Raw genomic sequence first — 72,089 nt, 5'->3', positions numbered from 1 at the left:
ATGGGCTATAACCTTTCGTTTTTGTCATTTCGTCATTTTTTTCAAATCTTCAAAAATGATGAAAAACGGCGCGCAATAGTATGCCGTACGATATGGGCTATAGCCCATGGTCCAAAATGATGAGAAACGAGGCTAACTTTTTTTTTCAAAATTTCAAAAAACATGGGCTATAACCTTTCGTTTTTGTCATTTCGTAATTTTTTTAATATCTTTAAAAATGATGAAAAACGGCGCGCTATAGAATGCCGTACGATATGGGCTATAGCCCATGGTCCAAAATGATGAGAAACGAGGCTAACTTTTTTTTTCAAAATTTCAAAAAACATGGGCTATAACCTTTCGTTTTTGTCATTTTGTCATTTTTTTCAAATCTTCAAAAATGATGAAAAACGGCGCGCTATAGTATGCCGTACGATATGGGCTATAGCCCATGGTCCAAAATGATGAGAAACGAAGCTAACTTTTTTTTTCAAAATTTCAAAAAACATGGGCTATAACCTTTCGTTTTTGTCATTTCGTAATTTTTTTTCAAATCTTTAAAAATGATGAAAACGGCGCGCTATAGAATGCCGTACGATATGGGCTATAGCCCATGGTCCAAAATGATGAGAAACGAGGCTAACTTTTTTTTTCAAAATTTCAAAAAACATGGGCTATAACCTTTCGTTTTTGTCATTTTGTCATTTTTTTCAAATCTTCAAAAATGATGAAAAACGGCGCGCTATAGTATGCCGTACGATATGGGCTATAGCCCATGGTCCAAAATGATGCGAAACGAGGCTAACTTTTTTTTTCAAATTTTCAAAAAACATGGGCTATAACCTTTCGTTTTTGTCATTTCGTAATTTTTTTCAAATCTTTAAAAATGATGAAAAACGGCGCGCTATAGAATGCCGTACGATATGGGCTATAGCCCATGGTCCAAAATGATGAGAAACGAGGCTAACTTTTTTTTTCAAAATTTCAAAAAACATGGGCTATAACCTTTCGTTTTTGTCATTTCGTCATTTTTTTCAAATCTTCAAAAATGATGAAAAACGGCGCGCTATAGTATGCCGTACGATATGGGCTATAGCCCATGGTCCAAAATGATGAGAAACGAGGCTAACTTTTTTTTTCAAAATTTCAAAAAACATGGGCTATAACCTTTCGTTTTTGTCATTTCGTCATTTTTTTCAAATCTTCAAAAATGATGAAAAACGGCGCGCTATAGTATGCCGTACGATATGGGCTATAGCCCATGGTCCAAAATGATGAGAAACGAGGCTAACTTTTTTTTTCAAAATTTCAAAAAACATGGGCTATAACCTTTCGTTTTTGTCATTTCGTCATTTTTTTCAAATCTTCAAAAATGATGAAAAACGGCGCGCTATAGTATGCCGTACGATATGGGCTATAGCCCATGGTCCAAAATGATGAGAAACGAGGCTAACTTTTTTTTTCAAAATTTCAAAAAACATGGGCTATAACCTTTCGTTTTTGTCATTTCGTCATTTTTTTCAAATCTTCAAAAATGATGAAAAACGGCGCGCTATAGTATGCCGTACGATATGGGCTATAGCCCATGGTCCAAAATGATGAGAAACGAGGCTAACTTTTTTTTTCAAAATTTCAAAAAACATGGGCTATAACCTTTCGTTTTTGTCATTTCGTCATTTTTTCAAATCTTTAAAAATGATGAAAAACGGCGCGCTATAGAATGCCGTACAATATGGGCTATAGCCCATGGTCCAAAATGATGAGAAACGAGGCTAACTTTTTTTTTCAAAATTTCAAAAAACATGGGCTATAACCTTTCATTTTTGTCATTTCGTCATTTTTTTCAAATCTTTAAAAATGATGAAAAACGGCGCGCTATAGTATGCCGTACGATATGGGCTATAGCCCATGGTCCAAAATGATGAGAAACGAGGCTAACTGTTTTTTTTCAAAATTTAAAAAAACATGGGCTATAACCTTTCGTTTTTGTCATTTTGTCATTTTTTTCAAATCTTCAAAAATGATGAAAAACGGCGCGCTTTAGTATGCCGTACGATATGGGCTATAGCCCATGGTCCAAAATGATGAGAAACGAGGCTAACTTTTTTTTTCAAAATTTCAAAAAACATGGGCTATAACCTTTCGTTTTTGTCATTTCGTCATTTTTTTCAAATCTTCAAAAATGATGAAAAACGGCGCGCTATAGTATGCCGTACGATATGGGCTATAGCCCATGGTCCAAAATGATGAGAAACGAGGCTAACTTTTTTTTTCAAAATTTCAAAAAACATGGGCTATAACCTTTCGTTTTTGTCATTTCGTCATTTTTTTCAAATCTTCAAAAATGATGAAAAACGGCACGCTATAGTATGCCGTACGATATGGGCTATAGCCCATGGTCCAAAATGATGAGAAACGAGGCTAACTTTTTTTTTCAAAATTTCAAAAAACATGGGCTATAACCTTTCGTTTTTGTCATTTCGTAATTTTTTTCAAATCTTCAAAAATGATGAAAAACGGCGCGCTATAGTATGCCGTACAATATGGGCTATAGCCCATGGTCCAAAATGATGAGAAACGAGGCTAACTTTTTTTTTCAAAATTTCAAAAAACATGGGCTATAACCTTTCGTTTTTGTCATTTCGTAATTTTTTTCAAATCTTCAAAAATGATGAAAAACGGCGCGCTATAGTATGCCGTACGATATGGGCTATAGCCCATGGTCCAAAATGATGAGAAACGAGGCTAACTTTTTTTTTCAAAATTTCAAAAAACATGGGCTATAACCCATCGTTTTTGTCATTTCGTAATTTTTTTCAAATCTTTAAAAATGATGAAAACGGCGCGCTATAGTATGCCGTACGATATGGGCTATAGCCCATGGTCCAAAATGATGAGAAACGAGGCTAACTTTTTTTTTCAAAATTTCAAAAAACATGGGCTATAACCTTTCGTTTTTGTCATTTCGTCATTTTTTTCAAATCTTCAAAAATGATGAAAAATGGCGCGCTATAGTATGCCGTACGATATAGGCTATAGCCCATGGTCCAAAATGATGAGAAACGAGGCTAACTTTTTTTTTCAAAATTTCAAAAAACATGGGCTATAACCTTTCGTTTTTGTCATTTCGTCATTTTTTTCAAATCTTCAAAAATGATGAAAAACGGCGCGCTATAGTATGCCGTACGATATGGGCTATAGCCCATGGTCCAAAATGATGAGAAACGAGGCTAACTTTTTTTTTCAAAATTTCAAAAAACATGGGCTATAACCTTTCGTTTTTGTCATTTCGTAAAAAAAATTGAAATCTTTAAATATGATGAAAAACGGCGCGCTATAGAATGCCGTACGATATGGGCTATAGCCCATGGTCCAAAATGATGAGAAACGAGGCTAACTTTTTTTTTCAAAATTTCAAAAAACATGGGCTATAACCTTTCGTTTTTGTCATTTTGTCATTTTTTTCAAATCTTCAAAAATGATGAAAAACGGCGCGCTATATTATGCCGTACGATATGGGCTATAGCCCATGGTCCAAAATGATGAGAAACGAGGCTAACTTTTTTTTTCAAAATTTCAAAAAACATGGGCTATAACCCATCGTTTTTGTCATTTCGTAATTTTTTTTAAATCTTCAAAAATGATGAAAAACGGCGCGCTATAGTATGCCGTACGATATGGGCTATAGCCCATGGTCCAAAATGATGAGAAACGAGGCTAACTTTTTTTTTCAAAATTTCAAAAAACATGGGCTATAACCTTTCGTTTTTGTCATTTCGTCATTTTTTTCAAATCTTCAAAAATGATGAAAAACGGCGCGCTATAGTATGCCGTACGATATGGGCTATAGCCCATGGTCCAAAATGATGAGAAACGAGGCTAACTTTTTTTTTCAAAATTTCAAAAAACATGGGCTATAACCTTTCGTTTTTGTCATTTCGTCATTTTTTTCAAATCTTCAAAAATGATGAAAAACGGCGCGCTATAGTATGCCGTACGATATGGGCTATAGCCCATGGTCCAAAATGATGAGAAACGAGGCTAACTTTTTTTTTCAAAATTTCAAAAAACATGGGCTATAACCTTTCGTTTTTGTCATTTCGTCATTTTTTTCAAATCTTCAAAAATGATGAAAAACGGCGCGCTATAGTATGCCGTACGATATGGGCTATAGCCCATGGTCCAAAATGATGAGAAACGAGGCTAACTTTTTTTTTCAAAATTTCAAAAAACATGGGCTATAACCCATCGTTTTTGTCATTTCGTCATTTTTTTCAAATCTTCAAAAATGATGAAAAACGGCGCGCTATAGTATGCCGTACGATATGGGCTATAGCCCATGGTCCAAAATGATGAGAAACGAGGCTAACTTTTTTTTTCAAATTTTCAAAAAACATGGGCTATAACCTTTCGTTTTTGTCATTTCGTCATTTTTTTCAAATCTTCAAAAATGATGAAAAACGGCGCGCTATAGTATGCCGTACGATATGGGCTATAGCCCATGGTCCAAAATGATGAGAAACGAGGCTAACTTTTTTTTTCAAAATTTCAAAAAACATGGGCTATAACCTTTCGTTTTTGTCATTTTGTCATTTTTTTCAAATCTTCAAAAATGATGAAAAACGGCGCGCAATAGTATGCCGTACGAAATGGGCTATAGCCCATGGTCCAAAATGATGAGAAACGAGGCTAACTTTTTTTTTCAAAATTTCAAAAAACATGGGCTATAACCTTTCGTTTTTGTCATTTCGTAATTTTTTTAATATCTTTAAAAATGATGAAAAACGGCGCGCTATAGAATGCCGTACGATATGGGCTATAGCCCATGGTCCAAAATGATGAGAAATGAGGCTAACTTTTTTTTTCAAATTTTCAAAAAACATGGGCTATAACCTTTCGTTTTTGTCATTTTGTCATTTTTTTCAAATCTTCAAAAATGATGAAAAACGGCGCGCTATAGTATGCCGTACGATATGGGCTATAGCCCATGGTCCAAAATGATGAGAAACGAAGCTAACTTTTTTTTTCAAAATTTCAAAAAACATGGGCTATAACCTTTCGTTTTTGTCATTTCGTAATTTTTTTCAAATCTTTAAAAATGATGAAAACGGCGCGCTATAGAATGCCGTACGATATGGGCTATAGCCCATGGTCCAAAATGATGAGAAACGAGGCTAACTTTTTTTTTCAAAATTTCAAAAAACATGGGCTATAACCTTTCGTTTTTGTCATTTTGTCATTTTTTTCAAATCTTCAAAAATGATGAAAAACGGCGCGCTATAGTATGCCGTACGATATGGGCTATAGCCCATGGTCCAAAATGATGCGAAACGAGGCTAACTTTTTTTTTCAAAATTTCAAAAAACATGGGCTATAACCTTTCGTTTTTGTCATTTCGTAATTTTTTTCAAATATTTAAAAATGATGAAAAACGGCGCGCTATAGAATGCCGTACGATATGGGCTATAGCCCATGGTCCAAAATGATGAGAAACGAGGCTAACTGTTTTTTTCAAAATTTCAAAAAACATGGGCTATAACCTTTCGTTTTTGTCATTTTGTCATTTTTTTCAAATCTTCAAAAATGATGAAAAACGGCGCGCTATAGTATGCCGTACGATATGGGCTATAGCCCATGGTCCAAAATGATGAGAAACGAGGCTAACTTTTTTTTTCAAAATTTCAAAAAACATGGGCTATAACCTTTCGTTTTTGTCATTTCGTCATTTTTTTCAAATCTTCAAAAATGATGAAAAACGGCGCGCTATAGTATGCCGTACGATATGGGCTATAGCCCATGGTCCAAAATGATGAGAAACGAGGCTAACTTTTTTTTTCAAAATTTCAAAAAACATGGGCTATAACCTTTCGTTTTTGTCATTTCGTCATTTTTTTCAAATCTTCAAAAATGATGAAAAACGGCGCGCTATAGTATGCCGTACGATATGGGCTATAGCCCATGGTCCAAAATGATGAGAAACGAGGCTAACTTTTTTTTTCAAAATTTCAAAAAACATGGGCTATAACCTTTCGTTTTTGTCATTTCGTCATTTTTTTCAAATCTTCAAAAATGATGAAAAACGGCGCGCTATAGTATGCCGTACGATATGGGCTATAGCCCATGGTCCAAAATGATGAGAAACGAGGCTAACTTTTTTTTTAAAAATTTCAAAAAACATGGGCTATAACCTTTCGTTTTTGTCATTTCGTCATTTTTTTCAAATCTTCAAAAATGATGAAAAACGGCGCGCTATAGTATGCCGTACGATATGGGCTATAGCCCATGGTCCAAAATGATGAGAAACGAGGCTAACTTTTTTTTTCAAAATTTCAAAAAACATGGGCTATAACCTTTCGTTTTTGTCATTTCGTCATTTTTTCAAATCTTTAAAAATGATGAAAAACGGCGCGCTATAGAATAACGTACGATATGGGCTATAGCCCATGGTCCAAAATGATGAGAAACGAGGCTAACTTTTTTTTTCAAAATTTAAAAAAACATGGGCTATAACCTTTCGTTTTTGTCATTTCGTCATTTTTTTCAAATCTTCAAAAATGATGAAAAACGGCGCGCTATAGTATGCCGTACGATATGGGCTATAGCCCATGGTCCAAAATGATGAGAAACGAGGCTAACTTTTTTTTTCAAAATTTCAAAAAACATGGGCTATAACCTTTCGTTTTTGTCATTTCGTCATTTTTTTCAAATCTTCAAAAATGATGAAAAACGGCGCGCTATAGTATGCCGTACGATATGGGCTATAGCCCATGGTCCAAAATGATGAGAAACGAGGCTAACTTTTTTTTTCAAAATTTCAAAAAACATGGGCTATAACCCATCGTTTTTGTCATTTCGTCATTTTTTTCAAATCTTCAAAAATGATGAAAAACGGCGCGCTATAGTATGCCGTACGATATGGGCTATAGCCCATGGTCCAAAATGATGAGAAACGAGGCTAACTTTTTTTTTCAAAATTTCAAAAAACATGGGCTATAACCTTTCGTTTTTGTCATTTCGTCATTTTTTTCAAATCTTCAAAAATGATGAAAAACGGCGCGCTATAGTATGCCGTACGATATGGGCTATAGCCCATGGTCCAAAATGATGAGAAACGAGGCTAACTTTTTTTTTCAAAATTTCAAAAAACATGGGCTATAACCTTTCGTTTTTGTCATTTCGTCATTTTTTTCAAATCTTCAAAAATGATGAAAAACGGCGCGCAATAGTATGCCGTACGATATGGGCTATAGCCCATGGTCCAAAATGATGAGAAACGAGGCTAACTTTTTTTTTCAAAATTTCAAAAAACATGGGCTATAACCTTTCGTTTTTGTCATTTCGTAATTTTTTTAATATCTTTAAAAATGATGAAAAACGGCGCGCTATAGAATGCCGTACGATATGGGCTATAGCCCATGGTCCAAAATGATGAGAAACGAGGCTAACTTTTTTTTTCAAAATTTCAAAAAACATGGGCTATAACCTTTCGTTTTTGTCATTTTGTCATTTTTTTCAAATCTTCAAAAATGATGAAAAACGGCGCGCTATAGTATGCCGTACGATATGGGCTATAGCCCATGGTCCAAAATGATGAGAAACGAAGCTAACTTTTTTTTTCAAAATTTCAAAAAACATGGGCTATAACCTTTCGTTTTTGTCATTTCGTAATTTTTTTTCAAATCTTTAAAAATGATGAAAACGGCGCGCTATAGAATGCCGTACGATATGGGCTATAGCCCATGGTCCAAAATGATGAGAAACGAGGCTAACTTTTTTTTTCAAAATTTCAAAAAACATGGGCTATAACCTTTCGTTTTTGTCATTTTGTCATTTTTTTCAAATCTTCAAAAATGATGAAAAACGGCGCGCTATAGTATGCCGTACGATATGGGCTATAGCCCATGGTCCAAAATGATGCGAAACGAGGCTAACTTTTTTTTTCAAAATTTCAAAAAACATGGGCTATAACCTTTCGTTTTTGTCATTTCGTAATTTTTTTCAAATCTTTAAAAATGATGAAAAACGGCGCGCTATAGAATGCCGTACGATATGGGCTATAGCCCATGGTCCAAAATGATGAGAAACGAGGCTAACTTTTTTTTTCAAAATTTCAAAAAACATGGGCTATAACCTTTCGTTTTTGTCATTTCGTCATTTTTTTCAAATCTTCAAAAATGATGAAAAACGGCGCGCTATAGTATGCCGTACGATATGGGCTATAGCCCATGGTCCAAAATGATGAGAAACGAGGCTAACTTTTTTTTTCAAAATTTCAAAAAACATGGGCTATAACCTTTCGTTTTTGTCATTTCGTCATTTTTTTCAAATCTTCAAAAATGATGAAAAACGGCGCGCTATAGTATGCCGTACGATATGGGCTATAGCCCATGGTCCAAAATGATGAGAAACGAGGCTAACTTTTTTTTTCAAAATTTCAAAAAACATGGGCTATAACCTTTCGTTTTTGTCATTTCGTCATTTTTTTTCAAATCTTCAAAAATGATGAAAAACGGCGCGCTATAGTATGCCGTACGATATGGGCTATAGCCCATGGTCCAAAATGATGAGAAACGAGGCTAACTTTTTTTTTCAAAATTTCAAAAAACATGGGCTATAACCTTTCGTTTTTGTCATTTCGTCATTTTTTTCAAATCTTCAAAAATGATGAAAAACGGCGCGCTATAGTATGCCGTACGATATGGGCTATAGCCCATGGTCCAAAATGATGAGAAACGAGGCTAACTTTTTTTTTCAAAATTTCAAAAAACATGGGCTATAACCTTTCGTTTTTGTCATTTCGTCATTTTTTCAAATCTTTAAAAATGATGAAAAACGGCGCGCTATAGAATGCCGTACGATATGGGCTATAGCCCATGGTCCAAAATGATGAGAAACGAGGCTAACTTTTTTTTTCAAAATTTCAAAAAACATGGGCTATAACCTTTCATTTTTGTCATTTCGTCATTTTTTTCAAATCTTTAAAAATGATGAAAAACGGCGCGCTATAGTATGCCGTACGATATGGGCTATAGCCCATGGTCCAAAATGATGAGAAACGAGGCTAACTGTTTTTTTTCAAAATTTAAAAAAACATGGGCTATAACCTTTCGTTTTTGTCATTTTGTCATTTTTTTCAAATCTTCAAAAATGATGAAAAACGGCGCGCTTTAGTATGCCGTACGATATGGGCTATAGCCCATGGTCCAAAATGATGAGAAACGAGGCTAACTTTTTTTTTCAAAATTTCAAAAAACATGGGCTATAACCTTTCGTTTTTGTCATTTCGTCATTTTTTTCAAATCTTCAAAAATGATGAAAAACGGCGCGCTATAGTATGCCGTACGATATGGGCTATAGCCCATGGTCCAAAATGATGAGAAACGAGGCTAACTTTTTTTTTCAAAATTTCAAAAAACATGGGCTATAACCTTTCGTTTTTGTCATTTCGTCATTTTTTTCAAATCTTCAAAAATGATGAAAAACGGCACGCTATAGTATGCCGTACGATATGGGCTATAGCCCATGGTCCAAAATGATGAGAAACGAGGCTAACTTTTTTTTTCAAAATTTCAAAAAACATGGGCTATAACCTTTCGTTTTTGTCATTTCGTAATTTTTTTCAAATCTTCAAAAATGATGAAAAACGGCGCGCTATAGTATGCCGTACAATATGGGCTATAGCCCATGGTCCAAAATGATGAGAAACGAGGCTAACTTTTTTTTTCAAAATTTCAAAAAACATGGGCTATAACCTTTCGTTTTTGTCATTTCGTAATTTTTTTCAAATCTTCAAAAATGATGAAAAACGGCGCGCTATAGTATGCCGTACGATATGGGCTATAGCCCATGGTCCAAAATGATGAGAAACGAGGCTAACTTTTTTTTTCAAAATTTCAAAAAACATGGGCTATAACCCATCGTTTTTGTCATTTCGTAATTTTTTTCAAATCTTTAAAAATGATGAAAACGGCGCGCTATAGTATGCCGTACGATATGGGCTATAGCCCATGGTCCAAAATGATGAGAAACGAGGCTAACTTTTTTTTTCAAAATTTCAAAAAACATGGGCTATAACCTTTCGTTTTTGTCATTTCGTCATTTTTTTCAAATCTTCAAAAATGATGAAAAATGGCGCGCTATAGTATGCCGTACGATATAGGCTATAGCCCATGGTCCAAAATGATGAGAAACGAGGCTAACTTTTTTTTTCAAAATTTCAAAAAACATGGGCTATAACCTTTCGTTTTTGTCATTTCGTCATTTTTTTCAAATCTTCAAAAATGATGAAAAACGGCGCGCTATAGTATGCCGTACGATATGGGCTATAGCCCATGGTCCAAAATGATGAGAAACGAGGCTAACTTTTTTTTTCAAAATTTCAAAAAACATGGGCTATAACCTTTCGTTTTTGTCATTTTGTAAAAAAAATTGAAATCTTTAAATATGATGAAAAACGGCGCGCTATAGAATGCCGTACGATATGGGCTATAGCCCATGGTCCAAAATGATGAGAAACGAGGCTAACTTTTTTTTTCAAAATTTCAAAAAACATGGGCTATAACCTTTCGTTTTTGTCATTTTGTCATTTTTTTCAAATCTTCAAAAATGATGAAAAACGGCGCGCTATATTATGCCGTACGATATGGGCTATAGCCCATGGTCCAAAATGATGAGAAACGAGGCTAACTTTTTTTTTCAAAATTTCAAAAAACATGGGCTATAACCCATCGTTTTTGTCATTTCGTAATTTTTTTTAAATCTTCAAAAATGATGAAAAACGGCGCGCTATAGTATGCCGTACGATATGGGCTATAGCCCATGGTCCAAAATGATGAGAAACGAGGCTAACTTTTTTTTTCAAAATTTCAAAAAACATGGGCTATAACCTTTCGTTTTTGTCATTTCGTCATTTTTTTCAAATCTTCAAAAATGATGAAAAACGGCGCGCTATAGTATGCCGTACGATATGGGCTATAGCCCATGGTCCAAAATGATGAGAAACGAGGCTAACTTTTTTTTTCAAAATTTCAAAAAACATTGGCTATAACCTTTCGTTTTTGTCATTTCGTCATTTTTTTCAAATCTTCAAAAATGATGAAAAACGGCGCGCTATAGTATGCCGTACGATATGGGCTATAGCCCATGGTCCAAAATGATGAGAAACGAGGCTAACTTTTTTTTTCAAAATTTCAAAAAACATGGGCTATAACCTTTCGTTTTTGTCATTTCGTCATTTTTTTCAAATCTTCAAAAATGATGAAAAACGGCGCGCTATAGTATGCCGTACGATATGGGCTATAGCCCATGGTCCAAAATGATGAGAAACGAGGCTAACTTTTTTTTTCAAAATTTCAAAAAACATGGGCTATAACCCATCGTTTTTGTCATTTCGTCATTTTTTTCAAATCTTCAAAAATGATGAAAAACGGCGCGCTATAGTATGCCGTACGATATGGGCTATAGCCCATGGTCCAAAATAATGAGAAACGAGGCTAACTTTTTTTTTCAAATTTTCAAAAAACATGGGCTATAACCTTTCGTTTTTGTCATTTCGTCATTTTTTTCAAATCTTCAAAAATGATGAAAAACGGCGCGCTATAGTATGCCGTACGATATGGGCTATAGCCCATGGTCCAAAATGATGAGAAACGAGGCTAACTTTTTTTTTCAAAATTTCAAAAAACATAGGCTATAACCTTTCGTTTTTGTCATTTTGTCATTTTTTTCAAATCTTCAAAAATGATGAAAAACGGCGCGCAATAGTATGCCGTACGAAATGGGCTATAGCCCATGGTCCAAAATGATGAGAAACGAGGCTAACTTTTTTTTTCAAAATTTCAAAAAACATGGGCTATAACCTTTCGTTTTTGTCATTTCGTAATTTTTTTAATATCTTTAAAAATGATGAAAAACGGCGCGCTATAGAATGCCGTACGATATGGGCTATAGCCCATGGTCCAAAATGATGAGAAATGAGGCTAACTTTTTTTTTCAAATTTTCAAAAAACATGGGCTATAACCTTTCGTTTTTGTCATTTTGTCATTTTTTTCAAATCTTCAAAAATGATGAAAAACGGCGCGCTATAGTATGCCGTACGATATGGGCTATAGCCCATGGTCCAAAATGATGAGAAACGAAGCTAACTTTTTTTTTCAAAATTTCAAAAAACATGGGCTATAACCTTTCGTTTTTGTCATTTCGTAATTTTTTTCAAATCTTTAAAAATGATGAAAACGGCGCGCTATAGAATGCCGTACGATATGGGCTATAGCCCATGGTCCAAAATGATGAGAAACGAGGCTAACTTTTTTTTTCAAAATTTCAAAAAACATGGGCTATAACCTTTCGTTTTTGTCATTTTGTCATTTTTTTCAAATCTTCAAAAATGATGAAAAACGGCGCGCTATAGTATGCCGTACGATATGGGCTATAGCCCATGGTCCAAAATGATGCGAAACGAGGCTAACTTTTTTTTTCAAAATTTCAAAAAACATGGGCTATAACCTTTCGTTTTTGTCATTTCGTAATTTTTTTCAAATATTTAAAAATGATGAAAAACGGCGCGCTATAGAATGCCGTACGATATGGGCTATAGCCCATGGTCCAAAATGATGAGAAACGAGGCTAACTGTTTTTTTCAAAATTTCAAAAAACATGGGCTATAACCTTTCGTTTTTGTCATTTTGTCATTTTTTTCAAATCTTCAAAAATGATGAAAAACGGCGCGCTATAGTATGCCGTACGATATGGGCTATAGCCCATGGTCCAAAATGATGAGAAACGAGGCTAACTTTTTTTTTCAAAATTTCAAAAAACATGGGCTATAACCTTTCGTTTTTGTCATTTCGTCATTTTTTTCAAATCTTCCAAAATGATGAAAAACGGCGCGCTATAGTATGCCGTACGATATGGGCTATAGCCCATGGTCCAAAATGATGAGAAACGAGGCTAACTTTTTTTTTCAAAATTTCAAAAAACATGGGCTATAACCTTTCGTTTTTGTCATTTCGTCATTTTTTTCAAATCTTCAAAAATGATGAAAAACGGCGCGCTATAGTATGCCGTACGATATGGGCTATAGCCCATGGTCCAAAATGATGAGAAACGAGGCTAACTTTTTTTTTCAAAATTTCAAAAAACATGGGCTATAACCTTTCGTTTTTGTCATTTCGTCATTTTTTCAAATCTTCAAAAATGATGAAAAACGGCGCGCTATAGTATGCCGTACGATATGGGCTATAGCCCATGGTCCAAAATGATGAGAAACGAGGCTAACTTTTTTTTTCAAAATTTCAAAAAACATGGGCTATAACCTTTCGTTTTTGTCATTTCGTCATTTTTTTCAAATCTTCAAAAATGATGAAAAACGGCGCGCTATAGTATGCCGTACGATATGGGCTATAGCCCATGGTCCAAAATGATGAGAAACGAGGCTAACTTTTTTTTTCAAAATTTCAAAAAACATGGGCTATAACCTTTCGTTTTTGTCATTTCGTCATTTTTTCAAATCTTTAAAAATGATGAAAAACGGCGCGCTATAGAATAACGTACGATATGGGCTATAGCCCATGGTCCAAAATGATGAGAAACGAGGCTAACTTTTTTTTTCAAAATTTCAAAAAACATGGGCTATAACCTTTCATTTTTGTCATTTCGTCATTTTTTTCAAATCTTTAAAAATGATGAAAAACGGCGCGCTATAGTATGCCGTACGATATGGGCTATAGCCCATGGTCCAAAATGATGAGAAACGAGGCTAACTTTTTTTTTCAAAATTTCAAAAAACATGGGCTATAACCTTTCATTTTTGTCATTTCGTCATTTTTTTCAAATCTTTAAAAATGATGAAAAACGGCGCGCTATAGTATGCCGTACGATATGGGCTATAGCCCATGGTCCAAAATGATGAGAAACGAGGCTAACTTTTTTTTTCAAAATTTCAAAAAACATGGGCTATAACCTTTCATTTTTGTCATTTCGTCATTTTTTTCAAATCTTTAAAAATGATGAAAAACGGCGCGCTATAGTATGCCGTACGATATGGGCTATAGCCCATGGTCCAAAATGATGAGAAACGAGGCTAACTGTTTTTTTTCAAAATTTAAAAAAACATGGGCTATAACCTTTCGTTTTTGTCATTTTGTCATTTTTTTCAAATCTTCAAAAATGATGAAAAACGGCGCGCTTTAGTATGCCGTACGATATGGGCTATAGCCCATGGTCCAAAATGATGAGAAACGAGGCTAACTTTTTTTTTCAAAATTTCAAAAAACATGGGCTATAACCTTTCGTTTTTGTCATTTCGTCATTTTTTTCAAATCTTCAAAAATGATGAAAAACGGCGCGCTATAGTATGCCGTACGATATGGGCTATAGCCCATGGTCCAAAATGATGAGAAACGAGGCTAACTTTTTTTTTCAAAATTTCAAAAAACATGGGCTATAACCTTTCGTTTTTGTCATTTCGTCATTTTTTTCAAATCTTCAAAAATGATGAAAAACGGCACGCTATAGTATGCCGTACGATATGGGCTATAGCCCATGGTCCAAAATGATGAGAAACGAGGCTAACTTTTTTTTTCAAAATTTCAAAAAACATGGGCTATAACCTTTCGTTTTTGTCATTTCGTAATTTTTTTCAAATCTTCAAAAATGATGAAAAACGGCGCGCTATAGTATGCCGTACAATATGGGCTATAGCCCATGGTCCAAAATGATGAGAAACGAGGCTAACTTTTTTTTTCAAAATTTCAAAAAACATGGGCTATAACCTTTCGTTTTTGTCATTTCGTAATTTTTTTCAAATCTTCAAAAATGATGAAAAACGGCGCGCTATAGTATGCCGTACGATATGGGCTATAGCCCATGGTCCAAAATGATGAGAAACGAGGCTAACTTTTTTTTTCAAAATTTCAAAAAACATGGGCTATAACCCATCGTTTTTGTCATTTCGTAATTTTTTTCAAATCTTTAAAAATGATGAAAACGGCGCGCTATAGTATGCCGTACGATATGGGCTATAGCCCATGGTCCAAAATGATGAGAAACGAGGCTAACTCTTTTTTTCAAAATTTCAAAAAACATGGGCTATAACCTTTCGTTTTTGTCATTTCGTCATTTTTTTCAAATCTTCAAAAATGATGAAAAATGGCGCGCTATAGTATGCCGTACGATATGGGCTATAGCCCATGGTCCAAAATGATGAGAAACGAGGCTAACTTTTTTTTTCAAAATTTCAAAAAACATGGGCTATAACCTTTCGTTTTTGTCATTTCGTCATTTTTTTCAAATCTTCAAAAATGATGAAAAACGGCGCGCTATAGTATGCCGTACGATATGGGCTATAGCCCATGGTCCAAAATGATGAGAAACGAGGCTAACTTTTTTTTTCAAAATTTCAAAAAACATGGGCTATAACCTTTCGTTTTTGTCATTTCGTCATTTTTTTCAAATCTTCAAAAATGATGAAAAACGGCACGCTATAGTATGCCGTACGATATGGGCTATAGCCCATGGTCCAAAATGATGAGAAACGAGGCTAACTTTTTTTTTCAAAATTTCAAAAAACATGGGCTATAACCTTTCGTTTTTGTCATTTCGTAATTTTTTTCAAATCTTCAAAAATGATGAAAAACGGCGCGCTATAGTATGCCGTACAATATGGGCTATAGCCCATGGTCCAAAATGATGAGAAACGAGGCTAACTTTTTTTTTCAAAATTTCAAAAAACATGGGCTATAACCTTTCGTTTTTGTCATTTCGTAATTTTTTTCAAATCTTCAAAAATGATGAAAAACGGCGCGCTATAGTATGCCGTACGATATGGGCTATAGCCCATGGTCCAAAATGATGAGAAACGAGGCTAACTTTTTTTTTCAAAATTTCAAAAAACATGGGCTATAACCCATCGTTTTTGTCATTTCGTAATTTTTTTCAAATCTTTAAAAATGATGAAAACGGCGCGCTATAGTATGCCGTACGATATGGGCTATAGCCCATGGTCCAAAATGATGAGAAACGAGGCTAACTTTTTTTTTCAAAATGTCAAAAAACATGGGCTATAACCTTTCGTTTTTGTCATTTCGTCATTTTTTTCAAATCTTCAAAAATGATGAAAAATGGCGCGCTATAGTATGCCGTACGATATGGGCTATAGCCCATGGTCCAAAATGATGAGAAACGAGGCTAACTTTTTTTTTCAAAATTTCAAAAAACATGGGCTATAACCTTTCGTTTTTGTCATTTCGTCATTTTTTTCAAATCTTCAAAAATGATGAAAAACGGCGCGCTATAGTATGCCGTACGATATGGGCTATAGCCCATGGTCCAAAATGATGAGAAACGAGGCTAACTTTTTTTTTCAAAATTTCAAAAAACATGGGCTATAACCTTTCGTTTTTGTCATTTCGTAAAAAAAATTGAAATCTTTAAAAATGATGAAAAACGGCGCGCTATAGAATGCCGTACGATATGGGCTATAGCCCATGGTCCAAAATGATGAGAAACGAGGCTAACTTTTTTTTTCAAAATTTCAAAAAACATGGGCTATAACCTTTCGTTTTTGTCATTTTGTCATTTTTTTCAAATCTTCAAAAATGATGAAAAACGGCGCGCTATATTATGCCGTACGATATGGGCTATAGCCCATGGTCCAAAATGATGAGAAACGAGGCTAACTTTTTTTTTCAAAATTTCAAAAAACATGGGCTATAACCCATCGTTTTTGTCATTTCGTAATTTTTTTTAAATCTTCAAAAATGATGAAAAACGGCGCGCTATAGTATGCCGTACGATATGGGCTATAGCCCATGGTCCAAAATGATGAGAAACGAGGCTAACTTTTTTTTTCAAAATTTCAAAAAACATGGGCTATAACCTTTCGTTTTTGTCATTTCGTCATTTTTTTCAAATCTTCAAAAATGATGAAAAACGGCGCGCTATAGTATGCCGTACGATATGGGCTATAGCCCATGGTCCAAAATGATGAGAAACGAGGCTAACTTTTTTTTTCAAATTTTCAAAAAACATGGGCTATAACCTTTCGTTTTTGTCATTTCGTCATTTTTTTCAAATCTTCAAAAATGATGAAAAACGGCGCGCTATAGTATGCCGTACGATATGGGCTATAGCCCATGGTCCAAAATGATGAGAAACGAGGCTAACTTTTTTTTTCAAAATTTCAAAAAACATGGGCTATAACCTTTCGTTTTTGTCATTTCGTCATTTTTTTCAAATCTTCAAAAATGATGAAAAACGGCGCGCTATAGTATGCCGTACGATATGGGCTATAGCCCATGGTCCAAAATGATGAGAAACGAGGCTAACTTTTTTTTTCAAAATTTCAAAAAACATGGGCTATAACCTTTCGTTTTTGTCATTTCGTCATTTTTTTCAAATCTTCAAAAATGATGAAAAACGGCGCGCAATAGTATGCCGTACGATATGGGCTATAGCCCATGGTCCAAAATGATGAGAAACGAGGCTAACTTTTTTTTTCAAAATTTCAAAAAACATGGGCTATAACCTTTCGTTTTTGTCATTTCGTAATTTTTTTAATATCTTTAAAAATGATGAAAAACGGCGCGCTATAGAATGCCGTACGATATGGGCTATAGCCCATGGTCCAAAATGATGAGAAACGAGGCTAACTTTTTTTTTCAAAATTTCAAAAAACATGGGCTATAACCTTTCGTTTTTGTCATTTTGTCATTTTTTTCAAATCTTCAAAAATGATGAAAAACGGCGCGCTATAGTATGCCGTACGATATGGGCTATAGCCCATGGTCCAAAATGATGAGAAACGAAGCTAACTTTTTTTTTCAAAATTTCAAAAAACATGGGCTATAACCTTTCGTTTTTGTCATTTCGTAATTTTTTTTCAAATCTTTAAAAATGATGAAAACGGCGCGCTATAGAATGCCGTACGATATGGGCTATAGCCCATGGTCCAAAATGATGAGAAACGAGGCTAACTTTTTTTTTCAAAATTTCAAAAAACATGGGCTATAACCTTTCGTTTTTGTCATTTTGTCATTTTTTTCAAATCTTCAAAAATGATGAAAAACGGCGCGCTATAGTATGCCGTACGATATGGGCTATAGCCCATGGTCCAAAATGATGCGAAACGAGGCTAACTTTTTTTTTCAAAATTTCAAAAAACATGGGCTATAACCTTTCGTTTTTGTCATTTCGTAATTTTTTCAAATCTTTAAAAATGATGAAAAACGGCGCGCTATAGAATGCCGTACGATATGGGCTATAGCCCATGGTCCAAAATGATGAGAAACGAGGCTAACTTTTTTTTTCAAAATTTCAAAAAACATGGGCTATAACCTTTCGTTTTTGTCATTTTGTCATTTTTTTCAAATCTTCAAAAATGATGAAAAACGGCGCGCTATAGTATGCCGTACGATATGGGCTATAGCCCATGGTCCAAAATGATGAGAAACGAGGCTAACTTTTTTTTTCAAAATTTCAAAAAACATGGGCTATAACCTTTCGTTTTTGTCATTTCGTCATTTTTTTCAAATCTTCAAAAATGATGAAAAACGGCGCGCTATAGTATGCCGTACGATATGGGCTATAGCCCATGGTCCAAAATGATGAGAAACGAGGCTAACTTTTTTTTTCAATATTTCAAAAAACATGGGCTATAACCTTTCGTTTTTGTCATTTCGTCATTTTTTTCAAATCTTCAAAAATGATGAAAAACGGCGCGCTATAGTATGCCGTACGATATGGGCTATAGCCCATGGTCCAAAATGATGAGAAACGAGGCTAACTTTTTTTTTCAAAATTTCAAAAAACATGGGCTATAACCTTTCGTTTTTGTCATTTCGTCATTTTTTTCAAATCTTCAAAAATGATGAAAAACGGCGCGCTATAGTATGCCGTACGATATGGGCTATAGCCCATGGTCCAAAATGATGAGAAACGAGGCTAACTTTTTTTTTCAAAATTTCAAAAAACATGGGCTATAACCTTTCGTTTTTGTCATTTTGTCATTTTTTTCAAATCTTCAAAAATGATGAAAAACGGCGCGCTATAGTATGCCGTACGATATGGGCTATAGCCCATGGTCCAAAATGATGAGAAACGAGGCTAACTTTTTTTTTCAAAATTTCAAAAAACATGGGCTATAACCTTTCGTTTTTGTCATTTCGTCATTTTTTCAAATCTTTAAAAATGATGAAAAACGGCGCGCTATAGAATGCCGTACGATATGGGCTATAGCCCATGGTCCAAAATGATGAGAAACGAGGCTAACTTTTTTTTTCAAAATTTCAAAAAACATGGGCTATAACCTTTCATTTTTGTCATTTCGTCATTTTTTTCAAATCTTTAAAAATGATGAAAAACGGCGCGCTATAGTATGCCGTACGATATGGGCTATAGCCCATGGTCCAAAATGATGAGAAACGAGGCTAACTGTTTTTTTTCAAAATTAAAAAAAACATGGGCTATAACCTTTCGTTTTTGTCATTTTGTCATTTTTTTCAAATCTTCAAAAATGATGAAAAACGGCGCGCTTTAGTATGCCGTACGATATGGGCTATAGCCCATGGTCCAAAATGATGAGAAACGAGGCTAACTTTTTTTTTCAAAATTTCAAAAAACATGGGCTATAACCTTTCGTTTTTGTAATTTCGTCATTTTTTTCAAATCTTCAAAAATGATGAAAAACGGCGCGCTATAGTATGCCGTACGATATGGGCTATAGCCCATGGTCCAAAATGATGAGAAACGAGGCTAACTTTTTTTTCAAAATTTCAAAAAACATGGGCTATAACCTTTCGTTTTTGTCATTTCGTCATTTTTTTCAAATCTTCAAAAATGATGAAAAACGGCACGCTATAGTATGCCGTACGATATGGGCTATAGCCCATGGTCCAAAATGATGAGAAACGAGGCTAACTTTTTTTTTCAAAATTTCAAAAAACATGGGCTATAACCTTTCGTTTTTGTCATTTCGTAATTTTTTTCAAATCTTCAAAAATGATGAAAAACGGCGCGCTATAGTATGCCGTACAATATGGGCTATAGCCCATGGTCCAAAATGATGAGAAACGAGGCTAACTTTTTTTTTCAAAATTTCAAAAAACATGGGCTATAACCTTTCGTTTTTGTCATTTCGTAATTTTTTTCAAATCTTCAAAAATGATGAAAAACGGCGCGCTATAGTATGCCGTACGATATGGGCTATAGCCCATGGTCCAAAATGATGAGAAACGAGGCTAACTTTTTTTTTCAAAATTTCAAAAAACATGGGCTATAACCCATCGTTTTTGTCATTTCGTAATTTTTTTCAAATCTTTAAAAATGATGAAAACGGCGCGCTATAGTATGCCGTACGATATGGGCTATAGCCCATGGTCCAAAATGATGAGAAACGAGGCTAACTTTTTTTTTCAAAATTTCAAAAAACATGGGCTATAACCTTTCGTTTTTGTCATTTCGTCATTTTTTTCAAATCTTCAAAAATGATGAAAAATGGCGCGCTATAGTATGCCGTACGATATGGGCTATAGCCCATGGTCCAAAATGATGAGAAACGAGGCTAACTTTTTTTTTCAAAATTTCAAAAAACATGGGCTATAACCTTTCGTTTTTGTCATTTCGTCATTTTTTTCAAATCTTCAAAAATGATGAAAAACGGCGCGCTATAGTATGCCGTACGATATGGGCTATAGCCCATGGTCCAAAATGATGAGAAACGAGGCTAACTTTTTTTTTCAAAATTTCAAAAAACATGGGCTATAACCTTTCGTTTTTGTCATTTCGTAAAAAAAATTGAAATCTTTAAAAATGATGAAAAACGGCGCGCTATAGAATGCCGTACGATATGGGCTATAGCCCATGGTCCAAAATGATGAGAAACGAGGCTAACTTTTTTTTCCAAAATTTCAAAAAACATGGGCTATAACCTTTCGTTTTTGTCATTTTGTCATTTTTTTCAAATCTTCAAAAATGATGAAAAACGGCGCGCTATATTATGCCGTACGATATGGGCTATAGCCCATGGTCCAAAATGATGAGAAACGAGGCTAACTTTTTATTTCAAAATTTCAAAAAACATGGGCTATAACCTTTCGTTTTTGTCATTTCGTAATTTTTTTCAAATCTTTAAAAATGATGAAAAACGGCACGCTATATTATGCCGTACGATATGGGCTATAGCCCATGGTCCAAAATGATGAGAAACGAGGCTAACTTTTTTTTTCAAAATTTCAAAAAACATGGGCTATAACCTTTCGTTTTTGTCATTTTGTCATTTTTTTCAAATCTTCAAAAATGATGAAAAACGGCGCGCTATAGTATGCCGTACGATATGGGCTATAGCCCATGGTCCTAAATGATGAGAAACGAGGCTAACTTTTTTTTTCAAAATTTCAAAAAACATGGGCTATAACCTTTCGTTTTTGTCATTTCGTCATTTTTTTCAAATCTTCAAAAATGATGAAAAATGGCGCGCTATAGTATGCCGTACGATATGGGCTATAGCCCATGGTCCAAAATGATGAGAAACGAGGCTAACTTTTTTTTTCAAAATTTCAAAAAACATGGGCTATAACCATTCGTTTTTGTCATTTTGTCATTTTTTTCAAATCTTCAAAAATGATGAAAAACGGCGCGCTATAGTATGCCGTACGATATGGGCTATAGCCCATGGTCCAAAATGATGAGAAACGATGCTAACTTTTTTTTTCAAAATTTCAAAAAACATGGGCTATAACCTTTCGTTTTTGTCATTTCGTCATTTTTTTCAAATCTTCAAAAATGATGAAAAACGGCGCGCTATAGTATGCCGTACGATATGGGCTATAGCCCATGGTCCAAAATGATGAGAAACGAGGCTAACTTTCTTTTTCAAAATTTCAAAAAACATGGGCTATAACCTTTAGTTTTTGTCATTTTGTCATTTTTTTCAAATCTTCAAAAATGATGAAAAACGGCGCGCTATAGTATGCCGTACGATATGGGCTATAGCCCATGGTCCAAAATGATGAGAAACGAGGCTAACTTTTTTTTTCAAAATTTCAAAAAACATGGGCTATAACCTTTCGTTTTTGTCATTTCGTAATTTTTTTCAAATCTTCAAAAATGATGAAAAACGGCGCGCTATAGTATGCCGTACAATATGGGCTATAGCCCATGGTCCAAAATGATGAGAAACGAGGCTAACTTTTTTTTTCAAAATTTCAAAAAACATGGGCTATAACCTTTCGTTTTTGTCATTTCGTAATTTTTTTCAAATCTTCAAAAATGATGAAAAACGGCGCGCTATAGTATGCCGTACGATATGGGCTATAGCCCATGGTCCAAAATGATGAGAAACGAGGCTAACTTTTTTTTTCAAAATTTCAAAAAACATGGGCTATAACCTTTCGTTTTTGTCATTTCGTCATTTTTTTCAAATCTTCAAAAATGATGAAAAACGGCGCGCTATAGTATGCCGTACGATATGGGCTATAGCCCATGGTCCAAAATGATGAGAAACGAGGCTAACTTTTTTTTTCAAATTTTCAAAAAACATGGGCTATAACCTTTCGTTTTTGTCATTTCGTCATTTTTTTCAAATCTTCAAAAATGATGAAAAACGGCGCGCTATAGTATGCCGTACGATATGGGCTATAGCCCATGGTCCAAAATGATGAGAAACGAGGCTAACTTTTTTTTTCAAAATTTCAAAAAACATGGGCTATAACCTTTCGTTTTTGTCATTTCGTCATTTTTTTCAAATCTTCAAAAATGATGAAAAACGGCGCGCTATAGTATGCCGTACGATATGGGCTATAGCCCATGGTCCAAAATGATGAGAAACGAGGCTAACTTTTTTTTTCAAAATTTCAAAAAACATGGGCTATAACCTTTCGTTTTTGTCATTTCGTCATTTTTTTCAAATCTTCAAAAATGATGAAAAACGGCGCGCAATAGTATGCCGTACGATATGGGCTATAGCCCATGGTCCAAAATGATGAGAAACGAGGCTAACTTTTTTTTTCAAAATTTCAAAAAACATGGGCTATAACCTTTCGTTTTTGTCATTTCGTAATTTTTTTAATATCTTTAAAAATGATGAAAAACGGCGCGCTATAGAATGCCGTACGATATGGGCTATAGCCCATGGTCCAAAATGATGAGAAACGAGGCTAACTTTTTTTTTCAAAATTTCAAAAAACATGGGCTATAACCTTTCGTTTTTGTCATTTTGTCATTTTTTTCAAATCTTCAAAAATGATGAAAAACGGCGCGCTATAGTATGCCGTACGATATGGGCTATAGCCCATGGTCCAAAATGATGAGAAACGAAGCTAACTTTTTTTTTCAAAATTTCAAAAAACATGGGCTATAACCTTTCGTTTTTGTCATTTCGTAATTTTTTTTCAAATCTTTAAAAATGATGAAAACGGCGCGCTATAGAATGCCGTACGATATGGGCTATAGCCCATGGTCCAAAATGATGAGAAACGAGGCTAACTTTTTTTTTCAAAATTTCAAAAAACATGGGCTATAACCTTTCGTTTTTGTCATTTTGTCATTTTTTTCAAATCTTCAAAAATGATGAAAAACGGCGCGCTATAGTATGCCGTACGATATGGGCTATAGCCCATGGTCCAAAATGATGCGAAACGAGGCTAACTTTTTTTTTCAAAATTTCAAAAAACATGGGCTATAACCTTTCGTTTTTGTCATTTCGTAATTTTTTCAAATCTTTAAAAATGATGAAAAACGGCGCGCTATAGAATGCCGTACGATATGGGCTATAGCCCATGGTCCAAAATGATGAGAAACGAGGCTAACTTTTTTTTTCAAAATTTCAAAAAACATGGGCTATAACCTTTCGTTTTTGTCATTTTGTCATTTTTTTCAAATCTTCAAAAATGATGAAAAACGGCGCGCTATAGTATGCCGTACGATATGGGCTATAGCCCATGGTCCAAAATGATGAGAAACGAGGCTAACTTTTTTTTTCAAAATTTCAAAAAACATGGGCTATAACCTTTCGTTTTTGTCATTTCGTCATTTTTTTCAAATCTTCAAAAATGATGAAAAACGGCGCGCTATAGTATGCCGTACGATATGGGCTATAGCCCATGGTCCAAAATGATGAGAAACGAGGCTAACTTTTTTTTTCAATATTTCAAAAAACATGGGCTATAACCTTTCGTTTTTGTCATTTCGTCATTTTTTTCAAATCTTCAAAAATGATGAAAAACGGCGCGCTATAGTATGCCGTACGATATGGGCTATAGCCCATGGTCCAAAATGATGAGAAACGAGGCTAACTTTTTTTTTCAAAATTTCAAAAAACATGGGCTATAACCTTTCGTTTTTGTCATTTCGTCATTTTTTTCAAATCTTCAAAAATGATGAAAAACGGCGCGCTATAGTATGCCGTACGATATGGGCTATAGCCCATGGTCCAAAATGATGAGAAACGAGGCTAACTTTTTTTTTCAAAATTTCAAAAAACATGGGCTATAACCTTTCGTTTTTGTCATTTTGTCATTTTTTTCAAATCTTCAAAAATGATGAAAAACGGCGCGCTATAGTATGCCGTACGATATGGGCTATAGCCCATGGTCCAAAATGATGAGAAACGAGGCTAACTTTTTTTTTCAAAATTTCAAAAAACATGGGCTATAACCTTTCGTTTTTGTCATTTCGTCATTTTTTCAAATCTTTAAAAATGATGAAAAACGGCGCGCTATAGAATGCCGTACGATATGGGCTATAGCCCATGGTCCAAAATGATGAGAAACGAGGCTAACTTTTTTTTTCAAAATTTCAAAAAACATGGGCTATAACCTTTCATTTTTGTCATTTCGTCATTTTTTTCAAATCTTTAAAAATGATGAAAAACGGCGCGCTATAGTATGCCGTACGATATGGGCTATAGCCCATGGTCCAAAATGATGAGAAACGAGGCTAACTGTTTTTTTTTCAAAATTAAAAAAAACATGGGCTATAACCTTTCGTTTTTGTCATTTTGTCATTTTTTTCAAATCTTCAAAAATGATGAAAAACGGCGCGCTTTAGTATGCCGTACGATATGGGCTATAGCCCATGGTCCAAAATGATGAGAAACGAGGCTAACTTTTTTTTTCAAAATTTCAAAAAACATGGGCTATAACCTTTCGTTTTTGTAATTTCGTCATTTTTTTCAAATCTTCAAAAATGATGAAAAACGGCGCGCTATAGTATGCCGTACGATATGGGCTATAGCCCATGGTCCAAAATGATGAGAAACGAGGCTAACTTTTTTTTCAAAATTTCAAAAAACATGGGCTATAACCTTTCGTTTTTGTCATTTCGTCATTTTTTTCAAATCTTCAAAAATGATGAAAAACGGCACGCTATAGTATGCCGTACGATATGGGCTATAGCCCATGGTCCAAAATGATGAGAAACGAGGCTAACTTTTTTTTTCAAAATTTCAAAAAACATGGGCTATAACCTTTCGTTTTTGTCATTTCGTAATTTTTTTCAAATCTTCAAAAATGATGAAAAACGGCGCGCTATAGTATGCCGTACAATATGGGCTATAGCCCATGGTCCAAAATGATGAGAAACGAGGCTAACTTTTTTTTTCAAAATTTCAAAAAACATGGGCTATAACCTTTCGTTTTTGTCATTTCGTAATTTTTTTCAAATCTTCAAAAATGATGAAAAACGGCGCGCTATAGTATGCCGTACGATATGGGCTATAGCCCATGGTCCAAAATGATGAGAAACGAGGCTAACTTTTTTTTTCAAAATTTCAAAAAACATGGGCTATAACCCATCGTTTTTGTCATTTCGTAATTTTTTTCAAATCTTTAAAAATGATGAAAACGGCGCGCTATAGTATGCCGTACGATATGGGCTATAGCCCATGGTCCAAAATGATGAGAAACGAGGCTAACTTTTTTTTTCAAAATTTCAAAAAACATGGGCTATAACCTTTCGTTTTTGTCATTTCGTCATTTTTTTCAAATCTTCAAAAATGATGAAAAATGGCGCGCTATAGTATGCCGTACGATATGGGCTATAGCCCATGGTCCAAAATGATGAGAAACGAGGCTAACTTTTTTTTTCAAAATTTCAAAAAACATGGGCTATAACCTTTCGTTTTTGTCATTTCGTCATTTTTTTCAAATCTTCAAAAATGATGAAAAACGGCGCGCTATAGTATGCCGTACGATATGGGCTATAGCCCATGGTCCAAAATGATGAGAAACGAGGCTAACTTTTTTTTTCAAAATTTCAAAAAACATGGGCTATAACCTTTCGTTTTTGTCATTTCGTAAAAAAAATTGAAATCTTTAAAAATGATGAAAAACGGCGCGCTATAGAATGCCGTACGATATGGGCTATAGCCCATGGTCCAAAATGATGAGAAACGAGGCTAACTTTTTTTTCCAAAATTTCAAAAAACATGGGCTATAACCTTTCGTTTTTGTCATTTTGTCATTTTTTTCAAATCTTCAAAAATGATGAAAAACGGCGCGCTATATTATGCCGTACGATATGGGCTATAGCCCATGGTCCAAAATGATGAGAAACGAGGCTAACTTTTTATTTCAAAATTTCAAAAAACATGGGCTATAACCTTTCGTTTTTGTCATTTCGTAATTTTTTTCAAATCTTTAAAAATGATGAAAAACGGCACGCTATATTATGCCGTACGATATGGGCTATAGCCCATGGTCCAAAATGATGAGAAACGAGGCTAACTTTTTTTTTCAAAATTTCAAAAAACATGGGCTATAACCTTTCGTTTTTGTCATTTTGTCATTTTTTTCAAATCTTCAAAAATGATGAAAAACGGCGCGCTATAGTATGCCGTACGATATGGGCTATAGCCCATGGTCCTAAATGATGAGAAACGAGGCTAACTTTTTTTTTCAAAATTTCAAAAAACATGGGCTATAACCTTTCGTTTTTGTCATTTCGTCATTTTTTTCAAATCTTCAAAAATGATGAAAAATGGCGCGCTATAGTATGCCGTACGATATGGGCTATAGCCCATGGTCCAAAATGATGAGAAACGAGGCTAACTTTTTTTTTCAAAATTTCAAAAAACATGGGCTATAACCATTCGTTTTTGTCATTTTGTCATTTTTTTCAAATCTTCAAAAATGATGAAAAACGGCGCGCTATAGTATGCCGTACGATATGGGCTATAGCCCATGGTCCAAAATGATGAGAAACGATGCTAACTTTTTTTTTCAAAATTTCAAAAAACATGGGCTATAACCTTTCGTTTTTGTCATTTCGTCATTTTTTTCAAATCTTCAAAAATGATGAAAAACGGCGCGCTATAGTATGCCGTACGATATGGGCTATAGCCCATGGTCCAAAATGATGAGAAACGAGGCTAACTTTCTTTTTCAAAATTTCAAAAAACATGGGCTATAACCTTTAGTTTTTGTCATTTTGTCATTTTTTTCAAATCTTCAAAAATGATGAAAAACGGCGCGCTATAGTATGCCGTACGATATGGGCTATAGCCCATGGTCCAAAATGATGAGAAACGAGGCTAACTTTTTTTTTCAAAATTTCAAAAAACATGGGCTATAACCTTTCGTTTTTGTCATTTCGTAATTTTTTTCAAATCTTCAAAAATGATGAAAAACGGCGCGCTATAGTATGCCGTACAATATGGGCTATAGCCCATGGTCCAAAATGATGAGAAACGAGGCTAACTTTTTTTTTCAAAATTTCAAAAAACATGGGCTATAACCTTTCGTTTTTGTCATTTCGTAATTTTTTTCAAATCTTCAAAAATGATGAAAAACGGCGCGCTATAGTATGCCGTACGATATGGGCTATAGCCCATGGTCCAAAATGATGAGAAACGAGGCTAACTTTTTTTTTCAAAATTTCAAAAAACATGGGCTATAACCCATCGTTTTTGTCATTTCGTAATTTTTTTCAAATCTTTAAAAATGATGAAAACGGCGCGCTATAGTATGCCGTACGATATGGGCTATAGCCCATGGTCCAAAATGATGAGAAACGAGGCTAACTTTTTTTTTCAAAATTTCAAAAAACATGGGCTATAACCTTTCGTTTTTGTCATTTCGTCATTTTTTTCAAATCTTCAAAAATGATGAAAAATGGCGCGCTATAGTATGCCGTACGATATGGGCTATAGCCCATGGTCCAAAATGATGAGAAACGAGGCTAACTTTTTTTTTCAAAATTTCAAAAAACATGGGCTATAACCTTTCGTTTTTGTCATTTCGTCATTTTTTTCAAATCTTCAAAAATGATGAAAAACGGCGCGCTTTAGTATGCCGTACGATATGGGCTATAGCCCATGGTCCAAAATGATGAGAAACGAGGCTAACTTTTTTTTTCAAAATTTCAAAAAACATGGGCTATAACCTTTCGTTTTTGTAATTTCGTCATTTTTTTCAAATCTTCAAAAATGATGAAAAACGGCGCGCTATAGTATGCCGTACGATATGGGCTATAGCCCATGGTCCAAAATGATGAGAAACGAGGCTAACTTTTTTTTTCAAAATTTCAAAAAACATGGGCTATAACCTTTCGTTTTTGTCATTTCGTCATTTTTTTCAAATCTTCAAAAATGATGAAAAACGGCACGCTATAGTATGCCGTACGATATGGGCTATAGCCCATGGTCCAAAATGATGAGAAACGAGGCTAACTTTTTTTTTCAAAATTTCAAAAAACATGGGCTATAACCTTTCGTTTTTGTCATTTCGTAATTTTTTTCAAATCTTCAAAAATGATGAAAAACGGCGCGCTATAGTATGCCGTACAATATGGGCTATAGCCCATGGTCCAAAATGATGAGAAACGAGGCTAACTTTTTTTTTCAAAATTTCAAAAAACATGGGCTATAACCTTTCGTTTTTGTCATTTCGTAATTTTTTTCAAATCTTCAAAAATGATGAAAAACGGCGCGCTATAGTATGCCGTACGATATGGGCTATAGCCCATGGTCCAAAATGATGAGAAACGAGGCTAACTTTTTTTTTCAAAATTTCAAAAAACATGGGCTATAACCCATCGTTTTTGTCATTTCGTAATTTTTTTCAAATCTTTAAAAATGATGAAAACGGCGCGCTATAGTATGCCGTACGATATGGGCTATAGCCCATGGTCCAAAATGATGAGAAACGAGGCTAACTTTTTTTTTCAAAATTTCAAAAAACATGGGCTATAACCTTTCGTTTTTGTCATTTCGTCATTTTTTTCAAATCTTCAAAAATGATGAAAAATGGCGCGCTATAGTATGCCGTACGATATGGGCTATAGCCCATGGTCCAAAATGATGAGAAACGAGGCTAACTTTTTTTTTCAAAATTTCAAAAAACATGGGCTATAACCTTTCGTTTTTGTCATTTCGTCATTTTTTTCAAATCTTCAAAAATGATGAAAAACGGCGCGCTATAGTATGCCGTACGATATGGGCTATAGCCCATGGTCCAAAATGATGAGAAACGAGGCTAACTTTTTTTTTCAAAATTTCAAAAAACATGGGCTATAACCTTTCGTTTTTGTCATTTCGTAAAAAAAATTGAAATCTTTAAAAATGATGAAAAACGGCGCGCTATAGAATGCCGTACGATATGGGCTATAGCCCATGGTCCAAAATGATGAGAAACGAGGCTAACTTTTTTTTTCAAAATTTCAAAAAACATGGGCTATAACCTTTCGTTTTTGTCATTTTGTCATTTTTTTCAAATCTTCAAAAATGATGAAAAACGGCGCGCTATATTATGCCGTACGATATGGGCTATAGCCCATGGTCCAAAATGATGAGAAACGAGGCTAACTTTTTATTTCAAAATTTCAAAAAACATGGGCTATAACCTTTCGTTTTTGTCATTTCGTAATTTTTTTCAAATCTTTAAAAATGATGAAAAACGGCACGCTATATTATGCCGTACGATATGGGCTATAGCCCATGGTCCAAAATGATGAGAAACGAGGCTAACTTTTTTTTTCAAAATTTCAAAAAACATGGGCTATAACCTTTCGTTTTTGTCATTTTGTCATTTTTTTCAAATCTTCAAAAATGATGAAAAACGGCGCGCTATAGTATGCCGTACGATATGGGCTATAGCCCATGGTCCTAAATGATGAGAAACGAGGCTAACTTTTTTTTTCAAAATTTCAAAAAACATGGGCTATAACCTTTCGTTTTTGTCATTTCGTCATTTTTTTCAAATCTTCAAAAATGATGAAAAATGGCGCGCTATAGTATGCCGTACGATATGGGCTATAGCCCATGGTCCAAAATGATGAGAAACGAGGCTAACTTTTTTTTTCAAAATTTCAAAAAACATGGGCTATAACCATTCGTTTTTTTCATTTTGTCATTTTTTTCAAATCTTCAAAAATGATGAAAAACGGCGCGCTATAGTATGCCGTACGATATGGGCTATAGCCCATGGTCCAAAATGATGAGAAACGATGCTAACTTTTTTTTTCAAAATTTCAAAAAACATGGGCTATAACCTTTCGTTTTTGTCATTTCGTCATTTTTTTCAAATCTTCAAAAATGATGAAAAACGGCGCGCTATAGTATGCCGTACGATATGGGCTATAGCCCATGGTCCAAAATGATGAGAAACGAGGCTAACTTTCTTTTTCAAAATTTCAAAAAACATGGGCTATAACCTTTAGTTTTTGTCATTTTGTCATTTTTTTCAAATCTTCAAAAATGATGAAAAACGGCGCGCTATAGTATGCCGTACGATATGGGCTATAGCCCATGGTCCAAAATGATGAGAAACGAGGCTAACTTTTTTTTTCAAAATTTCAAAAAACATGGGCTATAACCTTTCGTTTTTGTCATTTCGTAATTTTTTTCAAATCTTCAAAAATGATGAAAAACGGCGCGCTATAGTATGCCGTACAATATGGGCTATAGCCCATGGTCCAAAATGATGAGAAACGAGGCTAACTTTTTTTTTCAAAATTTCAAAAAACATGGGCTATAACCTTTCGTTTTTGTCATTTCGTAATTTTTTTCAAATCTTCAAAAATGATGAAAAACGGCGCGCTATAGTATGCCGTACGATATGGGCTATAGCCCATGGTCCAAAATGATGAGAAACGAGGCTAACTTTTTTTTTCAAAATTTCAAAAAACATGGGCTATAACCCATCGTTTTTGTCATTTCGTAATTTTTTTCAAATCTTTAAAAATGATGAAAACGGCGCGCTATAGTATGCCGTACGATATGGGCTATAGCCCATGGTCCAAAATGATGAGAAACGAGGCTAACTTTTTTTTTCAAAATTTCAAAAAACATGGGCTATAACCTTTCGTTTTTGTCATTTCGTCATTTTTTTCAAATCTTCAAAAATGATGAAAAATGGCGCGCTATAGTATGCCGTACGATATGGGCTATAGCCCATGGTCCAAAATGATGAGAAACGAGGCTAACTTTTTTTTTCAAAATTTCAAAAAACATGGGCTATAACCTTTCGTTTTTGTCATTTCGTCATTTTTTTCAAATCTTCAAAAATGATGAAAAACGGCGCGCTATAGTATGCCGTACGATATGGGCTATAGCCCATGGTCCAAAATGATGAGAAACGAGGCTAACTTTTTTTTTCAAAATTTCAAAAAACATGGGCTATAACCTTTCGTTTTTGTCATTTCGTAAAAAAAATTGAAATCTTTAAAAATGATGAAAAACGGCGCGCTATAGAATGCCGTACGATATGGGCTATAAAGCCCATGGTCCAAAATGATGAGAAACGAGGCTAACTTTTTTTTTCAAAATTTCAAAAAACATGGGCTATAACCTTTCGTTTTTGTCATTTTGTCATTTTTTTCAAATCTTCAAAAATGATGAAAAACGGCGCGCTATATTATGCCGTACGATATGGGCTATAGCCCATGGTCCAAAATGATGAGAAACGAGGCTAACTTTTTATTTCAAAATTTCAAAAAACATGGGCTATAACCTTTCGTTTTTGTCATTTCGTAATTTTTTTCAAATCTTTAAAAATGATGAAAAACGGCACGCTATATTATGCCGTACGATATGGGCTATAGCCCATGGTCCAAAATGATGAGAAACGAGGCTAACTTTTTTTTTCAAAATTTCAAAAAACATGGGCTATAACCTTTCGTTTTTGTCATTTTGTCATTTTTTTCAAATCTTCAAAAATGATGAAAAACGGCGCGCTATAGTATGCCGTACGATATGGGCTATAGCCCATGGTCCTAAATGATGAGAAACGAGGCTAACTTTTTTTTTCAAAATTTCAAAAAACATGGGCTATAACCTTTCGTTTTTGTCATTTCGTCATTTTTTTCAAATCTTCAAAAATGATGAAAAATGGCGCGCTATAGTATGCCGTACGATATGGGCTATAGCCCATGGTCCAAAATGATGAGAAACGAGGCTAACTTTTTTTTTCAAAATTTCAAAAAACATGGGCTATAACCTTTCGTTTTTGTCATTTCGTCATTTTTTTCAAATCTTCAAAAATGATGAAAAACGGCGCGCTATAGTATGCCGTACGATATGGGCTATAGCCCATGGTCCAAAATGATGAGAAACGAGGCTAACTTTTTTTTTCAAAATTTCAAAAAACATGGGCTATAACCTTTCGTTTTTGTCATTTCGTAAAAAAAATTGAAATCTTTAAAAATGATGAAAAACGGCGCGCTATAGAATGCCGTACGATATGGGCTATAGCCCATGGTCCAAAATGATGAGAAACGAGGCTAACTTTTTTTTTCAAAATTTCAAAAAACATGGGCTATAACCTTTCGTTTTTGTCATTTTGTCATTTTTTTCAAATCTTCAAAAATGATGAAAAACGGCGCGCTATATTATGCCGTACGATATGGGCTATAGCCCATGGTCCAAAATGATGAGAAACGAGGCTAACTTTTTATTTCAAAATTTCAAAAAACATGGGCTATAACCTTTCGTTTTTGTCATTTCGTAATTTTTTTCAAATCTTTAAAAATGATGAAAAACGGCACGCTATATTATGCCGTACGATATGGGCTATAGCCCATGGTCCAAAATGATGAGAAACGAGGCTAACTTTTTTTTTCAAAATTTCAAAAAACATGGGCTATAACCTTTCGTTTTTGTCATTTTGTCATTTTTTTCAAATCTTCAAAAATGATGAAAAACGGCGCGCTATAGTATGCCGTACGATATGGGCTATAGCCCATGGTCCTAAATGATGAGAAACGAGGCTAACTTTTTTTTTCAAAATTTCAAAAAACATGGGCTATAACCTTTCGTTTTTGTCATTTCGTCATTTTTTTCAAATCTTCAAAAATGATGAAAAATGGCGCGCTATAGTATGCCGTACGATATGGGCTATAGCCCATGGTCCAAAATGATGAGAAACGAGGCTAACTTTTTTTTTCAAAATTTCAAAAAACATGGGCTATAACCATTCGTTTTTGTCATTTTGTCATTTTTTTCAAATCTTCAAAAATGATGAAAAACGGCGCGCTATAGTATGCCGTACGATATGGGCTATAGCCCATGGTCCAAAATGATGAGAAACGAGGCTAACTTTCTTTTTCAAAATTTCAAAAAACATGGGCTATAACCTTTAGTTTTTGTCATTTTGTCATTTTTTTCAAATCTTCAAAAATGATGAAAAACGGCGCGCTATAGTATGCCGTACGATATGGGCTATAGCCCATGGTCCAAAATGATGAGAAACGAGGCTAACTTTTTTTTTCAAAATTTCAAAAAACATGGGCTATAACCCATCGTTTTTGTCATTTTGTCATTTTTTTCAAATCCTCAAAAATGATGAAAAACGGCGCGCTATAGTATGCCGTACGATATGGGCTATAGCCCATGGTCCAAAATGATGAGAAACGAGGCTAACTTTTTTTTTCAAAATTTCAAAAAACATGGGCTATAACCTTTCGTTTTTGTCATTTCGTAATTTTTTTTGAAATCTTTAAAAATGATGAAAAACGGCGCACTATAGAATGCCGTACGATATGGGCTATAGCCCATGGTCCAAAATGATGAGAAACGAGGCTAACTTTTTTTTTCAAAATTTCAAAAAACATGGGCTATAACCTTTCGTTTTTGTCAATTTGTCATTTTTTTCAAATCTTCAAAAATGATGAAAAACGGCGCGCTATAGTATGCCGTACGATATGGGCTATAGCCCATGGTCCAAAATGATGAGAAACGAGGCTAACTTTTTATTTCAAAATTTCAAAAAACATGGGCTATAACCTTTCGTTTTTGTCATTTCGTCATTTTTTTCAAATCTTCAAAAATGATGAAAAACGGCGCGCTATAGTATGCCGTACGATATGGGCTATAGCCCATGGTCCAAAATGATGAGAAACGAGGCTAACTTTTTTTTCAAAATTTCAAAAAACATGGGCTATAACCCATCGTTTTTGTCATTTTGTCATTTTTTTCAAATCCTCAAAAATTATGAAAAACGGCGCGCTATAGTATGCCGTACGATATGGGCTATATCCCATGGTCCAAAATGATGAGAAACGAGGCTAACTTTTTTTTTCAAAATTTCAAAAAACATGGGCTATAACCCATCGTTTTTGTCATTTTGTCATTTTTTTCAAATCCTCAAAAATGATGAAAAACGGCGCGCTATAGTATGCCGTACGATATGGGCTATAGCCCATGGTCCAAAATGATGAGAAACGAGGCTAACTTTTTTTTTCAAAATTTCAAAAAACATGGGCTATAACCTTTCGTTTTTGTCATTTTGTCATTTTTTTCAAATCTTCAAAAATGATGAAAAACGGCGCGCTATAGTATGCCGTACGATATGGGCTATAGCCCATGGTCCAAAATGATGAGAAACGAGGCTAACTTTTTTTTTCAAAATTTCAAAAAACATGGGCTATAACCCATCGTTTTTGTCATTTCGTAAAATTTTTTAAATCTTTAAAAATGATGAAAAACGGCGCGCTATAGTATGCCGTACGATATGGGCTATAGCCCATGGTCCAAAATGATGAGAAACGATGCTAACTTTTTTTTTCAAAATTTCAAAAAACATGGGCTATAACCTTTCGTTTTTGTCATTTCGTCATTTTTTTCAAATCTTCAAAAATGATGAAAAACGGCGCGCTATAGTATGCCGTACGATATGGGCTATAGCCCATGGTCCAAAATGATGAGAAACGAGGCTAACTTTTTTTTTCAAAATTTCAAAAAACATGGGCTATAACCCATCGTTTTTGTCATTTCGTAATTTTTTTTAAATCTTTAAAAATGATGAAAAACGGCGCGCTATAGTATGCCGTACGATATGGGCTATAGCCCATGGTCCAAAATGATGAGAAACGAGGCTAACTTTTTTTTTCAAAATTTCAAAAAACATGGGCTATAACCTTTAGTTTTTGTCATTTTGTCATTTTTTTCAAATCTTCAAAAATGATGAAAAACGGCGCGCTATAGTATGCCGTACGATATGGGCTATAGCCCATGGTCCAAAATGATGAGAAACGAGGCTAACTTTTTTTTTCAAAATTTCAAAAAACATGGGCTATAACCCATCGTTTTTGTCATTTCGTCATTTTTTTCAAATCTTCAAAAATGATGAAAAACGGCGCGCTATAGTATGCCGTACGATATGGGCTATAGCCCATGGTCCAAAATGATGAGAAACGAGGCTAACTTTTTTTTTCAAAATTTCAAAAAACATGGGCTATAACCCATCGTTTTTGTCATTTTGTCATTTTTTTCAAATCCTCAAAAATGATGAAAAACGGCGCGCTATAGTATGCCGTACGATATGGGCTATAGCCCATGGTCCAAAATGATGAGAAACGAGGCTAACTTTTTTTTTCAAAATTTCAAAAAACATGGGCTATAACCTTTCGTTTTTGTCATTTCGTAAAAAAATTGAAATCTTTAAAAATGATGAAAAACGGCGCGCTATAGAATGCCGTACGATATGGGCTATAGCCCATGGTCCAAAATGATGAGAAACGAGGCTAACTTTTTTTTTCAAAATTTCAAAAAACATGGGCTATAACCTTTCGTTTTTGTCATTTTGTCATTTTTTTCAAATCTTCAAAAATGATGAAAAACGGCGCGCTATATTATGCCGTACGATATGGGCTATAGCCCATGGTCCAAAATGATGAGAAACGAGGCTAACTTTTTTTTTCAAAATTTCAAAAAACATGGGCTATAACCCATCGTTTTTGTCATTTTGTCATTTTTTTCAAATCCTCAAAAATGATGAAAAACGGCGCGCTATAGTATGCCGTACGATATGGGCTATAGCCCATGGTCCAAAATGATGAGAAACGAGGCTAACTTTTTTTTTCAAAATTTCAAAAAACATGGGCTATAACCTTTCGTTTTTGTCATTTCGTAAAAAAAATTGAAATCTTTAAAAATGATGAAAAACGGCGCGCTATAGAATGCCGTACGATATGGGCTATAGCCCATGGTCCAAAATGATGAGAAACGAGGCTAACTTTTTTTTTCAAAATTTCAAAAAACATGGGCTATAACCTTTCGTTTTTGTCATTTTGTCATTTTTTTCAAATCTTCAAAAATGATGAAAAACGGCGCGCTATATTATGCCGTACGATATGGGCTATAGCCCATGGTCCAAAATGATGAGAAACGAGGCTAACTTTTTATTTCAAAATTTCAAAAAACATGGGCTATAACCTTTCGTTTTTGTCATTTCGTAATTTTTTTCAAATCTTTAAAAATGATGAAAAACGGCGCGCTATATTATGCCGTACGATATGGGCTATAGCCCATGGTCCAAAATGATGAGAAACGAGGCTAACATTTTTTTTCAAAATTTCATAAAACATGGGCTATAACCTTTCGTTTTTGTCATTTTGTCATTTTTTTCAAATCTTCAAAAATGATGAAAAACGGCGCGCTATAGTATGCCGTACGATATGGGCTATAGCCCATGGTCCTAAATGATGAGAAACGAGGCTAACTTTTTTTTTTCAAAATTTCAAAAAACATGGGCTATAACCTTTCGTTTTTGTCATTTCGTCATTTTTTTCAAATCTTCAAAAATGATGAAAAACGGCGCGCTATAGTATGCCGTACGATATGGGCTATAGCCCATGGTCCAAAATGATGAGAAACGAGGCTAACTTTTTTTTTCAAAATTTCAAAAAACATGGGCTATAACCCATCGTTTTTGTCATTTCGTATTTTTTTTTAAATCTTTAAAAATTATGAAAAACGGCGCGCTATAGTATGCCGTACGATATGGGCTATAGCCCATGGTCCAAAATGATGAGAAACGATGCTAACTTTTTTTTTCAAAATTTCAAAAAACATGGGCTATAACCCATCGTTTTTGTCATTTCGTCATTTTTTTCAAATCTTCAAAAATGATGAAAAACGGCGCGCTATAGTATGCCGTACGATATGGGCTATAGCCCATGGTCCAAAATGATGAGAAACGAGGCTAACTTTTTTTTTCAAAATTTCAAAAAACATGGGCTATAACCTTTAGTTTTTGTCATTTTGTCATTTTTTTTAAATCTTCAAAAATGATGAAAAACGGCGCGCTATAGTATGCCGTACGATATGGGCTATAGCCCATGGTCCAAAATGATGAGAAACGAGGCTAACTTTTTTTTTCAAAATTTCAAAAAACATGGGCTATAACCCATCGTTTTTGTCATTTCGTCATTTTTTTCAAATCTTCAAAAATGATGAAAAACGGCGCGCTATAGTATGCCGTACCATATGGGCTATAGCCCATGGTCCAAAATGATGAGAAACGAGGCTAACTTTTTTTTTCAAAATTTCAAAAAACATGGGCTATAACCTTTCGTTTTTGTCATTTCGTCATTTTTTTCAAATCTTCAAAAATGATGAAAAACGGCGCGCTATAGTATGCCGTACGATATGGGCTATAGCCCATGGTCCAAAATGATGAGAAACGAGGCTAACTTTTTTTTTCAAAATTTCAAAAAACATGGGCTATAACCCATCGTTATTGTCATTTTGTCATTTTTTTCAAATCCTCAAAAATGATGAAAAACGGCGCGCTATAGTATGCCGTACGATATGGGCTATAGCCCATGGTCCAAAATGATGAGAAACGAGGCTAACTTTTTTTTTCAAAATTTCAAAAAACATGGGCTATAACCTTTCGTTTTTGTCATTTCGTAAAAAAAATTGAAATCTTTAAAAATGATGAAAAACGGCGCGCTATAGAATGCCGTACGATATGGGCTATAGCCCATGGTCCAAAATGATGAGAAACGAGGCTAACTTTTTTTTTCAAAATTTCAAAAAACATGGGCTATAACCTTTCGTTTTTGTCATTTCGTCATTTTTTTCAAATCTTCAAAAATGATGTAAAACGGCGCGCTATAGTATGCCGTACCATATGGGCTATAGCCCATGGTCCAAAATGATGAGAAACGAGGCTAACTTTTTTTTTCAAAATTTCAAAAAACATGGGCTATAACCCATCGTTTTTGTCATTTCGTCATTTTTTTCAAATCTTCAAAAATGATGAAAAACGGCGCGCTATAGTATGCCGTACCATATGGGCTATAGCCCATGGTCCAAAATGATGAGAAACGAGGCTAACTTTTTTTTTCAAAATTTCAAAAAACATGGGCTATAACCTTTCGTTTTTGTCATTTCGTCATTTTTTTCAAATCTTCAAAAATGATGAAAAACGGCGCGCTATAGTATGCCGTACGATATGGGCTATAGCCCATGGTCCAAAATGATGAGAAACGAGGCTAACTTTTTTTTTCAAAATTTCAAAAAACATGGGCTATAACCCATCGTTATTGTCATTTTGTCATTTTTTTCAAATCCTCAAAAATGATGAAAAACGGCGCGCTATAGTATGCCGTACGATATGGGCTATAGCCCATGGTCCAAAATGATGAGAAACGAGGCTAACTTTTTTTTTCAAAATTTCAAAAAACATGGGCTATAACCTTTCGTTTTTGTCATTTCGTAAAAAAAATTGAAATCTTTAAAAATGATGAAAAACGGCGCGCTATAGAATGCCGTACGATATGGGCTATAGCCCATGGTCCAAAATGATGAGAAACGAGGCTAACTTTTTTTTTCAAAATTTCAAAAAACATGGGCTATAACCTTTCGTTTTTGTCATTTTGTCATTTTTTTCAAATCTTCAAAAATGATGAAAAACGGCGCGCTATATTATGCCGTACGATATGGGCTATAGCCCATGGTCCAAAATGATGAGAAACGAGGCTAACTTTTTATTTCAAAATTTCAAAAAACATGGGCTATAACCTTTCGTTTTTGTCATTTCGTAATTTTTTTCAAATCTTTAAAAATGATGAAAAACGGCGCGCTATATTATGCCGTACGATATGGGCTATAGCCCATGGTCCAAAATGATGAGAAACGAGGCTAACTTTTTTTTTCAAAATTTCAAAAAACATGGGCTATAACCTTTCGTTTTTTTCATTTCGTAAAAAAAATTGAAATCTTTAAAAATGATGAAAAACGGCGCGCTATAGAATGCCGTACGATATGGGCTATAGCCCATGGTCCAAAATGATGAGAAACGAGGCTAACTTTTTTTTTCAAAATTTCAAAAAACATGGGCTATAACCTTTCGTTTTTGTCATTTTGTCATTTTTTTCAAATCTTCAAAAATGATGAAAAACGGCGCGCTATATTATGCCGTACGATATGGGCTATAGCCCATGGTCCAAAATGATGAGAAACGAGGCTAACTTTTTATTTCAAAATTTCAAAAAACATGGGCTATAACCTTTCGTTTTTGTCATTTCGTAATTTTTTTTCAAATCTTTAAAAATGATGAAAAACGGCGCGCTATATTATGCCGTACGATATGGGCTATAGCCCATGGTCCAAAATGATGAGAAACGAGGCTAACTTTTTTTTTCAAAATTTCAAAAAACATGGGCTATAACCTTTCGTTTTTGTCATTTTGTCATTTTTTTCAAATCTTCAAAAATGATGAAAAACGGCGCGCTATAGTATGCCGTACGATATGGGCTATAGCCCATGGTCCTAAATGATGAGAAACGAGGCTAACTTTTTTTTTCAAAATTTCAAAAAACATGGGCTATAACCTTTCGTTTTTGTCATTTCGTCATTTTTTTCAAATCTTCAAAAATGATGAAAAACGGCGCGCTATAGTATGCCGTACGATATGGGCTATAGCCCATGGTCCAAAATGATGAGAAACGAGGCTAACTTTTTTTTTCAAAATTTCAAAAAACATGGGCTATAACCCATCGTTTTTGTCATTTCGTAATTTTTTTTAAATCTTTAAAAATGATGAAAAACGGCGCGCTATAGTATGCCGTACGATATGGGCTATAGCCCATGGTCCAAAATGATGAGAAACGATGCTAACTTTTTTTTTCAAAATTTCAAAAAACATGGGCTATAACCTTTCGTTTTTGTCATTTCGTCATTTTTTTCAAATCTTCAAAAATGATGAAAAACGGCGCGCTATAGTATGCCGTACGATATGGGCTATAGCCCATGGTCCAAAATGATGAGAAACGAGGCTAACTTTTTTTTTCAAAATTTCAAAAAACATGGGCTATAACCCATCGTTTTTGTCATTTCGTCATTTTTTTCAAATCTTCAAAAATGATGTAAAACGGCGCGCTATAGTATGCCGTACCATATGGGCTATAGCCCATGGTCCAAAATGATGAGAAACGAGGCTAACTTTTTTTTTCAAAATTTCAAAAAACATGGGCTATAACCTTTCGTTTTTGTCATTTTGTCATTTTTTTCAAATCTTCAAAAATGATGAAAAACGGCGCGCTATAGTATGCCGTACGATATGGGCTATAGCCCATGGTCCAAAATGATGAGAAACGAGGCTAACTTTTTTTTTCAAAATTTCAAAAAACATGGGCTATAACCCATCGTTTTTGTCATTTTGTCATTTTTTTCAAATCCTCAAAAATGATGAAAAACGGCGCGCTATAGTATGCCGTACGATATGGGCTATAGCCCATGGTCCAAAATGATGAGAAACGAGGCTAACTTCTTTTTTCAAAATTTCAAAAAACATGGGCTATAACCTTTCGTTTTTGTCATTTCGTAATTTTTTTTGAAATCTTTAAAAATGATGAAAAACGGCGCGCTATAGAATGCCGTACGATATGGGCTATAGCCCATGGTCCAAAATGATGAGAAACGAGGCTAACTTTTTTTTTCAAAATTTCAAAAAACATGGGCTATAACCTTTCGTTTTTGTCATTTTGTCATTTTTTTCAAATCTTCAAAAATGATGAAAAACGGCGCGCTATAGTATGCCGTACGATATGGGCTATAGCCCATGGTCCAAAATGATGAGAAACGAGGCTAACTTTTTATTTCAAAATTTCAAAAAACATGGGCTATAACCTTTCGTTTTTGTCATTTCGTAATTTTTTTCAAATCTTTAAAAATGATGAAAAACGGTGCGCTATAGAATGCCGTACGATATGGGCTATAGCCCATGGTCCAAAATGATGAGAAACGAGGCTAACTTTTTTTTTCAAAATTTCAAAAAACATGGGCTATAACCTTTCGTTTTTGTCATTTTGTCATTTTTTCAAATCTTCAAAAATGATGAAAAACGGCGCGCTATAGTATGCCGTACGATATGGGCTATAGCCCATGGTCCTAAATGATGAGAAACGAGGCTAACTTTTTTTTTCAAAATTTCAAAAAACATGGGCTATAACCTTTCGTTTTTGTCATTTCGTCATTTTTTCAAATCTTCAAAAATGATGAAAAACGGCGCGCTATAGTATGCCGTACGATATGGGCTATAGCCCATGGTCCAAAATGATGAGAAACGAGGCTAACTTTTTTTTTCAAAATTTCAAAAAACATGGGCTATAACCCATCGTTTTTGTCATTTTGTCATTTTTTTCAAATCCTCAAAAATGATGAAAAACGGCGCGCTATAGTATGCCGTACGATATGGGCTATAGCCCATGGTCCAAAATGATGAGAAACGAGGCTAACTTTTTTTTTCAAAATTTCAAAAAACATGGGCTATAACCTTTCGTTTTTGTCATTTCGTAAAAAAAAATGAAATCTTTAAAAATGATGAAAAACGGCGCGCTATAGAATGCCGTACGATATGGGCTATAGCCCATGGTCCAAAATGATGAGAAACGAGGCTAACTTTTTTTTTCAAAATTTCAAAAAACATGGGCTATAACCTTTCGTTTTTGTCATTTTGTCATTTTTTTCAAATCTTCAAAAATGATGAAAAACGGCGCGCTATATTATGCCGTACGATATGGGCTATAGCCCATGGTCCAAAATGATGAGAAACGAGGCTAACTTTTTATTTCAAAATTTCAAAAAACATGGGCTATAACCTTTCGTTTTTGTCATTTCGTAATTTTTTTCAAATCTTTAAAAATGATGAAAAACGGCGCGCTATATTATGCCGTACGATATGGGCTATAGCCCATGGTCCAAAATGATGAGAAACGAGGCTAACTTTTTTTTTCAAAATTTCAAAAAACATGGGCTATAACCTTTCGTTTTTGTCATTTTGTCATTTTTTTCAAATCTTCAAAAATGATGAAAAACGGCGCGCTATAGTATGCCGTACGATATGGGCTATAGCCCATGGTCCAAAATGATGAGAAACGAGGCTAACTTTTTTTTTCAAAATTTCAAAAAACATGGGCTATAACCTTTCGTTTTTGTCATTTCGTCATTTTTTTCAAATCTTCAAAAATGATGAAAAACGGCGCGCTATAGTATGCCGTACGATATGGGCTATAGCCCATGGTCCAAAATGATGAGAAACGAGGCTAACTTTTTTTTTCAAAATTTCAAAAAACATGGGCTATAACCCATCGTTTTTGTCATTTCGTAATTTTTTTTCAAATCTTTAAAAATGATGAAAAACGGCGCGCTATATTATGCCGTACGATATGGGCTATAGCCCATGGTCCAAAATGATGAGAAACGAGGCTAACTTTTTTTTTCAAAATTTCAAAAAACATGGGCTATAACCTTTCGTTTTTGTCATTTTGTCATTTTTTTCAAATCTTCAAAAATGATGAAAAACGGCGCGCTATATTATGCCGTACGATATGGGCTATAGCCCATGGTCCAAAATGATGAGAAACGAGGCTAACTTTTTATTTCAAAATTTCAAAAAACATGGGCTATAACCTTTCGTTTTTGTCATTTCGTAAAAAAAATTGAAATCTTTAAAAATGATGAAAAACGGCGCGCTATAGAATGCCGTACGATATGGGCTATAGCCCATGGTCCAAAATGATGAGAAACGAGGCTAACTTTTTTTTTCAAAATTTCAAAAAACATGGGCTATAACCTTTCGTTTTTGTCATTTTGTCATTTTTTTCAAATCTTCAAAAATGATGAAAAACGGCGCGCTATAGTATGCCGTACGATATGGGCTATAGCCCATGGTCCTAAATGATGAGAAACGAGGCTAACTTTTTTTTTCAAAATTTCAAAAAACATGGGCTATAACCTTTCGTTTTTGTCATTTCGTCATTTTTTTCAAATCTTCAAAAATGATGAAAAACGGCGCGCTATAGTATGCCGTACGATATGGGCTATAGCCCATGGTCCAAAATGATGAGAAACGAGGCTAACTTTTTTTTTCAAAATTTCAAAAAACATGGGCTATAACCTTTCGTTTTTGTCATTTCGTAAAAAAAATTGAAATCTTTAAAAATGATGAAAAACGGCGCGCTATAGAATGCCGTACGATATGGGCTATAGCCCATGGTCCAAAATGATGAGAAACGAGGCTAACTTTTTTTTTCAAAATTTCAAAAAACATGGGCTATAACCTTTCGTTTTTGTCATTTTGTCATTTTTTTCAAATCTTCAAAAATGATGAAAAACGGCGCGCTATATTATGCCGTACGATATGGGCTATAGCCCATGGTCCAAAATGATGAGAAACGAGGCTAACTTTTTATTTCAAAATTTCAAAAAACATGGGCTATAACCTTTCGTTTTTGTCATTTCGTAATTTTTTTCAAATCTTTAAAAATGATGAAAAACGGCGCGCTATATTATGCCGTACGATATGGGCTATAGCCCATGGTCCAAAATGATGAGAAACGAGGCTAACTTTTTTTTTCAAAATTTCAAAAAACATGGGCTATAACCTTTCGTTTTTGTCATTTTGTCATTTTTTTCAAATCTTCAAAAATGATGAAAAACGGCGCGCTATAGTATGCCGTACGATATGGGCTATAGCCCATGGTCCTAAATGATGAGAAACGAGGCTAACTTTTTTTTTCAAAATTTCAAAAAACATGGGCTATAACCTTTCGTTTTTGTCATTTCGTCATTTTTTTCAAATCTTCAAAAATGATGAAAAACGGCGCGCTATAGTATGCCGTACGATATGGGCTATAGCCCATGGTCCAAAATGATGAGAAACGAGGCTAACTTTTTTTTTCAAAATTTCAAAAAACATGGGCTATAACCCATCGTTTTTGTCATTTCGTAATTTTTTTTAAATCTTTAAAAATGATGAAAAACGGCGCGCTATAGTATGCCGTACGATATGGGCTATAGCCCATGGTCCAAAATGATGAGAAACGATGCTAACTTTTTTTTTCAAAATTTCAAAAAACATGGGCTATAACCTTTCGTTTTTGTCATTTCGTCATTTTTTTCAAATCTTCAAAAATGATGAAAAACGGCGCGCTATAGTATGCCGTACGATATGGGCTATAGCCCATGGTCCAAAATGATGAGAAACGAGGCTAACTTTTTTTTTCAAAATTTCAAAAAACATGGGCTATAACCCATCGTTTTTGTCATTTCGTCATTTTTTTCAAATCTTCAAAAATGATGTAAAACGGCGCGCTATAGTATGCCGTACCATATGGGCTATAGCCCATGGTCCAAAATGATGAGAAACGAGGCTAACTTTTTTTTTCAAAATTTCAAAAAACATGGGCTATAACCTTTCGTTTTTGTCATTTCGTCATTTTTTTCAAATCTTCAAAAATGATGAAAAACGGCGCGCTATAGTATGCCGTACGATATGGGCTATAGCCCATGGTCCAAAATGATGAGAAACGAGGCTAACGTTTTTTTTCAAAATTTCAAAAAACATGGGCTATAACCCATCGTTTTTGTCATTTTGTCATTTTTTTCAAATCCTCAAAAATGATGAAAAACGGCGCGCTATAGTATGCCGTACGATATGGGCTATAGCCCATGGTCCAAAATGATGAGAAACGAGGCTAACTTCTTTTTTCAAAATTTCAAAAAACATGGGCTATAACCTTTCGTTTTTGTCATTTCGTAATTTTTTTTGAAATCTTTAAAAATGATGAAAAACGGCGCGCTATAGAATGCCGTACGATATGGGCTATAGCCCATGGTCCAAAATGATGAGAAACGAGGCTAACTTTTTTTTTCAAAATTTCAAAAAACATGGGCTATAACCTTTCGTTTTTGTCATTTTGTCATTTTTTTCAAATCTTCAAAAATGATGAAAAACGGCGCGCTATAGTATGCCGTACGATATGGGCTATAGCCCATGGTCCAAAATGATGAGAAACGAGGCTAACTTTTTATTTCAAAATTTCAAAAAACATGGGCTATAACCTTTCGTTTTTGTCATTTCGTAATTTTTTTCAAATCTTTAAAAATGATGAAAAACGGTGCGCTATAGAATGCCGTACGATATGGGCTATAGCCCATGGTCCAAAATGATGAGAAACGAGGCTAACTTTTTTTTTCAAAATTTCAAAAAACATGGGCTATAACCTTTCGTTTTTGTCATTTTGTCATTTTTTTCAAATCTTCAAAAATGATGAAAAACGGCGCGCTATAGTATGCCGTACGATATGGGCTATAGCCCATGGTCCTAAATGATGAGAAACGAGGCTAACTTTTTTTTTCAAAATTTCAAAAAACATGGGCTATAACCTTTCGTTTTTGTCATTTCGTCATTTTTTCAAATCTTCAAAAATGATGAAAAACGGCGCGCTATAGTATGCCGTACGATATGGGCTATAGCCCATGGTCCAAAATGATGAGAAACGAGGCTAACTTTTTTTTTCAAAATTTCAAAAAACATGGGCTATAACCCATCGTTTTTGTCATTTTGTCATTTTTTTCAAATCCTCAAAAATGATGAAAAACGGCGCGCTATAGTATGCCGTACGATATGGGCTATAGCCCATGGTCCAAAATGATGAGAAACGAGGCTAACTTTTTTTTTCAAAATTTCAAAAAACATGGGCTATAACCTTTCGTTTTTGTCATTTCGTAAAAAAAATTGAAATCTTTAAAAATGATGAAAAACGGCGCGCTATAGAATGCCGTACGATATGGGCTATAGCCCATGGTCCAAAATGATGAGAAACGAGGCTAACTTTTTTTTTCAAAATTTCAAAAAACATGGGCTATAACCTTTCGTTTTTGTCATTTTGTCATTTTTTTCAAATCTTCAAAAATGATGAAAAACGGCGCGCTATATTATGCCGTACGATATGGGCTATAGCCCATGGTCCAAAATGATGAGAAACGAGGCTAACTTTTTATTTCAAAATTTCAAAAAACATGGGCTATAACCTTTCGTTTTTGTCATTTCGTAATTTTTTTCAAATCTTTAAAAATGATGAAAAACGGCGCGCTATATTATGCCGTACGATATGGGCTATAGCCCATGGTCCAAAATGATGAGAAACGAGGCTAACTTTTTTTTTCAAAATTTCAAAAAACATGGGCTATAACCTTTCGTTTTTGTCATTTTGTCATTTTTTTCAAATCTTCAAAAATGATGAAAAACGGCGCGCTATAGTATGCCGTACGATATGGGCTATAGCCCATGGTCCAAAATGATGAGAAACGAGGCTAACTTTTTTTTTCAAAATTTCAAAAAACATGGGCTATAACCTTTCGTTTTTGTCATTTCGTCATTTTTTTCAAATCTTCAAAAATGATGAAAAACGGCGCGCTATAGTATGCCGTACGATATGGGCTATAGCCCATGGTCCAAAATGATGAGAAACGAGGCTAACTTTTTTTTTCAAAATTTCAAAAAACATGGGCTATAACCTTTCGTTTTTGTCATTTCGTCATTTTTTTCAAATCTTCAAAAATGATGAAAAACGGCGCGCTATAGTATGCCGTACGATATGGGCTATAGCCCATGGTCCAAAATGATGAGAAACGAGGCTAACTTTTTTTTTCAAAATTTCAAAAAACATGGGCTATAACCCATCGTTTTTGTCATTTCGTCATTTTTTTCAAATCTTCAAAAATGATGTAAAACGGCGCGCTATAGTATGCCGTACCATATGGGCTATAGCCCATGGTCCAAAATGATGAGAAACGAGGCTAACTTTTTTTTTCAAAATTTCAAAAAACATGGGCTATAACCTTTCGTTTTTGTCATTTTGTCATTTTTTTCAAATCCTCAAAAATGATGAAAAACGGCGCGCTATAGTATGCCGTACGATATGGGCTATAGCCCATGGTCCAAAATGATGAGAAACGAGGCTAACTTTTTTTTTCAAAATTTCAAAAAACATGGGCTATAACCCATCGTTTTTGTCATTTCGTAATTTTTTTTGAAATCTTTAAAAATGATGAAAAACGGCGCGCTATAGAATGCCGTACGATATGGGCTATAGCCCATGGTCCAAAATGATGAGAAACGAGGCTAACTTTTTTTTTCAAAATTTCAAAAAACATGGGCTATAACCCATCGTTTTTGTCATTTTGTAATTTTTTTCAAATCCTCAAAAATGATGAAAAACGGCGCGCTATAGTATGCCGTACGATATGGGCTATAGCCCATGGTCCAAAATGATGAGAAACGAGGCTAACTTTTTATTTCAAAATTTCAAAAAACATGGGCTATAACCTTTCGTTTTTGTCATTTCGTAATTTTTTTCAAATCTTTAAAAATGATGAAAAACGGTGCGCTATAGAATGCCGTACGATATGGGCTATAGCCCATGGTCCAAAATGATGAGAAACGAGGCTAACTTTTTTTTTCAAAATTTCAAAAAACATGGGCTATAACCTTTCGTTTTTGTCATTTTGTCATTTTTTTCAAATCTTCAAAAATGATGAAAAACGGCGCGTTATAGTATGCCGTACGATATGGGCTATTGCCCATGGTCCTAAATGATGAGAAACGAGGCTAACTTTTTTTTTCAAAATTTCAAAAAACATGGGCTATAACCTTTCGTTTTTGTCATTTCGTCATTTTTTTCAAATCTTCAAAAATGATGAAAAACGGCGCGCTATAGTATGCCGTACGATATGGGCTATAGCCCATGGTCCAAAATGATGAGAAACGAGGCTAACTTTTTTTTTCAAAATTTCAAAAAACATGGGCTATAACCCATCGTTTTTGTCATTTTGTCATTTTTTTCAAATCCTCAAAAATGATGAAAAACGGCGCGCTATAGTATGCCGTACGATATGGGCTATAGCCCATGGTCCAAAATGATGAGAAACGAGGCTAACTTTTTTTTTCAAAATTTCAAAAAACATGGGCTATAACCTTTCGTTTTTGTCATTTCGTAAAAAAAATTGAAATCTTTAAAAATGATGAAAAACGGCGCGCTATAGAATGCCGTACGATATGGGCTATAGCCCATGGTCCAAAATGATGAGAAACGAGGCTAACTTTTTTTTTCAAAATTTCAAAAAACATGGGCTATAACCTTTCGTTTTTGTCATTTTGTCATTTTTTTCAAATCTTCAAAAATGATGAAAAACGGCGCGCTATATTATGCCGTACGATATGGGCTATAGCCCATGGTCCAAAATGATGAGAAACGAGGCTAACTTTTTATTTCAAAATTTCAAAAAACATGGGCTATAACCTTTCGTTTTTGTCATTTCGTAATTTTTTTCAAATCTTTAAAAATGATGAAAAACGGCGCGCTATATTATGCCGTACGATATGGGCTATAGCCCATGGTCCAAAATGATGAGAAACGAGGCTAACTTTTTTTTTCAAAATTTCAAAAAACATGGGCTATAACCTTTCGTTTTTGTCATTTTGTCATTTTTTTCAAATCTTCAAAAATGATGAAAAACGGCGCGCTATAGTATGCCGTACGATATGGGCTATAGCCCATGGTCCTAAATGATGAGAAACGAGGCTAACTTTTTTTTTCAAAATTTCAAAAAACATGGGCTATAACCTTTCGTTTTTGTCATTTCGTCATTTTTTTCAAATCTTCAAAAATGATGAAAAACGGCGCGCTATAGTATGCCGTACGATATGGGCTATAGCCCATGGTCCAAAATGATGAGAAACGAGGCTAACTTTTTTTTTCAAAATTTCAAAAAACATGGGCTATAACCCATCGTTTTTGTCATTTCGTAATTTTTTTTAAATCTTTAAAAATGATGAAAAACGGCGCGCTATAGTATGCCGTACGATATGGGCTATAGCCCATGGTCCAAAATGATGAGAAACGATGCTAACTTTTTTTTTCAAAATTTCAAAAAACATGGGCTATAACCTTTCGTTTTTGTCATTTCGTCATTTTTTTCAAATCTTCAAAAATGATGAAAAACGGCGCGCTATAGTATGCCGTACGATATGGGCTATAGCCCATGGTACAAAATGATGAGAAACGAGGCTAACTTTTTTTTTCAAAATTTCAAAAAACATGGGCTATAACCCATCGTTTTTGTCATTTCGTCATTTTTTTCAAATCTTCAAAAATGATGTAAAACGGCGCGCTATAGTATGCCGTACCATATGGGCTATAGCCCATGGTCCAAAATGATGAGAAACGAGGCTAACTTTTTTTTTCAAAATTTCAAAAAACATGGGCTATAACCTTTCGTTTTTGTCATTTCGTCATTTTTTTCAAATCTTCAAAAATGATGAAAAACGGCGCGCTATAGTATGCCGTACGATATGGGCTATAGCCCATGGTCCAAAATGATGAGAAACGAGGCTAACTTTTTTTTTCAAAATTTCAAAAAACATGGGCTATAACCCATCGTTTTTGTCATTTCATCATTTTTTTCAAATCCTCAAAAATGATGAAAAACGGCGCGCTATAGTATGCCGTACGATATGGGCTATAGCCCATGGTCCAAAATGATGAGAAACGAGGCTAACTTTTTTTTTCAAAATTTCAAAAAACATGGGCTATAACCTTTCGTTTTTGTCATTTCGTAATTTTTTTTGAAATCTTTAAAAATGATGAAAAACGGCGCGCTATAGAATGCCGTACGATATGGGCTATAGCCCATGGTCCAAAATGATGAGAAACGAGGCTAACTTTTTTTTTCAAAATTTCAAAAAACATGGGCTATAACCTTTTGTTTTTGTCATTTTGTCATTTTTTTCAAATCTTCAAAAATGATGAAAAACGGCGCGCTATAGTATGCCGTACGATATGGGCTATAGCCCATGGTCCAAAATGATGAGAAACGAGGCTAACTTTTTATTTCAAAATTTCAAAAAACATGGGCTATAACCTTTCGTTTTTGTCATTTCGTAATTTTTTTCAAATCTTTAAAAATGATGAAAAACGGTGCGCTATAGAATGCCGTACGATATGGGCTATAGCCCATGGTCCAAAATGATGAGAAACGAGGCTAACTTTTTTTTTCAAAATTTCAAAAAACATGGGCTATAACCTTTCGTTTTTGTCATTTTGTCATTTTTTTCAAATCTTCAAAAATGATGAAAAACGGCGCGCTATAGTATGCCGTACGATATGGGCTATAGCCCATGGTCCTAAATGATGAGAAACGAGGCTAACTTTTTTTTTCAAAATTTCAAAAAACATGGGCTATAACCTTTCGTTTTTGTCATTTCGTCATTTTTTTCAAATCTTCAAAAATGATGAAAAACGGCGCGCTATAGTATGCCGTACGATATGGGCTATAGCCCATGGTCCAAAATGATGAGAAACGAGGCTAACTTTTTTTTTCAAAATTTCAAAAAACATGGGCTATAACCCATCGTTTTTGTCATTTTGTCATTTTTTTCAAATCCTCAAAAATGATGAAAAACGGCGCGCTATAGTATGCCGTACGATATGGGCTATAGCCCATGGTCCAAAATGATGAGAAACGAGGCTAACTTTTTTTTTCAAAATTTCAAAAAACATGGGCTATAACCTTTCGTTTTTGTCATTTCGTAAAAAAAATTGAAATCTTTAAAAATGATGAAAAACGGCGCGCTATAGAATGCCGTACGATATGGGCTATAGCCCATGGTCCAAAATGATGAGAAACGAGGCTAACTTTTTTTTTCAAAATTTCAAAAAACATGGGCTATAACCTTTCGTTTTTGTCATTTTGTCATTTTTTTCAAATCTTCAAAAATGATGAAAAACGGCGCGCTATAGTATGCCGTACGATATGGGCTATAGCCCATGGTCCAAAATGATGAGAAACGAGGCTAACTTTTTTTTTCAAAATTTCAAAAAACATGGGCTATAACCTTTCGTTTTTGTCATTTCGTAAAAAAAATTGAAATCTTTAAAAATGATGAAAAACGGCGCGCTATAGAATGCCGTACGATATGGGCTATAGCCCATGGTCCAAAATGATGAGAAACGAGGCTAACTTTTTTTTTCAAAATTTCAAAAAACATGGGCAATAACCTTTCGTTTTTGTCATTTTGTCATTTTTTTCAAATCTTCAAAAATGATGAAAAACGGCGCGCTATATTATGCCGTACGATATGGGCTATAGCCCATGGTCCAAAATGATGAGAAACGAGGCTAACTTTTTATTTCAAAATTTCAAAAAACATGGGCTATAACCTTTCGTTTTTGTCATTTCGTAATTTTTTTCAAATCTTTAAAAATGATGAAAAACGGCGCGCTATATTATGCCGTACGATATGGGCTATAGCCCATGGTCCAAAATGATGAGAAACGAGGCTAACTTTTTTTTTCAAAATTTCAAAAAACATGGGCTATAACCTTTCGTTTTTGTCATTTTGTCATTTTTTTCAAATCTTCAAAAATGATGAAAAACGGCGCGCTATAGTATGCCGTACGATATGGGCTATAGCCCATGGTCCAAAATGATGAGAAACGAGGCTAACTTTTTTTTTCAAAATTTCAAAAAACATGGGCTATAACCTTTCGTTTTTGTCATTTCGTCATTTTTTTCAAATCTTCAAAAATGATGAAAAACGGCGCGCTATAGTATGCCGTACGATATGGGCTATAGCCCATGGTCCAAAATGATGAGAAACGAGGCTAACTTTTTTTTTCAAAATTTCAAAAAACATGGGCTATAACCCATCGTTTTTGTCATTTCGTAATTTTTTTTAAATCTTTAAAAATGATGAAAAACGGCGCGCTATAGTATGCCGTACGATATGGGCTATAGCCCATGGTCCAAAATGATGAGAAACGATGCTAACTTTTTTTTTCAAAATTTCAAAAAACATGGGCTATAACCTTTCGTTTTTGTCATTTCGTCATTTTTTTCAAATCTTCAAAAATGATGAAAAACGGCGCGCTATAGTATGCCGTACGATATGGGCTATAGCCCATGGTCCAAAATGATGAGAAACGAGGCTAACTTTTTTTTTCAAAATTTCAAAAAACATGGGCTATAACCTTTCGTTTTTGTCATTTCGTAAAAAAAATTGAAATCTTTAAAAATGATGAAAAACGGCGCGCTATAGAATGCCGTACGATATGGGCTATAGCCCATGGTCCAAAATGATGAGAAACGAGGCTAACTTTTTTTTTCAAAATTTCAAAAAACATGGGCTATAACCTTTCGTTTTTGTCATTTTGTCATTTTTTTCAAATCTTCAAAAATGATGAAAAACGGCGCGCTATATTATGCCGTACGATATGGGCTATAGCCCATGGTCCAAAATGATGAGAAACGAGGCTAACTTTTTATTTCAAAATTTCAAAAAACATGGGCTATAACCTTTCGTTTTTGTCATTTCGTAATTTTTTTCAAATCTTTAAAAATGATGAAAAACGGCGCGCTATATTATGCCGTACGATATGGGCTATAGCCCATGGTCCAAAATGATGAGAAACGAGGCTAACTTTTTTTTTCAAAATTTCAAAAAACATGGGCTATAACCTTTCGTTTTTGTCATTTTGTCATTTTTTTCAAATCTTCAAAAATGATGAAAAACGGCGCGCTATAGTATGCCGTACGATATGGGCTATAGCCCATGGTCCTAAATGATGAGAAACGAGGCTAACTTTTTTTTTCAAAATTTCAAAAAACATGGGCTATAACCTTTCGTTTTTGTCATTTCGTCATTTTTTTCAAATCTTCAAAAATGATGAAAAACGGCGCGCTATAGTATGCCGTACGATATGGGCTATAGCCCATGGTCCAAAATGATGAGAAACGAGGCTAACTTTTTTTTTCAAAATTTCAAAAAACATGGGCTATAACCCATCGTTTTTGTCATTTCGTAATTTTTTTTAAATCTTTAAAAATGATGAAAAACGGCGCGCTATAGTATGCCGTACGATATGGGCTATAGCCCATGGTCCAAAATGATGAGAAACGATGCTAACTTTTTTTTTCAAAATTTCAAAAAACATGGGCTATAACCTTTCGTTTTTGTCATTTCGTCATTTTTTTCAAATCTTCAAAAATGATGAAAAACGGCGCGCTATAGTATGCCGTACGATATGGGCTATAGCCCATGGTCCAAAATGATGAGAAACGAGGCTAACTTTTTTTTTCAAAATTTCAAAAAACATGGGCTATAACCCATCGTTTTTGTCATTTCGTCATTTTTTTCAAATCTTCAAAAATGATGTAAAACGGCGCGCTATAGTATGCCGTACCATATGGGCTATAGCCCATGGTCCAAAATGATGAGAAACGAGGCTAACTTTTTTTTTCAAAATTTCAAAAAACATGGGCTATAACCTTTCGTTTTTGTCATTTCGTCATTTTTTTCAAATCTTCAAAAATGATGAAAAACGGCGCGCTATAGTATGCCGTACGATATGGGCTATAGCCCATGGTCCAAAATGATGAGAAACGAGGCTAACGTTTTTTTTCAAAATTTCAAAAAACATGGGCTATAACCCATCGTTTTTGTCATTTTGTCATTTTTTTCAAATCCTCAAAAATGATGAAAAACGGCGCGCTATAGTATGCCGTACGATATGGGCTATAGCCCATGGTCCAAAATGATGAGAAACGAGGCTAACTTCTTTTTTCAAAATTTCAAAAAACATGGGCTATAACCTTTCGTTTTTGTCATTTCGTAATTTTTTTTGAAATCTTTAAAAATGATGAAAAACGGCGCGCTATAGAATGCCGTACGATATGGGCTATAGCCCATGGTCCAAAATGATGAGAAACGAGGCTAACGTTTTTTTTCAAAATTTCAAAAAACATGGGCTATAACCTTTCGTTTTTGTCATTTTGTCATTTTTTTCAAATCTTCAAAAATGATGAAAAACGGCGCGCTATAGTATGCCGTACGATATGGGCTATAGCCCATGGTCCAAAATGATGAGAAACGAGGCTAACTTTTTATTTCAAAATTTCAAAAAACATGGGCTATAACCTTTCGTTTTTGTCATTTCGTAATTTTTTTCAAATCTTTAAAAATGATGAAAAACGGTGCGCTATAGAATGCCGTACGATATGGGCTATAGCCCATGGTCCAAAATGATGAGAAACGAGGCTAACTTTTTTTTTCAAAATTTCAAAAAACATGGGCTATAACCTTTCGTTTTTGTCATTTTGTCATTTTTTTCAAATCTTCAAAAATGATGAAAAACGGCGCGCTATAGTATGCCGTACGATATGGGCTATAGCCCATGGTCCTAAATGATGAGAAACGAGGCTAACTTTTTTTTTCAAAATTTCAAAAAACATGGGCTATAACCTTTCGTTTTTGTCATTTCGTCATTTTTTCAAATCTTCAAAAATGATGAAAAACGGCGCGCTATAGTATGCCGTACGATATGGGCTATAGCCCATGGTCCAAAATGATGAGAAACGAGGCTAACTTTTTTTTTCAAAATTTCAAAAAACATGGGCTATAACCCATCGTTTTTGTCATTTTGTCATTTTTTTCAAATCCTCAAAAATGATGAAAAACGGCGCGCTATAGTATGCCGTACGATATGGGCTATAGCCCATGGTCCAAAATGATGAGAAACGAGGCTAACTTTTTTTTTCAAAATTTCAAAAAACATGGGCTATAACCTTTCGTTTTTGTCATTTCGTAAAAAAAATTGAAATCTTTAAAAATGATGAAAAACGGCGCGCTATAGAATGCCGTACGATATGGGCTATAGCCCATGGTCCAAAATGATGAGAAACGAGGCTAACTTTTTTTTTCAAAATTTCAAAAAACATGGGCTATAACCTTTCGTTTTTGTCATTTTGTCATTTTTTTCAAATCTTCAAAAATGATGAAAAACGGCGCGCTATATTATGCCGTACGATATGGGCTATAGCCCATGGTCCAAAATGATGAGAAACGAGGCTAACTTTTTATTTCAAAATTTCAAAAAAACATGGGCTATAACCTTTCGTTTTTGTCATTTCGTAATTTTTTTCAAATCTTTAAAAATGATGAAAAACGGCGCGCTATATTATGCCGTACGATATGGGCTATAGCCCATGGTCCAAAATGATGAGAAACGAGGCTAACTTTTTTTTTCAAAATTTCAAAAAACATGGGCTATAACCTTTCGTTTTTGTCATTTTGTCATTTTTTTCAAATCTTCAAAAATGATGAAAAACGGCGCGCTATAGTATGCCGTACGATATGGGCTATAGCCCATGGTCCAAAATGATGAGAAACGAGGCTAACTTTTTTTTTCAAAATTTCAAAAAACATGGGCTATAACCTTTCGTTTTTGTCATTTCGTCATTTTTTTCAAATCTTCAAAAATGATGAAAAACGGCGCGCTATAGTATGCCGTACGATATGGGCTATAGCCCATGGTCCAAAATGATGAGAAACGAGGCTAACTTTTTTTTTCAAAATTTCAAAAAACATGGGCTATAACCTTTCGTTTTTGTCATTTCGTCATTTTTTTCAAATCTTCAAAAATGATGAAAAACGGCGCGCTATAGTATGCCGTACGATATGGGCTATAGCCCATGGTCCAAAATGATGAGAAACGAGGCTAACTTTTTTTTTCAAAATTTCAAAAAACATGGGCTATAACCCATCGTTTTTGTCATTTCGTCATTTTTTTCAAATCTTCAAAAATGATGTAAAACGGCGCGCTATAGTATGCCGTACCATATGGGCTATAGCCCATGGTCCAAAATGATGAGAAACGAGGCTAACTTTTTTTTTCAAAATTTCAAAAAACATGGGCTATAACCTTTCGTTTTTGTCATTTTGTCATTTTTTTCAAATCCTCAAAAATGATGAAAAACGGCGCGCTATAGTATGCCGTACGATATGGGCTATAGCCCATGGTCCAAAATGATGAGAAACGAGGCTAACTTTTTTTTTCAAAATTTCAAAAAACATGGGCTATAACCCATCGTTTTTGTCATTTCGTAATTTTTTTCAAATCCTCAAAAATGATGAAAAACGGCGCGCTATAGTATGCCGTACGATATGGGCTATAGCCCATGGTCCAAAATGATGAGAAACGAGGCTAACTTTTTTTTTCAAAATTTCAAAAAACATGGGCTATAACCCATCGTTTTTGTCATTTTGTAATTTTTTTCAAATCCTCAAAAATGATGAAAAACGGCGCGCTATAGTATGCCGTACGATATGGGCTATAGCCCATGGTCCAAAATGATGAGAAACGAGGCTAACTTTTTATTTCAAAATTTCAAAAAACATGGGCTATAACCTTTCGTTTTTGTCATTTCGTAATTTTTTTCAAATCTTTAAAAATGATGAAAAACGGTGCGCTATAGAATGCCGTACGATATGGGCTATAGCCCATGGTCCAAAATGATGAGAAACGAGGCTAACTTTTTTTTTCAAAATTTCAAAAAACATGGGCTATAACCTTTCGTTTTTGTCATTTTGTCATTTTTTTCAAATCTTCAAAAATGATGAAAAACGGCGCGTTATAGTATGCCGTACGATATGGGCTATTGCCCATGGTCCTAAATGATGAGAAACGAGGCTAACTTTTTTTTTCAAAATTTCAAAAAACATGGGCTATAACCTTTCGTTTTTGTCATTTCGTCATTTTTTTCAAATCTTCAAAAATGATGAAAAACGGCGCGCTATAGTATGCCGTACGATATGGGCTATAGCCCATGGTCCAAAATGATGAGAAACGAGGCTAACTTTTTTTTTCAAAATTTCAAAAAACATGGGCTATAACCCATCGTTTTTGTCATTTTGTCATTTTTTTCAAATCCTCAAAAATGATGAAAAACGGCGCGCTATAGTATGCCGTACGATATGGGCTATAGCCCATGGTCCAAAATGATGAGAAACGAGGCTAACTTTTTTTTTCAAAATTTCAAAAAACATGGGCTATAACCTTTCGTTTTTGTCATTTCGTAAAAAAAATTGAAATCTTTAAAAATGATGAAAAACGGCGCGCTATAGAATGCCGTACGATATGGGCTATAGCCCATGGTCCAAAATGATGAGAAACGAGGCTAACTTTTTTTTTCAAAATTTCAAAAAACATGGGCTATAACCTTTCGTTTTTGTCATTTTGTCATTTTTTTCAAATCTTCAAAAATGATGAAAAACGGCGCGCTATATTATGCCGTACGATATGGGCTATAGCCCATGGTCCAAAATGATGAGAAACGAGGCTAACTTTTTATTTCAAAATTTCAAAAAACATGGGCTATAACCTTTCGTTTTTGTCATTTCGTAATTTTTTTCAAATCTTTAAAAATGATGAAAAACGGCGCGCTATATTATGCCGTACGATATGGGCTATAGCCCATGGTCCAAAATGATGAGAAACGAGGCTAACTTTTTTTTTCAAAATTTCAAAAAACATGGGCTATAACCTTTCGTTTTTGTCATTTTGTCATTTTTTTCAAATCTTCAAAAATGATGAAAAACGGCGCGCTATAGTATGCCGTACGATATGGGCTATAGCCCATGGTCCTAAATGATGAGAAACGAGGCTAACTTTTTTTTTCAAAATTTCAAAAAACATGGGCTATAACCTTTCGTTTTTGTCATTTCGTCATTTTTTTCAAATCTTCAAAAATGATGAAAAACGGCGCGCTATAGTATGCCGTACGATATGGGCTATAGCCCATGGTCCAAAATGATGAGAAACGAGGCTAACTTTTTTTTTCAAAATTTCAAAAAACATGGGCTATAACCCATCGTTTTTGTCATTTCGTAATTTTTTTTAAATCTTTAAAAATGATGAAAAACGGCGCGCTATAGTATGCCGTACGATATGGGCTATAGCCCATGGTCCAAAATGATGAGAAACGATGCTAACTTTTTTTTTCAAAATTTCAAAAAACATGGGCTATAACCTTTCGTTTTTGTCATTTCGTCATTTTTTTCAAATCTTCAAAAATGATGAAAAACGGCGCGCTATAGTATGCCGTACGATATGGGCTATAGCCCATGGTCCAAAATGATGAGAAACGAGGCTAACTTTTTTTTTCAAAATTTCAAAAAACATGGGCTATAACCCATCGTTTTTGTCATTTCGTCATTTTTTTCAAATCTTCAAAAATGATGTAAAACGGCGCGCTATAGTATGCCGTACCATATGGGCTATAGCCCATGGTCCAAAATGATGAGAAACGAGGCTAACTTTTTTTTTCAAAATTTCAAAAAACATGGGCTATAACCTTTCGTTTTTGTCATTTCGTCATTTTTTTCAAATCTTCAAAAATGATGAAAAACGGCGCGCTATAGTATGCCGTACGATATGGGCTATAGCCCATGGTCCAAAATGATGAGAAACGAGGCTAACGTTTTTTTTCAAAATTTCAAAAAACATGGGCTATAACCCATCGTTTTTGTCATTTTGTCATTTTTTTCAAATCCTCAAAAATGATGAAAAACGGCGCGCTATAGTATGCCGTACGATATGGGCTATAGCCCATGGTCCAAAATGATGAGAAACGAGGCTAACTTCTTTTTTCAAAATTTCAAAAAACATGGGCTATAACCTTTCGTTTTTGTCATTTCGTAATTTTTTTTGAAATCTTTAAAAATGATGAAAAACGGCGCGCTATAGAATGCCGTACGATATGGGCTATAGCCCATGGTCCAAAATGATGAGAAACGAGGCTAACGTTTTTTTTCAAAATTTCAAAAAACATGGGCTATAACCTTTCGTTTTTGTCATTTTGTCATTTTTTTCAAATCTTCAAAAATGATGAAAAACGGCGCGCTATAGTATGCCGTACGATATGGGCTATAGCCCATGGTCCAAAATGATGAGAAACGAGGCTAACTTTTTATTTCAAAATTTCAAAAAACATGGGCTATAACCTTTCGTTTTTGTCATTTCGTAATTTTTTTCAAATCTTTAAAAATGATGAAAAACGGTGCGCTATAGAATGCCGTACGATATGGGCTATAGCCCATGGTCCAAAATGATGAGAAACGAGGCTAACTTTTTTTTTCAAAATTTCAAAAAACATGGGCTATAACCTTTCGTTTTTGTCATTTTGTCATTTTTTTCAAATCTTCAAAAATGATGAAAAACGGCGCGCTATAGTATGCCGTACGATATGGGCTATAGCCCATGGTCCTAAATGATGAGAAACGAGGCTAACTTTTTTTTTCAAAATTTCAAAAAACATGGGCTATAACCTTTCGTTTTTGTCATTTCGTCATTTTTTCAAATCTTCAAAAATGATGAAAAACGGCGCGCTATAGTATGCCGTACGATATGGGCTATAGCCCATGGTCCAAAATGATGAGAAACGAGGCTAACTTTTTTTTTCAAAATTTCAAAAAACATGGGCTATAACCCATCGTTTTTGTCATTTTGTCATTTTTTTCAAATCCTCAAAAATGATGAAAAACGGCGCGCTATAGTATGCCGTACGATATGGGCTATAGCCCATGGTCCAAAATGATGAGAAACGAGGCTAACTTTTTTTTTCAAAATTTCAAAAAACATGGGCTATAACCTTTCGTTTTTGTCATTTCGTAAAAAAAATTGAAATCTTTAAAAATGATGAAAAACGGCGCGCTATAGAATGCCGTACGATATGGGCTATAGCCCATGGTCCAAAATGATGAGAAACGAGGCTAACTTTTTTTTTCAAAATTTCAAAAAACATGGGCTATAACCTTTCGTTTTTGTCATTTTGTCATTTTTTTCAAATCTTCAAAAATGATGAAAAACGGCGCGCTATATTATGCCGTACGATATGGGCTATAGCCCATGGTCCAAAATGATGAGAAACGAGGCTAACTTTTTATTTCAAAATTTCAAAAAAACATGGGCTATAACCTTTCGTTTTTGTCATTTCGTAATTTTTTTCAAATCTTTAAAAATGATGAAAAACGGCGCGCTATATTATGCCGTACGATATGGGCTATAGCCCATGGTCCAAAATGATGAGAAACGAGGCTAACTTTTTTTTTCAAAATTTCAAAAAACATGGGCTATAACCTTTCGTTTTTGTCATTTTGTCATTTTTTTCAAATCTTCAAAAATGATGAAAAACGGCGCGCTATAGTATGCCGTACGATATGGGCTATAGCCCATGGTCCAAAATGATGAGAAACGAGGCTAACTTTTTTTTTCAAAATTTCAAAAAACATGGGCTATAACCTTTCGTTTTTGTCATTTCGTCATTTTTTTCAAATCTTCAAAAATGATGAAAAACGGCGCGCTATAGTATGCCGTACGATATGGGCTATAGCCCATGGTCCAAAATGATGAGAAACGAGGCTAACTTTTTTTTTCAAAATTTCAAAAAACATGGGCTATAACCTTTCGTTTTTGTCATTTCGTCATTTTTTTCAAATCTTCAAAAATGATGAAAAACGGCGCGCTATAGTATGCCGTACGATATGGGCTATAGCCCATGGTCCAAAATGATGAGAAACGAGGCTAACTTTTTTTTTCAAAATTTCAAAAAACATGGGCTATAACCCATCGTTTTTGTCATTTCGTCATTTTTTTCAAATCTTCAAAAATGATGTAAAACGGCGCGCTATAGTATGCCGTACCATATGGGCTATAGCCCATGGTCCAAAATGATGAGAAACGAGGCTAACTTTTTTTTTCAAAATTTCAAAAAACATGGGCTATAACCTTTCGTTTTTGTCATTTTGTCATTTTTTTCAAATCCTCAAAAATGATGAAAAACGGCGCGCTATAGTATGCCGTACGATATGGGCTATAGCCCATGGTCCAAAATGATGAGAAACGAGGCTAACTTTTTTTTTCAAAATTTCAAAAAACATGGGCTATAACCCATCGTTTTTGTCATTTCGTAATTTTTTTCAAATCCTCAAAAATGATGAAAAACGGCGCGCTATAGTATGCCGTACGATATGGGCTATAGCCCATGGTCCAAAATGATGAGAAACGAGGCTAACTTTTTTTTTCAAAATTTCAAAAAACATGGGCTATAACCCATCGTTTTTGTCATTTTGTAATTTTTTTCAAATCCTCAAAAATGATGAAAAACGGCGCGCTATAGTATGCCGTACGATATGGGCTATAGCCCATGGTCCAAAATGATGAGAAACGAGGCTAACTTTTTATTTCAAAATTTCAAAAAACATGGGCTATAACCTTTCGTTTTTGTCATTTCGTAATTTTTTTCAAATCTTTAAAAATGATGAAAAACGGTGCGCTATAGAATGCCGTACGATATGGGCTATAGCCCATGGTCCAAAATGATGAGAAACGAGGCTAACTTTTTTTTTCAAAATTTCAAAAAACATGGGCTATAACCTTTCGTTTTTGTCATTTTGTCATTTTTTTCAAATCTTCAAAAATGATGAAAAACGGCGCGTTATAGTATGCCGTACGATATGGGCTATTGCCCATGGTCCTAAATGATGAGAAACGAGGCTAACTTTTTTTTTCAAAATTTCAAAAAACATGGGCTATAACCTTTCGTTTTTGTCATTTCGTCATTTTTTTCAAATCTTCAAAAATGATGAAAAACGGCGCGCTATAGTATGCCGTACGATATGGGCTATAGCCCATGGTCCAAAATGATGAGAAACGAGGCTAACTTTTTTTTTCAAAATTTCAAAAAACATGGGCTATAACCCATCGTTTTTGTCATTTTGTCATTTTTTTCAAATCCTCAAAAATGATGAAAAACGGCGCGCTATAGTATGCCGTACGATATGGGCTATAGCCCATGGTCCAAAATGATGAGAAACGAGGCTAACTTTTTTTTTCAAAATTTCAAAAAACATGGGCTATAACCTTTCGTTTTTGTCATTTCGTAAAAAAAATTGAAATCTTTAAAAATGATGAAAAACGGCGCGCTATAGAATGCCGTACGATATGGGCTATAGCCCATGGTCCAAAATGATGAGAAACGAGGCTAACTTTTTTTTTCAAAATTTCAAAAAACATGGGCTATAACCTTTCGTTTTTGTCATTTTGTCATTTTTTTCAAATCTTCAAAAATGATGAAAAACGGCGCGCTATATTATGCCGTACGATATGGGCTATAGCCCATGGTCCAAAATGATGAGAAACGAGGCTAACTTTTTATTTCAAAATTTCAAAAAACATGGGCTATAACCTTTCGTTTTTGTCATTTCGTAATTTTTTTCAAATCTTTAAAAATGATGAAAAACGGCGCGCTATATTATGCCGTACGATATGGGCTATAGCCCATGGTCCAAAATGATGAGAAACGAGGCTAACTTTTTTTTTCAAAATTTCAAAAAACATGGGCTATAACCTTTCGTTTTTGTCATTTTGTCATTTTTTTCAAATCTTCAAAAATGATGAAAAACGGCGCGCTATAGTATGCCGTACGATATGGGCTATAGCCCATGGTCCTAAATGATGAGAAACGAGGCTAACTTTTTTTTTCAAAATTTCAAAAAACATGGGCTATAACCTTTCGTTTTTGTCATTTCGTCATTTTTTTCAAATCTTCAAAAATGATGAAAAACGGCGCGCTATAGTATGCCGTACGATATGGGCTATAGCCCATGGTCCAAAATGATGAGAAACGAGGCTAACTTTTTTTTTCAAAATTTCAAAAAACATGGGCTATAACCCATCGTTTTTGTCATTTCGTAATTTTTTTTAAATCTTTAAAAATGATGAAAAACGGCGCGCTATAGTATGCCGTACGATATGGGCTATAGCCCATGGTCCAAAATGATGAGAAACGATGCTAACTTTTTTTTTCAAAATTTCAAAAAACATGGGCTATAACCTTTCGTTTTTGTCATTTCGTCATTTTTTTCAAATCTTCAAAAATGATGAAAAACGGCGCGCTATAGTATGCCGTACGATATGGGCTATAGCCCATGGTACAAAATGATGAGAAACGAGGCTAACTTTTTTTTTCAAAATTTCAAAAAACATGGGCTATAACCCATCGTTTTTGTCATTTCGTCATTTTTTTCAAATCTTCAAAAATGATGTAAAACGGCGCGCTATAGTATGCCGTACCATATGGGCTATAGCCCATGGTCCAAAATGATGAGAAACGAGGCTAACTTTTTTTTTCAAAATTTCAAAAAACATGGGCTATAACCTTTCGTTTTTGTCATTTCGTCATTTTTTTCAAATCTTCAAAAATGATGAAAAACGGCGCGCTATAGTATGCCGTACGATATGGGCTATAGCCCATGGTCCAAAATGATGAGAAACGAGGCTAACTTTTTTTTTCAAAATTTCAAAAAACATGGGCTATAACCCATCGTTTTTGTCATTTTGTCATTTTTTTCAAATCCTCAAAAATGATGAAAAACGGCGCGCTATAGTATGCCGTACGATATGGGCTATAGCCCATGGTCCAAAATGATGAGAAACGAGGCTAACTTTTTTTTTCAAAATTTCAAAAAACATGGGCTATAACCTTTCGTTTTTGTCATTTCGTAATTTTTTTTGAAATCTTTAAAAATGATGAAAAACGGCGCGCTATAGAATGCCGTACGATATGGGCTATAGCCCATGGTCCAAAATGATGAGAAACGAGGCTAACTTTTTTTTTCAAAATTTCAAAAAACATGGGCTATAACCTTTTGTTTTTGTCATTTTGTCATTTTTTTCAAATCTTCAAAAATGATGAAAAACGGCGCGCTATAGTATGCCGTACGATATGGGCTATAGCCCATGGTCCAAAATGATGAGAAACGAGGCTAACTTTTTATTTCAAAATTTCAAAAAACATGGGCTATAACCTTTCGTTTTTGTCATTTCGTAATTTTTTTCAAATCTTTAAAAATGATGAAAAACGGTGCGCTATAGAATGCCGTACGATATGGGCTATAGCCCATGGTCCAAAATGATGAGAAACGAGGCTAACTTTTTTTTTCAAAATTTCAAAAAACATGGGCTATAACCTTTCGTTTTTGTCATTTTGTCATTTTTTTCAAATCTTCAAAAATGATGAAAAACGGCGCGCTATAGTATGCCGTACGATATGGGCTATAGCCCATGGTCCTAAATGATGAGAAACGAGGCTAACTTTTTTTTTCAAAATTTCAAAAAACATGGGCTATAACCTTTCGTTTTTGTCATTTCGTCATTTTTTTCAAATCTTCAAAAATGATGAAAAACGGCGCGCTATAGTATGCCGTACGATATGGGCTATAGCCCATGGTCCAAAATGATGAGAAACGAGGCTAACTTTTTTTTTCAAAATTTCAAAAAACATGGGCTATAACCCATCGTTTTTGTCATTTTGTCATTTTTTTCAAATCCTCAAAAATGATGAAAAACGGCGCGCTATAGTATGCCGTACGATATGGGCTATAGCCCATGGTCCAAAATGATGAGAAACGAGGCTAACTTTTTTTTTCAAAATTTCAAAAAACATGGGCTATAACCTTTCGTTTTTGTCATTTCGTAAAAAAAATTGAAATCTTTAAAAATGATGAAAAACGGCGCGCTATAGAATGCCGTACGATATGGGCTATAGCCCATGGTCCAAAATGATGAGAAACGAGGCTAACTTTTTTTTTCAAAATTTCAAAAAACATGGGCTATAACCTTTCGTTTTTGTCATTTTGTCATTTTTTTCAAATCTTCAAAAATGATGAAAAACGGCGCGCTATAGTATGCCGTACGATATGGGCTATAGCCCATGGTCCAAAATGATGAGAAACGAGGCTAACTTTTTATTTCAAAATTTCAAAAAACATGGGCTATAACCTTTCGTTTTTGTCATTTCGTAATTTTTTTCAAATCTTTAAAAATGATGAAAAACGGCGCGCTATATTATGCCGTACGATATGGGCTATAGCCCATGGTCCAAAATGATGAGAAACGAGGCTAACTTTTTTTTTCAAAATTTCAAAAAACATGGGCTATAACCTTTCGTTTTTGTCATTTTGTCATTTTTTTCAAATCTTCAAAAATGATGAAAAACGGCGCGCTATAGTATGCCGTACGATATGGGCTATAGCCCATGGTCCTAAATGATGAGAAACGAGGCTAACTTTTTTTTTCAAAATTTCAAAAAACATGGGCTATAACCTTTCGTTTTTGTCATTTCGTCATTTTTTTCAAATCTTCAAAAATGATGAAAAACGGCGCGCTATAGTATGCCGTACGATATGGGCTATAGCCCATGGTCCAAAATGATGAGAAACGAGGCTAACTTTTTTTTTCAAAATTTCAAAAAACATGGGCTATAACCCATCGTTTTTGTCATTTCGTAAATTTTTTTAAATCTTTAAAAATGATGAAAAACGGCGCGCTATAGTATGCCGTACGATATGGGCTATAGCCCATGGTCCAAAATGATGAGAAACGATGCTAACTTTTTTTTTCAAAATTTCAAAAAACATGGGCTATAACCTTTCGTTTTTGTCATTTCGTCATTTTTTTCAAATCTTCAAAAATGATGAAAAACGGCGCGCTATAGTATGCCGTACGATATGGGCTATAGCCCATGGTACAAAATGATGAGAAACGAGGCTAACTTTTTTTTTCAAAATTTCAAAAAACATGGGCTATAACCCATCGTTTTTGTCATTTCGTCATTTTTTTCAAATCTTCAAAAATGATGTAAAACGGCGCGCTATAGTATGCCGTACCATATGGGCTATAGCCCATGGTCCAAAATGATGAGAAACGAGGCTAACTTTTTTTTTCAAAATTTCAAAAAACATGGGCTATAACCTTTCGTTTTTGTCATTTCGTCATTTTTTTCAAATCTTCAAAAATGATGAAAAACGGCGCGCTATAGTATGCCGTACGATATGGGCTATAGCCCTTGGTCCAAAATGATGAGAAACGAGGCTAACTTTTTTTTTCAAAATTTCAAAAAACATGGGCTATAACCCATCGTTTTTGTCATTTTGTCATTTTTTTCAAATCCTCAAAAATGATGAAAAACGGCGCGCTATAGTATGCCGTACGATATGGGCTATAGCCCATGGTCCAAAATGATGAGAAACGAGGCTAACTTTTTTTTTCAAAATTTCAAAAAACATGGGCTATAACCTTTCGTTTTTGTCATTTCGTAATTTTTTTTGAAATCTTTAAAAATGATGAAAAACGGCGCGCTATAGAATGCCGTACGATATGGGCTATAGCCCATGGTCCAAAATGATGAGAAACGAGGCTAACTTTTTTTTTCAAAATTTCAAAAAACATGGGCTATAACCTTTTGTTTTTGTCATTTTGTCATTTTTTTCAAATCTTCAAAAATGATGAAAAACGGCGCGCTATAGTATGCCGTACGATATGGGCTATAGCCCATGGTCCAAAATGATGAGAAACGAGGCTAACTTTTTTTTTCAAAATTTCAAAAAACATGGGCTATAACCTTTCGTTTTTGTCATTTCGTCATTTTTTTCAAATCTTCAAAAATGATGAAAAACGGCGCGCTATAGTATGCCGTACGATATGGGCTATAGCCCATGGTCCAAAATGATGAGAAACGAGGCTAACTTTTTTTTTCAAAATTTCAAAAAACATGGGCTATAACCTTTCGTTTTTGTCATTTCGTCATTTTTTTCAAATCTTCAAAAATGATGAAAAACGGCGCGCTATAGTATGCCGTACGATATGGGCTATAGCCCATGGTCCAAAATGATGAGAAACGAGGCTAACTTTTTTTTTCAAAATTTCAAAAAACATGGGCTATAACCTTTCGTTTTTGTCATTTCGTAATTTTTTTCAAATCTTTAAAAATGATGAAAACGGCGCGCTATAGAATGCCGTACGATATGGGCTATAGCCCATGGTCCAAAATGATGAGAAACGAGGCTAACTTTTTTTTTCAAAATTTCAAAAAACATGGGCTATAACCTTTCGTTTTTGTCATTTTGTCATTTTTTTCAAATCTTCAAAAATGATGAAAAACGGCGCGCTATAGTATGCCGTACGATATGGGCTATAGCCCATGGTCCAAAATGATGAGAAACGAGGCTAACTTTTTTTTTCAAAATTTCAAAAAACATGGGCTATAACCTTTCGTTTTTGTCATTTTGTCATTTTTTTCAAATCTTCAAAAATGATGAAAAACGGCGCGCTATAGTATGCCGTACGATATGGGCTATAGCCCATGGTCCAAAATGATGAGAAACGAGGCTAACTTTTTTTTTCAAAATTTCAAAAAACATGGGCTATAACCTTTCGTTTTTGTCATTTCGTATTTTTTTTCAAATCTTAAAAAATGATGGAAAATGGCGCGCTATAGAATGCCGTACGATATGGGCTATAACCCATGGTCCAAAATGATGAGAAACGAGGCTAACTTTTTTTCCCAAAATTTCAAAAAACATGGGCTATAACCTTTCGTTTTTGTCATTTTGTCATTTTTTTCAAATCCTCAAAAATGATGAAAAACGGCGCGTTATAGTATGCCGTACGATATGGGCTATAGCCCATGGTCCAAAATGATGAGAAACGAGGCTAACTTTTTTTTTCAAAATTTCAGAAAACATGGGCTATAACCCATCGTTTTTGTCATTTTGTCATTTTTTTAAATCCTCAAAAATGATGAAAAACGGCGCGCTATCGTATGCCGTACGATATGGGCTATAGCCCATGGTCCAAAATGATGAGAAACGAGGCTAACTTTTTATTTCAAAATTTCAAAAAACATGGGCTATAACCCATCGTTTTTGTCATTTTGTCATTTTTTTCAAATCCTCAAAAATGATGAAAAACGGCGCGCTATAGTATGCCGTACGATATGGGCTATAGCCCATGGTCCAAAATGATGAGAAACGAGGCTAACTTTTTTTTTCAAAATTTCAAAAAACATGGGCTATAACCCATCGTTTTTGTCATTTTGTCATTTTTTTCAAATCCTCAAAAATGATGAAAAACGGCGCGCTATAGTATGCCGTACGATATGGGCTATAGCCCATGGTCCAAAATGATGAGAAACGAGGCTAACTTTTTTTTTCAAAATTTCAAAAAACATGGGCTATAACCCATCGTTTTTGTCATTTTGTCATTTTTTTCAAATCCTCAAAAATGATGAAAAACGGCGCGCTATAGTATGCCGTACGATATGGGCTATAGCCCATGGTCCAAAATGATGGGAAACGAGGCTAACTTTTTTTTTCAAAATTTCAAAAAACATGGGCTATAACCCATCGTTTTTGTCATTTTGTCATTTTTTTCAAATCCTCAAAAATGATGAAAAACGGCGCGCTATAGTATGCCGTACGATATGGGCTATAGCCCATGGTCCAAAATGATGAGAAACGAGGCTAACTTTTTTTTTCAAAATTTCAAAAAACATGGGCTATAACCCATCGTTTTTGTCATTTTGTCATTTTTTTCAAATCCTCAAAAATGATGAAAAACGGCGCGCTATAGTATGCCGTACGATATGGGCTATAGCCCATGGTCCAAAATGATGAGAAACGAGGCTAACTTTTTTTTTCAAAATTTCAGAAAACATGGGCTATAACCTTTCGTTTTTGTCATTTTGTCATTTTTTTAAATCCTCAAAAATGATGAAAAACGGCGCGCTATCGTATGCCGTACGATATGGGCTATAGCCCATGGTCCAAAATGATGAGAAACGAGGCTAACTTTTTTTTCCAAAATTTCAAAAAACATGGGCTATAACCCATCGTTTTTGTCATTTTGTCATTTTTTTCAAATCCTCAAAAATGATGAAAAACGGCGCGCTATAGTATGCCGTACGATATGGGCTATAGCCCATGGTCCAAAATGATGAGAAACGAGGCTAACTTTCTTTTTCAAAATTAAAAAAAACATGGGCTATAACCCATCGTTTTTGTCATTTTGTCATTTTTTTCAAATCCTCAAAAATGATGAAAAACGGCGCGCTATAGTATGCCGTACGATATGGGCTATAGCCCATGGTCCAAAATGATAAGAAACGAGGCTAACTATTTTTTTCAAAATTTCAAAAAACATGGGCTATAACCCATCGTTTTTGTCATTTTGTCATTTTTTTCAAATCCTCAAAAATGATGAAAAACGGCGCGCTATAGTATGCCGTACGATATGGGCTATAGCCCATGGTCCAAAATGATGAGAAACGAGGCTAACTTTTTTTTTCAAAATTTCAAAAAACATGGGCTATAACCCATCGTTTTTGTCATTTTGTCATTTTTTTCAAATCCTCAAAAATGATGAAAAACGGCGCACTATAGTATGCCGTACGATATGGGCTATAGCCCATGGTCCAAAATGATAAGAAACGAGGCTAACTATTTTTTTCAAAATTTCAAAAAACATGGGCTATAACCCATCGTTTTTGTCATTTTGTAATTTTTTTCAAATCCTCAAAAATGATGAAAAACGGCGCGCTATAGTATGCCGTACGATATGGGCTATAGCCCATGGTCCAAAATGATGAGAAACGAGGCTAACTTTTTTTTCCAAAATTTCAAAAAACATGGGCTATAACCCATCGTTTTTGTCATTTTGTCATTTTTTTCAAATCCTCAAAAATGATGAAAAACGGCGCGCTATAGTATGCCGTACGATATGGGCTATAGCCCATGGTCCAAAATGATGAGAAACGAGGCTAACTTTTTTTTCCAAAATTTCAAAAAACATGGGCTATAACCCATCGTTTTTGTCATTTTGTCATTTTTTTCAAATCCTCAAAAATTATGAAAAACGGCGCGCTATAGTATGCCGTACGATATGGGCTATATCCCATGGTCCAAAATGATGAGAAACGAGGCTAACTTTTTTTTTCAAAATTTCAAAAAACATGGGCTATAACCCATCGTTTTTGTCATTTTGTCATTTTTTTCAAATCCTCAAAAATGATGAAAAACGGCGCGCTATAGTATGCCGTACGATATGGGCTATAGCCCATGGTCCAAAATGATGAGAAACGAGGCTAACTTTTTTTTTCAAAATTAAATAAAACATGGGCTATAACCCATCGTTTTTGTCATTTTGTCATTTTTTTCAAATCCTCAAAAATGATGAAAAACGGCGCGCTATAGTATGCCGTACGATATGGGCTATAGCCCATGGTCCAAAATGATAAGAAACGAGGCTAACTATTTTTTTCAAAATTTCAAAAAACATGGGCTATAACCCATCGTTTTTGTCATTTTGTCATTTTTTTCAAATCCTCAAAAATGATGAAAAACGGCGCGCTATAGTATGCCGTACGATATGGGCTATAGCCCATGGTCCAAAATGATAAGAAACGAGGCTAACTATTTTTTTCAAAATTTCAAAAAACATGGGCTATAACCCATCGTTTTTGTCATTTTGTCATTTTTTCAAATCCTCAAAAATGATGAAAAACGGCGCGCTATCGTATGCCGTACGATATGGGCTATAGCCCATGGTCCAAAATGATGAGAAACGAGGCTAACTTTTTTTTTCAAAATTAAAAAAAACATGGGCTATAACCCATCGTTTTTGTCATTTTGTCATTTTTTTCAAATCCTCAAAAATGATGAAAAACGGCGCGCTATAGTATGCCGTACGATATGGGCTATAGCCCATGGTCCAAAATGATAAGAAACGAGGCTAACTATTTTTTTCAAAATTTCAAAAAACATGGGCTATAACCCATCGTTTTTGTCATTTTGTCATTTTTTTCAAATCCTCAAAAATTATGAAAAACGGCGCGCTATAGTATGCCGTACGATATGGGCTATATCCCATGGTCCAAAATGATGAGAAACGAGGCTAACTTTTTTTTTCAAAATTTCAAAAAACATGGGCTATAACCCATCGTTTTTGTCATTTTGTCATTTTTTTCAAATCCTCAAAAATGATGAAAAACGGCGCGCTATAGTATGCCGTACGATATGGGCTATAGCCCATGGTCCAAAATGATGAGAAACGAGGCTAACTTTCTTTTTCAAAATTTAAAAAAACATGGGCTATAACCCATCGTTTTTGTCATTTTGTCATTTTTTTCAAATCCTCAAAAATGATGAAAAACGGCGCGCTATAGTATGCCGTACGATATGGGCTATAGCCCATGGTCCAAAATGATAAGAAACGAGGCTAACTATTTTTTTCAAAATTTCAAAAAACATGGGCTATAACCCATCGTTTTTGTCATTTTGTCATTTTTTTCAAATCCTCAAAAATGATGAAAAACGGCGCGCTATAGTATGCCGTACGATATGGGCTATAGCCCATGGTCCAAAATGATGAGAAACGAGGCTAACTTTTTTTTTCAAAATTTCAAAAAACATGGGCTATAACCCATCGTTTTTGTCATTTTGTCATTTTTTTCAAATCCTCAAAAATGATGAAAAACGGCGCGCTATAGTATGCCGTACGATATGGGCTATAGCCCATGGTCCAAAATGATAAGAAACGAGGCTAACTATTTTTTTCAAAATTTCAAAAAACATGGGCTATAACCCATCGTTTTTGTCATTTTGTAATTTTTTTCAAATCCTCAAAAATGATGAAAAACGGCGCGCTATAGTATGCCGTACGATATGGGCTATAGCCCATGGTCCAAAATGATGAGAAACGAGGCTAACTTTTTTTTCCAAAATTTCAAAAAACATGGGCTATAACCCATCGTTTTTGTCATTTTGTCATTTTTTTCAAATCCTCAAAAATGATGAAAAACGGCGCGCTATAGTATGCCGTACGATATGGGCTATAGCCCATGGTCCAAAATGATGAGAAACGAGGCTAACTTTTTTTT

The sequence above is a fragment of the Protomyctophum bolini genome (assembly GCF_963924005.1).
Source record: "Protomyctophum bolini genome assembly, chromosome: 12".
Taxonomy (NCBI): Eukaryota; Metazoa; Chordata; class Actinopteri; order Myctophiformes; family Myctophidae; genus Protomyctophum; species Protomyctophum bolini.
This window is presented reverse-complemented; position numbering follows the sequence as displayed.